At 52.8% G+C, this 57,369-nt stretch overlaps 1 protein-coding gene across 3 annotated transcripts; it reads right to left on the bottom strand.

Moving 5' to 3' along the window:
• Positions 1-5,551: 5,551 nt before the first annotated feature.
• Positions 5,552-55,598, bottom strand: SIN3B (SIN3 transcription regulator family member B). 3 transcript variants are annotated; one of them, XM_024926547.4, is made up of 20 exons: positions 55,420-55,576; positions 55,049-55,155; positions 53,298-53,451; positions 42,995-43,195; positions 37,848-37,991; positions 33,427-33,549; positions 31,821-31,910; positions 30,671-30,789; positions 22,399-22,606; positions 21,988-22,083; positions 21,171-21,287; positions 19,318-19,556; positions 18,408-18,591; positions 14,887-15,502; positions 13,569-13,738; positions 9,672-9,845; positions 9,322-9,414; positions 8,261-8,355; positions 7,511-7,718; positions 5,552-7,404 (listed from the first exon to the last, which is right to left on the bottom strand). In XM_024926547.4, exons 1-20 carry the CDS (start codon positions 55,528-55,530, stop codon positions 7,174-7,176), a joined length of 3,480 nt encoding a protein of 1,159 aa, XP_024782315.1. In that variant the 5' UTR covers positions 55,531-55,576; the 3' UTR covers positions 5,552-7,173. The 3 variants fall into 3 exon arrangements, 2 of the variants coding, with proteins under 2 accessions (XP_024782315.1, XP_034802112.1); XM_034946221.3 differs by lacking the exon at positions 21,988-22,083 and having other exon boundaries at positions 55,420-55,598; XR_010110848.1 differs by lacking the exons at positions 5,552-7,404; positions 7,511-7,718; positions 8,261-8,355; ... (1 more) ...; positions 9,672-9,845; positions 21,988-22,083 and adding an exon at positions 9,852-10,186 and having other exon boundaries at positions 10,345-13,738; positions 55,420-55,577.
• Between the last annotated feature and the right edge of the window lie 1,771 nt (positions 55,599-57,369).

Here is a 57,369-nt window from a genome sequence, read left to right as displayed (position 1 = left end):
TAGAAACGAGGTTTCATCATGTTGGCCAGGCAGGTCTCAAACTCCTGACCTCAGGTGATCCACCCGCCTCAGCCTCCCGAAGTGCTGGGATTACAGGCGTGAGCCACCACGCCCGGCCAAAATCTTATTTTCTTAAAAAGGGCAGACAGCCGGGCCGGGCTGTTTCAGAGTGGTGGCTCATGCCTGTAATCCCAGTGCTTTGGGAGGCCGAGGTAGAAGGATCGCTTGGGCTCAGGAGTTCAAGACCAGCCTGGGCAACATAGTGAAATCTTGTCTCTACAAAAAATCAAAAAATGAGGTGGGAAGATTGCTTGAGCCCAGGAGGTCGAGGCTGCAGTGAGCTGTGATTGCACCACTGCACTCCCACCCGGGTGACAGAGTGAAACTCTGCCAAAAAAAAAAAAAAAAAAAAAGGCAGCCTTAAAAAGTAAGGGAATTCTGACATATGCTGCATTGTGGATGAATCTTGAGGACATTATGCTGAGGGAAATAAGCCGGTCACGGAAAGACAAATCCTGAGTCATTCCACTCATGGGAGGTCCCTGGAGTGGTCACCTCCATAGAGACAGGAAGTAGAATGGGTGGGGGGGTGCCAGAGGCTGGGGGAGGGGGATTGGGGAGTGAGTGCTTAAGGCCACAGTGTTTCAGTTTTGCAAGATGAAGGAGTTCTGGGCTGGGTGAGGTGGTTCACGCCTGTAATCCCTGCACTTTGGGAGGCCAAGGCAGGTGGATCACTTGAGGTCAGGGGTTCGAGGCCAGCCTGGGCAACAAAGTGAGACACCCCCCCCACCATCTCTACAGAAAAATACAAAAATTAGCCGAGTGTGGTAGTATACACCTGTGGTCCCTGCTACTCGAGAGGCTGAGGTGGGAGGATCACTTGAGTCTGGGAGGCAGAGGTTGCAGTGAGCAGAGACTGTGCCACTGCCCTCTAGCCTCGGTGACAGAGCGAGACTCTGTCTCCAAAAAAAAAAAAGTTCTGGAGATGGATGGTGACAATATGAATGTACTTACTGCCACTGAGCTGAACACTTAAAAATCATTAAGATAAACTTGGTATTATGTGTATTTGACCACAATTCAAATAACTTTTTTTTTTTTTTTTTTTTTTTTGGAGACAGAGTCTCGCTCTGTTGCTCAGGCTGGAGTGCAGTGACACAGTCTCAGCTCACTGCAACCTCCACCTCCAGGGTTCAAGCGATTCTCCTGCCTCAGCCTCCCGAGTAGCTAGGATTACAGGTGCGTGCCACCACACCTGGCTAATTTTTGTATTTTTAGTAGAGGTGGAGTTTCACCACCTCGAACTTCTGGCCTCAGGCGAGCCGCCTGCCTCAGCCTCCCAAAGTGCTGGGATTACAGGTGTAAGCCACTGCACCTGGCCCTTTAAATAACTTTTTTAAATGGGGAAAAATTGGCAGACAGGCGCAAGTCAGTGGCATGTCCTGGATTTCATTGTCCTCCAACCCCTCAGGTCCCTGGAAGCCCCTGGATGTGGCCTCCGCTCTCTCCTGCCTTCACTGCCTCCTGCAAAAGGTCAGGGTCAGGGAACAAGTTAGAAGCCACATGGGCAGGCTGGGTGCGGTGGCTCATGCCTGTAATCCCAGCACTTTGGGATTACAGGCCGAGGCAGGTGGATCGCCTGAGGTCGGGAGTTCAAGACCAGCTTGACCAATTTGATGAAACCCTGTCTCTACTAAAAATACAAAAATTAGCTGGGCGTAGTGGTGCGTGCCAGTAATCCCAGTTACTCAGGAGGCTGAGACAGGAGAATCGCTTGAACCCGGGAGGTGGAGGTTGCAGTGAGCCGAGATCGCGCCATTACACTCCAGCAGCAAACATGGCGCCACCTCCTCTCATTCCCTGGCTGGGCAGGGACGTTAACCCAGTTGAATGGCCATGAGAGGCAGGTGCCGTGACCCTGTCTCACCAGGACTGACAGTCACTCCCAGGGTCGCACGGACAGCCATGGTGGAAGCAGGGCTTGGGGTCCAGCCTGTCCAACCCCTGGATTCCCAGCGCTTCCTCTCTGGGGCCCCAAATCAGAGTTTGTTTGCTCCACTGTACCAAGAGCTGAGGCTCCACTCCCAGAGCCACAGAGAGAAGGGACTGGCCAACCTCAGGGTGGGGCAGAATCTGAAACCTAGGCGGGACCCAGCAGCCAGCCCAGATTGCAAAGGTCCCCAGAAGGGAAGAAGAGATGGGAAACCACAGAGGTGCAGACACATTCCTGAGACCTCAGCCTGCCTGCACCCGTCCCTGCAAGTTCCTGCCCTGGCCTGTTCTGTCCCCCACCCCCTGGCCTCCTGAGACTGACTTTGGGTCAAATTGCTTTTTTAAAAAAAACTTTATTTTTTAGAGCAGTTTTAGGTTCACAGTGAAATTCAGCAGAAGGTACAGAGTCCCCATGTAACCCCACCCCACACCTGCAAGCCTCCCCTGCTATCTATGTCCTTTACCAAAAGCGGTGCCTTTGTTGCAACGGACAAAGCTGCATGGACACGGCTCTGTCTTCTGGAACCCCGCGTTTCCATGGGGGTTCACTTTTGGCACTGTACCTTCCATGGATTTGGACATATGTGTCATGATATGTCCACCATTGACCATAGTGTCACACAGTCGTGTCACTGCCCTAAAAATCCTCCCACCTCCACCTATGGATTACTTCCTCCCATCTGCCCCCTGGCAACCACAGATCTTTTCACTGCCTCTATACTTTTGCCTTTTCCAGAGTGTTCTATAGTTGGAATCACGCAGTGTGCAGCCTTTCCAGGCTGGCTTCTTTCAATTAGTTAGATGCATTTGAGGCCCCTTTGTGTCTTTTATTTTTTGAGACAGACTCTCGCTCTGTCACCCAGGCCGGAGTGCAGTAGCGTGATCTCGGCTCACTGCAACCTCTGCCTCCCAGGTTCAAGCAATTCTCCTGCCTCAGCCTCTGGAATAGCTGGGATTACAGGCGCGTGCCACCACGCCTGACCAATTTTTGTATTTTCAGTACAGACAGGGTTTCACCATGTTGGCCAGGCTGGTCTCAAACTCCTGACCTCAGGTGATCCTCCTGCCTCAGCCTCCCAAGGTGCTGGAATTATAGGTGTGAGCCACCACGCCTGGCCCCTTCATGTCTTCACAGCTTCATGGCTCATTTCCTTTTATATCCTGTTGTCTGGAGGTGACATGGTTTATCCGTTTGCCCGCTGAAGGATGTCTTGGTTGTGTCTGAGTTTGGGCACTGGTGAATAAGGCTGTGTATATCTCTTGTGCAGGTTTTTGTGTGGACCCAAGTTTTCAGTTCCTTTGGGCAAATACAAAGGAACGTGATTGCTGGATGGTATTCAGTTTGCCGTTTGTAGTAGTTAGCCTCATTCTCAGCAAGTGAGGACATCAGGCGGGAAGCACTGGTTATATGTTGCAAAAGCCAGTGAGACAAACACCTCACTAGCAACAGAATAAATGTTCATGGGGCCCCACTGGAAGCCCCTATCCCAGCACCCTCTGTCAGCATCACATGTAGTGTTGCGGAAAGAGGAGGAAAAGAGAGACCTTGGGGTGTATACAGGAGGATCTTTATTGAGTGCACTCAGACCCACCGGACTCAACGTCTAAAAACTGGGCCTAGAATAAAGACAGCACTTGACTTGTAAACACACTTTTAAAACGGGGTGGGTTAGCTTGAAGCAGGCTTACAGTGGCGTGAAAGCAGGGATACAGAGGCAGGACAAAGACAGTTCATCAAATTATAACAGGCTCATAACTCAGGATTAGACATGACCGTTGCTGTGCAACTCAGATGGCCATTATGTAGGTTTGCCCTAGTGCTTAGCATGGCTTATTCCATGGCCATCACTATGGCACCCAGGTGGCTCTATCTCAGGCCTGCTCAGACGGTTTATGACCTTCACTCCACTGCTTAGATAAAACAGAATATTTGAAGTCACTAGGTGTAGAGAACAGGAATCTATAAACTCATACCATGAAACAAAGGAAAATTTGTTTTTCTTCTCCCTACGTTGAGGGAGTGCTGGGAGAGGCTCCAGAGCACATTCCTTTGTGTCTTGGCTTCTTAGTATTATTAAGACTTTTCCTGGGTCTGGGCTGTGCCTGTTGCTGCCTCTGAGACAAGTCAGCCTAATACAGGAAAAGCTTAATTCTCTTTTTAATTTTTTCTTTCTTTCATTTCCCCCCTCAGTAGGGGTTCCTGAGACCCTCAGCCACCTCCTCGTACTTGACGGAGGTGGAAGGGGAGGTGCTGGACATGCAGCGGCTTTATTAATGCTGCTGTATCTATCTCTGGATAATGAATGTGACTCACAGCCACACGCCTCTATGACCTTTTGTTTCCGTGGGTCAGGGGTCCGGCCTGGGAGGCTGGGTCTTTGGTTCAGGGTCAAATGAGGCTGAGATCAAGGTGTCAGCTGGGCTGTGTCTTTATCTGCTGCTCCGGGGCCTTTTCTGGGCTCAAGTGGACTTGGGCAGAATTTGGGTCCTGGTGGTAGTGGTGGCTCTGAGGTCCCCCTTGGCTCTTGGAGGCCACTCTCTGTCCCTTGCCACAGGGTCCCCTCCCCAGCACAGCGGAGACATCTTCAGGGCCAGTGAGGTACCTCTCTCATCTCATGTCATATCACCTCATCAAGGCCATGGGCCCTACTTGAGGGCAGGGGACCCCTCAGGGCAGGGCCACCTCGGAGATCTGCTCTTTGTCTGCTCTCCTGGGACCAGCACGGCCTTTCTCAGCCCCTGCAGCACTTCTGACCAAGGAAAGCCAGTCTGGAGGCCCACAGAGGACCCTGGGCATCCCCAGCCATGGGATCAAGGCAGAAGGAAACAGGGCGGCCTCCGGTCTGGCTTGCCACGCTCCCTGGGAGCCCTGACCCTCCGGTGGTGGTGCGGTCAGAACTGCCAGAGACGCTTGGGTGTACAGGGAGCACATGGGTCACTGGGAGGAAGCTATGGCCCCTCCCCTACAGAGGATGGAGGAGCCCATACTGAGGGGGAGGGGCTGGCCACTTCTGCCTTGGAACCCTCCAGGTATGTCAGCCAGGGGACACAGCAGAGCTGGGGCTTCTGCTACCCGGAAGCAGGTGTGGGGCTTGGGATGCGGATAGGGGGCAGGAGATGAGGAGAAAATGATGGTGAAAGCCAGGAAGCGGGTGGGGCCCCAGGGAGTACAGAGGGTGTTCGTGTGGGGTGGGTGGGCAGGCATGGGCCTGGACGGATAGGTTGGGCATGGGAAGCTTAGAACAAACACCTTAGAGCAAACACCATGATCTTTAAATTGGGTTCTGCATGAGAGACACTCGGGCGAAGGAGACGCTTCTAATTCCCACTAAATGTGCAAATGGAATGGGGAAAGAATATTCTAGAAGACACTCCCATGTCGTGGCGGGGCAGGTGCAGGGTGTGAGATGATCTTGGTTCAAGGAGGGGCTTCGACTCCCCTGGTCCCAGGTAGGCACACCCGGCCAACCCTTGCTCTCATGGGTCCAGCCCACTGACCTGGTGGCAGGAAGTCAGCAAGGCTCTCGCAGGAAGACCAACACACCCTCACGGCTTGATGTCAATATTCAATTATTAACTTTAATGTGCAAATAAATAGAAAAGGAAAACTACATTCAAAACAGCTGCAAAGGAAGGACAAGCCCCAGAACAGAAATTCCTCAAGAACGGAAAAGAGGTGCTCCCTAGAAGCATGCGGGGATGGGAATACCGGGAGGAGGGGCTCGGCGGGGTCTCCGGCTGCACCCGGGGCCCAAGTGGCTCTGCCCGAGACGGCCGTGGGCCTGGTGCAGGAATCCTGATGGCAAGTTCCCTTCTTAGAAAACCGGGATGTGTACAAAGTGCCTGCGTGACACTTGGGGAGCGGGGGTGGGGAGCCCAGGAGGACGGGTCGGCATCGGAATCGCCCAGCCTGGAGTCAAAGGCGTCAGGAGCCTCCAGGTTCCACAGGAAACTTCTAGAAACACATCTCCACTTCCTGGAAACTTGAGTCCAGCTGTTGCAGGACGGCAAGGGTGGCGGTTATTCTGGGCCCACTGGTGTGCAGGGGCCAGGGCCAGGGGCTCTCATGGTCGGGGAGAGAGGCCTAGAGAAGTGGTCCCCAGCCCCAGTCACTTGGGATTCTTGGCACAGAAAGCCTTGGATGCCTCCATGGGACAGTCACCTCAGCCCCTCACAAAAGGACAACAATGATCCCTGGAGTGGCTGCGTGGGTCCCGGGGTGGGTGGGCGGATGGAGCTCCTTGGGTGGCGGCTGGGACTGTCAGGGCGGCTCTCGGAGTTCCACAAAGGGAGATCTCAGCCCCAGGGAGCCGCAGGACTTGGCTGCTACAGAAATAACAACCACTAAAAGCGAAAGGAATAAATATCTGTGCGTGTATACACATACGCCTAGGGTGCCCACTGCAGGAACACGACTGGGCCCGCCGCCCCACAGCGCGGTCGTGCTAGCTCTGAGGGAATACTGGCTGGGGTCCCTCCCCTTGTGGGCCCAGAGTCCAGCTGCTGGAGTTGGGGTTGGGTGTCTTATCCAGAGCGGGGTCTCCCGGGGCACTGCCCGCCTGCTCCAGCTCTTGACTTCAAAATGGGATCCCAAAGGTTTGGCTGAAGGGTTCTTCTCACTTCCAAAGTGACTGAGGGCCTGAACACCAGCCAGGCAGAGCTGATGCCCAAACCCTCAGATGACGTTTCTGGCAGCTCTGAGAATATTCTGGAAGGACTCACTTTTCAAGCAAGCCTACCCAGGGCTCAACTCCTTCCTTGTCAGGGTCTCTTGGACATGGACCCCCTCCAAAGTGTGGGCCTCAGGAGGGCTGTCACCTGTGACTTTTCCAAGACACGGTAAGAATATGGGGCAGGAGCCATCTGCCTGCCAGGGATTTGGCACATGTGACGGACGGGGACGCAAACATGATTGCTTGTTCCTCGGCCAGCACGTCCACCCGCCCCTGTGGTGGGGCTGAGCCCCAGGGCTCGGGTGCAGGTAGCTCAGGTTTGGCACACAGCAGGCCCACAGGAGACCGGGAGCCACGGGGGCGGCGTCCTGCCCTGAAGGGCGCTGTCCGGCAGCAGAGGGGCTGGGAGATGCCTCTCAGGTCGTTCAAGAAAACGGCCCCAACACGACCAAGGCCGAGGGCACGTCTGTGCTCTGTGAGGCACCTGCCCGGTGCCCACGAGGGCGGGTCAGGGCGAGGCCGGGCGGCGGCTGTACTGCACGCGGTAGCGGGTCACGGGCAGGCCGTGCACGTGCACTGTCTCACATAGCGTCTTGCAGGGTACCATGTCCTCGTCCTCCTCACCCATCAGCCAGTCCTGCACCAGGCTAGCCGCCTCCACCGTCACATTGTCCTCCAGCCAGCGGCTGTGCCACTCCTCAAAGTGCTGGTGGTGGCGGAGCAGGACCAGGGGCTGCACCTGTTGAAGAGGCCGGGTGTCAGGGCGGCTGAGGGCTGGACCCCCAGGGCCCCAGGACTTGGGGTGAGGAGGGGGATGTCGGGGCAGCCCAGGCCTCCCCTGGCACCTGCTTGGCCCGGCAGAGGGTCCCGCGACGGTACATGTAGTCCTCGGAGTTCACGATGAACACCATCTTGTGAGTGCTGAGCTTGAAGCGGCAGTCCACGTCGCAGGCGCTCTCCACGCCCACCAGCCGCTTCCAGGAGCTCCTGGTCTCACCGCGCAGGGCCCGCGCCTGCTCGCTCTGCCACCGGCGGCGGAACTTCTTGAGGTTCCTGGGGGCGAAAGGAGGTGGAATGGACTCTGGCTCTCGGCATTGTGGGAGGAGGATTTGCAGGCTGGGAAACCCCCAGGCCTGGGACCACAGAAGATGTGCTACCTCCCAGGGGTCCACAGAAAGCAAATGGAAGCAACAAGAAATGCCCCCAGATCTGAACACCCACCAGCAGCCCCCACTGGTCCCACAGGCGCCATCCTAGCCCGACCTGAGGTGGTCCAGGGTCCTGCCACAGCCACCCGCCTCTGGCCTGGCCCCACCAGCTCTGGCAGCGTCTCCCTCCAGTCTGGGCATTCACTCTTCACCCACTGACGCATCGTGGGGTTGACCTTGCCCCTCCTACCCCTCACCGTCCTGGGGTTACTAATCCCTCCACTGCAAACCACAAGCCTCAAAAGGGCAGGGCCCGCCTCAGCACACAGCAGGCACCTACTAAGTGCTCCCAGACAGTGTGCCATGGTCCAGCCCCCGTCAGGACAAAGGGGACACTCCCTGGGCCCAGGAAGGAAGGAAAGGAGCATGCATCTCAGGGCCTCTTACCTCTGCAGGAACACAGGTTTCAGGAGGAAGCCCTCGGTGGGCGAGCTGGACGCGCCCTCGGTCCCCACATACTGCTCCACGTACCGAGCCAGGTGCTGGGGACAGGGAGAGACACAGCCCGTGATGCCCCTACAGCAGGGCTATGGCCACTCTTACTCTGGACCCTGAGTTCAGGAGCTCACAGGGGTTCTGTGCCCCCCACTCCCACAGCATGAGGAGAGCCGCTGCAGAGGACTCTGATCCCTGACGGAGACCCCAACAGACTATAGCTCTTGACAGAGGACCCAGTGACAGCGGGACTCACACAACCAGGCCACAGCTGAGGAGCGCCAGAAGCCCCCGGAAGCTGGAAGAGCAGGAAGGATCCGCCCCAGAGCCTTTGGCAGGAGCACGGCCCGGCCCACACTGTGGTTGTGGACTGCTGACCCCCAGGACATTGAGGGAATAGACTTCTGTTGCTTGAAGCCACGTAGTTTGTGGTCATTGTGGTGGTAGCCCCAGGAAATGAATGGGGTTGGCCTAGCTGAGTAATGTGCACACACACTGGACCTGCTGGCAGGTGCCGGGAGCTGCAGGCCCCAATGACCACCCTGGGGACACACACGGGTCAATGCTTCACTGTCACCAGGATGCGGGAGGTGAGCAGGAAACATCTGTCCCCACAAAAATTGTGACTGGGAGCTGGGCCCAGGTGGCTCCTCTGCTGGGGATTAGGAACAGGATGCAGCCCTGACACAAGAGGTGCAGATGTCACAGCCACGGGATGCCCTGAGTGGGAGTCGGGGGCCAGGGAGAGACGGCTTGGTTCCCCTCCTGCCCTGGGACACAACCGCTGGCTCAGGAGGAGTGGTCTGCTCTTTGGAGACGGGGCACAGAAGAGAGCCTGGTGGGGGAGCAGGGAGGGAGGCAACCCCACCCACCAGGCCTCAAGGAGAGCCTGCGGCCTGCAGAGGGAGGGTCTCTGGATGCTGCGCAGCCTGCGCTTGGCTGGTGGGAGCCCCATGCTGCTGCCCTCAGGCGCTCCCTGGTATGCGTGGCACAGACTGGGGCCAGGGCCTCACCTGGACCTCCACAGGGTCCTCCGTCTGGGCCTCCTCGGTGTCCAGGAGCTCGATGGTCATGATCACCTGCCCTTTGCGCTGCAGGAACATCACCTGCGGAGCAGGAACGCCGACAGCCTCCACTGCTGGGACAGCCCAGCCGGCACAGCGCAGGCCCGCAAGGCCACCCGCCTCCCGCCTTTGCCACCCTCCCAAAGCCCTGATGCTTCCTGCAGGTCAAAGGTACCTCATGGGCTCTGCAGCAGGGCCGGTGTCCCAGCCGCTGAACCAGGGTCCACCCAGGACTGAGTCCAGAGCGGAGCGAGCGGCCAGGCCTCCCGGCGTGTTCCCAGCCCCAGGCCTCCTCTCACCTTGAAGCAGTTCTCGTCGGCCATGCAGCGCTCAGCCTTCCACTGGTAGCTGGTCTCCCTGGCAGCGCGGACGCAGCGGGAGGACAGATTCCCACCGGCGGCACCCCGCTTCTTCTCGTTCAGGTAAAGCTCCACCACCTTCAGGCAGACGTCGTCACTCACGAGGTGGTGCAGCTGGCGGGAGGAAAGCAGGTGGTGCGGCCACCCCGCCTCCTGCGGGAGTCCCCACCTCACCCACAGAGGAAGTCGACAAAGGCCAGAAACACATCAGGATGGAGACTGCATGACACAGGGATGAAGACCAGGATCCTAACAGGCTGTGGGCAGACCAGACCAAACCAGACCAGACCCAAACCAGACCCAAACCAGACCAGACCAAGCCAGACCAGACCAAACCAAAACCAAACCAAACCAGACCAGACCAGACCAGATCAGACCAAACTAAACCAGACCAGACCAAACCAAAACCAAACCAAACCAGACCAAAACCAGACCAGACCAGACCAAACCAAAACCTAACCAAACCAAACCAAACCAGACCAAATCAAATCAGACCAGACCAAAACCAGACCAGATCAGATCAGACCAAACCACACCAAACCAGACCAAACCAAAACCAACCAAACTAGACCAGATTAGACCAGACCAAAACCAGACCAGACCAGACCAAAACCAAACCAAACCAGACCAGACCAAATCAGACCAAATCAAAACCAAACCAGACCAGACCAGACCAGATCAGAGCAGACCAAATCAGACCAAATCAAAACCAAACCACAGCAGACCAGATGAGACCAGACCAAAACCAGACCAGACCAAATCAGACCAAACCAAAACCAAACCAAACCAGACCAAAGCCAGACCAGACCAGACCAAACCAGACCAAACCAAAACCAAACCAGACCAGACCAGACCAGATCAGATCAGACCAGACCAGACCAGGCCAGACCAAAACTAGACCAGACCAGACCAGACCAGGCCAGACCAGACCAAAACTAGACCAGACAAGACCTGAACAAAACAGACCAGGCCAGACCAGCAAACCCTGCCCAGGTGTGAGAAACACACAGAAAAGACACGGAAAAAAATGTTCCAAAGCAAACCCAGAATGAGCTGAAGGTGGCCTGAGTGCAGGCTGTTCCTTTCCCCTAAATGCTTGGCTGTAAATACACTGCTACTCCTTTTACCTTTGCACTGAAGAAGGAAGGAATGGAAACAGCAGGGGTCGTGGGGCAGACAGGGCTGTGTGAATCACCCGTCTGCACAGCCCAGGCCCTGGTCAGGGGACCACACTCCTTGGGGGTTCCATGTGCAGCTTTGTTGAATGGATACAATAACACCTGGACACGCATAGGTTTCAGACAGTACCTGGCACACAGCAAGTGCCCACTGAATGCCAACTGCTACTGCTAAAAAACAGCAATGCTAATTTTTAAGAAAAAGGGAGGCAGAGTCCAGACATGGCCTCGAGGCAGGTTACAAACAGCGTGGAGGGGCCCGCAGTGAACACCTGGCATAGGGAGATGCAGCTGGGGTGTGGTGCAGCCACAGCTGGGACAGCAGGGCAGCACGTGGCTCTCACTACGGCTCCAGCCAGACAGCCCCATTTTCATTGCTTTGTTTTTAACAGGTTCTAGAGGAGTTGTTTATGGAAGGGGGGGATTTTTTTAAAGCATTAATCAATGCTTTCCATAAACCATCTGGTCCAATCTCCTGGTGTCACAAGCAAGGCTGCTGTCCCCGAAGCCATGGCCCATGAGGGGTGCCCAGCCTGGGGGGGGGGCAGACTGCCAGCCCCCTGGCGTCCCCTGCGTCACTGCCCCAACACCATGTGCTGGGCCCTGGGTGTCCTCTCTCCAGGCTGCCCCGGGCGTGTTTCCCTCACCTGGGGAGTGGCCACTGCTGTGGATGGTGATGGGCAGGGACCCATTTCAGGCACACAGAGGGAAAGTGGAGGGGGCTGAAGTGAAGGTGTCAGAACGCAGCTATGGGTTTCACTAAGTCCTCGTGGCCAGACACAGAAATCCTCCCAGTCACCAACAAGGCAGACGCAACGGAAACAGGCGCAAACACCGTGGATAGCTTTCCGTGAGAAAAGATGTCCCAACGGCCATGAAAGGACAGGGCCCCAACCACATGAGCCATCAGGGAAATGCAACGTGAGCCCACCGAGATTTGAACTGCCAGCTGATGGAGAGACGCCCCTGAGCCCCAGGGAGGACACAGAGTGCGGCCTCGCACAGCACTGGTACAAGTGACCCAGGAAACGGAAAGTTGCCATCAGCGGGATACACCTCTCTTTGCCTTACCCCAAGGGCAGCAGCAGAAATGTACATAGACGGCCACCGCAGACACACCCATGGGGCACCACCCATGCCTGTCCTCAGGAGACAGGTGGACGGAGCCGGGGGTCGTTCCTGGGAGTCCTTGGCCGGTTCATCTCAACACAGGAATCTCGCAGAATGACGCTCCCAGGATGCGACCGGGCGCTGTGTGCTGCTGTTAACACACAGCTGGAGGCCAGGGATCTACCTCTCTGTAGAAATCAGGGTTGTGATGCCAGCGCGGTGGCTCACGCCTGTAATCCCAGCACTTTATGAGGCCAAGGGAGGCGGATCACCTGAGGTCAGGAGTTCGAGACCAGCCTGCCCAACATGGTGAAACCCCCTCTCTACTAAAAATACAAAAATTAGCCAGGCGTGGTGGTGCGCACCTGTAATCCCAGCTACTCAGGAGGCTGAGGCAGGAGAATTGCTTGAAACCAGGAGGCAGAGGTTGCAATGAGCAGAGATTGTGCCATTGTACTCCAGCCTGGGAGACAAGAGCAAAACTCTGTCTCAAAAAAAAAAAGAAGAAGAAAAAGAAATCAGGGTTGTGGGTGTCCATGGGTGGCAGGTGGCTGGGTGGGGACAGAGGGGCAGGGGTTCTGTTGATGAAAAGCCCATCCATCTGCCCCCTTCAAATTTGGGGACTTTTCTGCTTGGGTATTTTAGCTCCATTAAGCAGTCTTTAAAACCTGGAAGGAAACGTCCTGTCTGAAATGCTTCTCGTGGCTGTGTCTGGGTGGGAGAGTAATGGCATTATTTTTTTTCCAGCTTTTTTTCCACTTTATGATGAACAGCCTTACTTGGTGACCAGGAAATGGAGGTCACCATGAACAATGATTCTGGCAGAAACCAGGCAGGACCCATGTCCTGGAACCACACCCAGCTCGTCTGGGATGTCTGCTGTTTATATTTACGTGACCAGTTTCCTTGTGTTGACATTCAGTGGGGGCTGGGTTTTTGCTACTACTAAAACCAACGCAGATGAACATCACTATTCCCACCCTCCCTCAGGATAAGTGGGTTAAGGTTTTTTCCATGTTGTCAATTGAACCTCAAGAAAGGTTTGTCAACAGGGACACGGAACAAAAACTTGTACACAAATGTTCAGAGCCACATTGCTCACAATCTCTATAAGGCAGCCACAGCCCAGATGTCCACCAAGAGATAGAAACAAAACGTAGCTACCCACGCAATGGAGTATTACAGAGCCATAAAAAGGAATGAAGCACGAGGGAAATCCACAGGCAGAAAGCAGTTGACTGGATGTCAGGGGCTCGGGGCAGGGGAATGGGGAGTGGCTGCTGATGGGGATGGGGTCTCCTTTTGGAAAGATGAAATGTTCTGGAACTAGACAGAGGTGGTGGTTGCACAATATTGTGAAAGTACTAAATGTTACCAAACTGTACACTTCAAAATGGTTAATTTTACGTTATGCGAATTTTGTCTCAATTAAGAAAAAACAGGGTAGGTTTGCTGTGCTGACCACGGGCCCCCTCCCGAGCGGGGAGTGAAATGACGGTAGAGCAATTTCCGCCGTCCTCAGGGCCAGCCCCACCCCGGCCCGGCTCACCTGCCGCGCAATGTTCTGCACCAGCTTGTCCATGGTGAAGCCCACGTAGGCATGGATGGTGAACATCTCGCGTAGGGTGTCCTCGTACTGCGTGGGGTCGATGCTGCCCTCCAGCAGGCTCCGCACCATGTCCAGGAAGGCCGGGTAGTACTCCTCCAGCTCCACTTCACCTGCAGAGACACACCGCTTCATCCATATGCCTCCTGGAGGGCGCAGTTACACAGGTCAAACTCTGGCATGACAGAGCCCCAACAAATGCCCCCATGGGGCCCAACAGCCCTCACCTGCCACCCCTGGGGCAAATGTGGGAATCACCAGGAAACCCGAGTAGCTGGTGTTCACTGCCACCCTCCCTGAGGCTGCCTAATCTGGCTGGCAACCCAGGGATGGCAGTGAGAATGCTGTGGAGGCTGGGCATGGTGGCCCATGCCTGTAATCCCAGCACTCTGGGAGGCTGAGGCAGGCGGATCACCTGAGTTCAGGAGTTTGAGACCAGGTTGGCCAACATGGTGAAATCCTGTCTCTATTAAAAATACAAAAAATTGGGCTGGGCGCAGTGGCTCACGCCTGTAATCCCATCACTTTGGAAGCCCGAGGCAGGTGGATCACAAGGTCAGGAGTTTTAAGACCAGCCTGGTCAAGATGGTGAAACCTCGTCTCCACTAAAAATACAAAAAAAAATTAGCCGGACATGGTGGTGGGTGCCTGTAATCCCAGCTACTCAGAGGCTGGAGCAGAGAATTGCTTGAACCTGGGAGGCGGAGGTTGCAGTGAGCCGAGATCATGCCACTGTGCTCCAGCCTGGGCAACAGAGCAAGACTCCATTTCAAAAAAGAAATACAAAAAATTAGCCAGGCATGGTGGCAAGCGCCTGTAATCCCAGCTACTTGGGAGGCTAAGGCAGGAGAATCACTTGAACCTGGGAAGTGGAGGTTGCAGTGGGCCGAGATCCTGCCACTATACTCCAGCCTGCACAATAGCGCAACACTCCATCTCAAAAAAAAAAGGAAGAAAAAGGGCACTGTGGAGCTGGGCCATGACGGCTCCACGAGAAAGCCCATGAGAAACAAATGTTCCCCAGTCAGGAGAGGGTGCTACACCCAGGACAGGTGCCACAGCCAGGGGAGCCTGGGTGAGGGGTACGTGAGACCTCTGTCTTATGCTGGCAACTTCCTGTTTGCAATTTCCCATTTGAAATCACAGAATTCTCTTAAAATGAAAAGCCAGAAAGAAAAGTAACAGGACGTGTCAGATCATGAGCTGTGACCCCTAACCCCAGGCACCCCCCGGGGCCTCCCTGCAGGCTTCGGAGCCTTACTGGGCTGCTTCAGCCGCAGCTCCATGGCGGGGTCGCTGCCCTTCTCCCTGCGGCCCTCACACAGCAGCTTCTCCCGCTCCTTCTCGGTCCGATACTCCAGAAGCTGCTTCTGCGCCTGGCGGTAGATCTTCAGCAGCCTGGAGCACAGGGTCTGGTGCAGGCGCAGGAAGAAGTACCAGTTGTTGTTGGCAAAAAATAGGCTGTAGACATCGTCCAGGGGCTTGTGCGGGGCTGGGGGTGGCGGGGGTGGCTGCTCGGTGGCCGGGGCATCCCCGAAGGCCCCCTTCTCCTCTGGGGGGCTACTGTGGGGTCCTGGCGCTGGCTTCTTCCGCTCACTGGGGTCTGTGGTCTGCCCCTGGGGGCTGTCCCGGTCCTCATCAGCTGACTCCTCGGAGGCGCCCAGGTCCAGCTGCTGAGAGAAGAAGAGGCTGGGCACGAACTGGTGCAGCAGCTGGTGGATGGTGCCCTGGTCCTCCTTCTGGATGGCCGGCTGCCGCTTCACGTAGTAGCTGATGAGCGCTGCTGCGTCCTCCAGGATCTGCCGGTCCTCGTACACGAAGATGAGGTGCGGCTCGCTAGAGGGGGCACTGCGGCCCTCCGAGTGCTGCTCCTGGTGCTGTGGGGGGAAGGGCGGCCATTAGGCGGAAAGTCACCCAGCACCCAGAGGACCCCCAGTGCCCGTTCACGACTCGCTGTTAACTGGGCCACCAAGGTGGATGAGCGCTGCCCAGAGCAGGATGGGTGGCGAACATCGGTGAGGCAGCAGGGCCTGGGGGGCAGGTCGCTTGCCTCAACCTCTTGTGCAGCCCCATGTGCTCCTGGTCCCCTCTCCGAAAGTGAGGCAGACCCAAGTCATCCCGGGACCCCAGACAAAGGAGCCAAGAGGATTCTGAGATGTGGGGCGGGGTTCACAGGGGGTCTGACAGCGTCAAGCCTGGGTCTGTCGCTCAGCCCAGCGCCAGGACAGAACGGGGCCCCGTGGCTCAGCATGGAGAAGCCTCTGAGGCCGACCTCCTCCTACTGACAGCAACGGTGGCGCCTGATTCCAGCTCGACCGGGGCTGCCCACACCATGCTATCGATGAAGTCAAGGAGGCAAAGGGTGAGCCGTGACCTCTCTGCCTCTGCCCTCCATCTACTACCCGGGAGGCCTGCAACTGCTCACATCTGAAGCCCTGCACGCCCATCGTCACCAAGCCCCTGGCTCCGCTGCTGTCACCCGCCAGCCCCTGCACGTGCTTGCTACCACTATCATGTCACCAGCCCTCCCACCAGCTCCCACCAGCCTGCTCCAACCGTTCTCCTCACTGGGTCCAGGGCGACTTGGCCCACAGGAGCATGGTCACCCCAACTAACGCCCTTCAGGCTTTCCCAGGCTGCTCAGAAGACGCCGGCCCCTGGTATGCCCCTCCACAGCTCCTCCAGCCTCACCGCGCCCAGCTCCCTCCTGCGTGTGCAGGGCCTTTGCACGTGCCCATCTGCTCTCACTCCCTGGAAAACCCTGTCCCAGGCTCACCCCTCCCCTTGGTCTTTATCTAGATCATGACTTTCATTCCCTCACACCGTTAAGACAATCACCCCTTCCTCCAGCCTCCCACACCACTGTCCTGGCACCCAGGGCCTCTGATGGGCAGCCCCAAGCCCCTCAGTCCAAGGCATGGAGGCAGGCGCAGCAGGGCTCTTGGGGAAAGTCAGCGTGGACACCATCTCTGCAGGCTCCCGAGGGAAGGACCGGGTCTCCTAGCAGCCTGCGGTTTCCCTTCCTCCTCCCCTGCAAGGCGGCTTAGAGGCTGGTAGGGCCAAGCACACTGACCTGGTTCCTAGGAGTCTGCACGCTCAGCCCCGCTCTGGGCTCTTCAGTGTGACCATCGCCCTCTGACTGCTTGCTAAGTCCCCCAGGTCTCATTTATGCCATAAACACTCTGAAAATTCCTTTACAGTCCCCTCTGAAGCAGGGTCCCCATGTCCATGATCTGTAACCATGCTTTGTAAATCACGTGATGGAATGGGGTTCTGACTTTGGAATTCATCAAGGACCTGCATGTGCAGAAATCTGCATATGAACCTTGGTGCCCCTCCCTTCGTCAGCCCCAGCCCCAGGGAGGGATCCAGGAACTCAGGGTCGCATTGGTGGATTTCCAGGGCTACTTCATCATCTGCACTTTGCAGACACCACAGACCCACAGAACCTATACGGGGTCTTGGGCTTGAGGATCGCCGAGGACTAGAGTGAGGAAGCCAGAGTGGTTGTGGGTGGGCCTGGGGCGAGGGTGGCCCACGGGGAGGGAGGTGGGAGGGAAGGGGGTCCCCACAGTCCCACAGGCTCTGGGAGAGGCCTTGGGCCAGCAGCCCGGCTCCTGTGGATTCCGTTTCTGTGTTGTAAAAGAAGGAGCGACCGCTCACTGTGCAGTGACAGGAGCAAGAAACCAAATCAGGTGAGGCAACACCCCCTGCCCAGGTGGGCACCAGGCTAATAACGCAGCCCGTGCCATGATCTGGGCACTGCCTGGGGAGTAGTGTGCCCTCCCAAGCCACCTCCTCAGAGTGTCCAAGGACCTTCCCGACAGCTGGCTATCACCATGCCCGGCACCCTGCCAAGCTTCCCACCTCAGGATCCTGCAAGCAGGCATTCCCTACGCACAGCTACTAACAGGCCCAGCTCCTGGCAACCTGAGGGCCCCGCTGGCCTTGGTTCTATGACTCAGGCCTTGTGAGCCTGCAGTGAGGACATGCAGCTGAAAGCCTCGAACCCAATGACTCAGAGCCCTGGCCCCCTGCGACCAGCCCAGGCAAATGCAACCTCTTGTGCCTCAGTTTCCCCACTGGTAAAATCAGAATAATGCTGCAGCAGAGTCAGGTTCAGGAGTGAGGTCAGATGATGTATAACTCTTTCTGTGTTGCTAACACCAGGGCCCGGCACAGTCGGCAAGAAAGAAATGAAGGCTGCTGCCGCCCACTACCTAAGCCAAAGTCCATCACTTCCCCACGGGAGGGACGGAGACTTCTCTAGACAATGGCAGAGTCGGCCAGGAGCGGTGGCTTACGCATGTAATCCCAGCACTTTGGGAGGCTGAGGTGGGTGGATCACGAGGTCAGGAGTTCAAGACCAGCCTGGCCAACATGGTGAAAACCCGTCTCTACTAAAAATACAAAAATTAGCTGGGTGTGGTGGTGTGCGCCTATAGTCCCAACTACTCAGGAGGCTGAGGCAGAAGAATCACTTGAACCCAGAAGGCTGAGGTTACAGTGAGCTGAGATCACACCACTGCACTCCAGCCTGTGTAACAGAGCGAGACTCTGTCTCCAAACAAACAAACAGATAGACAATGGCAGAGTTGCTGGTTCTCCTAGGGCAGGCCACAGGCTGGGCATCACAGAGACATGAACCCTCGCCTCGACACAGCCCTGAAAGGGCAATGCCACTACCCTGCCTAACCACCAGGAAAACAGAGGCACAGACCCGGCGGTCGGGAGAGCCAGGACCCCACCCCCACTGGCCGGCAGGGCTAGGGAAGGCTTTACCTCGTCGTAGACGCTCTCGATCTCGTTGAGCAAGCTCTTGGAGCGCAGGGCCTTGGTGTCGTTCTGCTTGAAGTTCACAGCCTGGTGGTCAAGGGACTTGAGGTACGCCTTCTCATACTGCTCCCGCCAGATCTTGTTGAAGCCCTGCTGGGCCTCCCGCCACTCCTCTTCCTTCGCCTTCAGTCTGCAGGGGGAAGAGAAGTCAGCACCAGGGACAAGCCAGGGCATCCTCCCTGAGGCATCCCAGGGCTGGCCTGTCTTCCTCTGGGACTTGACTGGGGGTCCAGGACCCAGGCCCAGCCAGCTCCCAGCCTAGTCTGTGCAGTGGGCTCCGTGCACGTCAGAGGGAGGGCGTGATGGCCTTACAGAGCCAATGTGGCCGGCTTCCTGGTTCCTCCACCTCCTCCCTGGCACCCAGCACTCTCCGCATGGCTGTTGGCTCAACCACTCAGGTCCCTTGCTCAGCTGTGAGTCCCAAGGGAGGGACTGGGTCTGCCTCGCTCAGCTGCATAATCCCAGGGCCAAGCATTGCACCTGCCTTAAAGTGGCCACTTGATAAATACCTGTTAACTAGCACCGGATGGTATCCGAAATGCAGCATTAAATAAAATGCAAGCCACAGTGTAGTGGTCGCATCTGACTCTTAAAGCAGTTATTTAGATGTCTAGATGTAATTATGTGCAAGGTGGAAAGTCCTAGAAGGTCACAGTGCTCTCCTCTCAGGAGTGGGAGACTGGGAAATACAGGAAGGCACCCTTAGGCCTCAGAGACTACCCCTGGAGATGACACCTGTTGACAAACAGCACTAATGAGCTCTCCAGGGGCGCACTGCAGTGGGGAGGGGAGGGGAGGGGAGGGAAGGAGGAAGGGGAAGGGGAAGGGGAAGGGAAGGTGGGACACCACAGGGCACCTTTTCAGGACAACGGGGACAGCGGTGACAGGGTTCTTCTTGAGGCTCTCAATGATCTCCGGGGCCTTGTCGCCATAGATGCGATAAATGGCACGGCGTTGGATCACCTCCGACGTGCCTCCCAGGGAGTCGTCCAGCCGGAACTTCTCCTGGTCTTCCGGCGCCATCCGAGACAGCTTCTTCTGCACGCTTTCCAACACGCGGATTGTGGCCAGGTTCGTCTCCAGGACAACGTCTAACTATGGAAAGGAAGGCAGGAAGGGGTCAGCCACTGGGGAACTCAAGAGGCCTCAGGGAGCCTGGGACCTCAGAGACCAGAGGATTTTTGGCGGGGGTGTGTGTGTATTTAAGAGATAGGGTCTTGCTCTGTCACCCAGACTGGAGTGCTGTGGCACAATCAAAGCTCACTGCAGCCTCAACCTCCTGGGCTCAAACAATTTTCCCACCTTAGCCTCCCACATAGCTAGGAATATAGGTGTGCACCACCATGCCTGGCTAATTAAAAAAATTTATGGCCGGGCATGGTGGCTCACGCCTGTAATCCTGGCACTTTGGGAGGCTGAGACGGGCGGATCACAAGGTCAGGAGTTCGAGACCAGCCCGACCAACATGGTGAAACCCCGTCTCTACTAAAAATAAAAAAATTAGCCAGGAATGGTGGTGTGCCTGTAATCCCAGCTACTCAGGAGGCTAAGGCAGGAGAATCGCTTGAACCCAGGAGGCGGAGGTTGCAGTGAGCCAAGATCATGCCACTGGACTCCAGCCTGGGCGACAGAGTGAAACTCTGTCTCAAAAAAAAAAAAAAATTTTTTTTATTTGTATAGATGGGCTCTTGCTTTGTTGCCCAGGTTGGTCTTGAACTCCTGGCCTCAAGCACTCCTCCCACCTCAGCCTCCCAAAGTGCAGGGATTACAGGCGTGAGCCATCGTGCCCAGCCAATAAAACTTTTAATTACAAAAATTAATTTAGCCTGGGCAATACAGACCCTGTCTCTAAAAAAAGGAAAAAAAAAATTAGCCAGGTGTGGTGGTTCATTCCTTTAATCTCAGCACTTTGGGAGGCCAAGGTGGGAGGATTGCTTGAGGCCAGGAGTGCGAGACCAGCCTCGGGAACATAGTGAGGCCTCATGTCTACAAAAAAAGTTAAAAAAACAACAACTTGGGCATGGTAGTATGCACTTGTGGTTCCAGTTACTCAGGAGGCTGAGGTGGGAGGATCATTTGAGCCTGGGAGGTCAAGGCTGCAGTGATCCATGATCGCGCCACTGCACTTCCAGCCTGGGAAACAGAGCAAGCAAAATAAATAAATAAATAAAATAAAAATAAATTTAATTTTTACATTAAAGAAACTTTTTAGGAGACAGGGTCTCATTCTGTTGTCCAGGGTGGAGTGCAGTGGTGTGATCTCGGCTCACTGCAGCCTCGGCCTCTCTGGCTCAAGCAATTCTACTGCTTCTGCCTCTCGAGTAGCTGGGATTACAGGCGCCTGCCACCACGCCTGGCTAATTTTTGTATTTTTGGTAGAGATGGGGTTTCGCCATGTTGCCCAGGCTGGTCTCAAACTCCTGAGCTTAAATGATCCACCTGTCTTGGCCTCCCAAAGTGTTGGGATTACAGGTGTCTGCCACTACGCCCAGCCCAAACAAAATTTTTAAACAGAAAGAAAAGTGCCATCTGGTAGCCAGCCCAAAGGCCAGCAAGACCCAGCAGGAAGCTTCCAGGAGCTGTTGGAATGTGCTGCAATCCCTGCTCCTCCAAACGAGACTGGGGCAGTGGAGGAGGATCAGGATGCATGTCCCGTGGAGAAGGGGAACAGGCACATGCCGGGGGACCCGGCCACAGCAGCACACACACCTCGAAGCGCTCATCCTCACAGCGGTGAAGCTGCTCCTCGTACGGTGTCTTCTTGGAGCTGACGAAGGTGGAGTCCTCAGACCAGGAAGGGAAGGAGACCCAGGTGTCGTTCAGTACCTGCACCAAGAGGAAATGCCGTGAATGACGCTGCATGCCCCAGGAGCCAAGATTTACTGTTAGCCAGTGTAGAAAGTACCAAGATACATAATACCATCCTGATACATAATACCAACTGCCTTATACAAATGGGAAGGTGCATAAAGTTTTTAAGGAAAAACATGACTTTGGTCAAGTGGACACTCCCTTGGTATCCTGGGAGATTGGTTCCAGAACCACCTGTGAAGACCTAAATCCACAGATACTCAAGTCCCTGATGTCCAGTGGAATCCTATTTGCATATATCCTATGCAAAATCATCTCTAGAATACTTATACCTAATGCAATGTAAATGCTGTGTAGATCATTGTTACACTGCATTCTTAAAATGTGGATTACGCTTTATTGCTGTATTGTCATTTTTTGGTTTCTCTTTCCCCACGTATTTTCAATCCATGGTTAGTTGAAACCACAGATGAGGAACTTGCAGATACGGAGGGCCGATTTCATTTCAGACACTGGTAAATTCTCTCTGCAAAGGGTCAGACAGCAACTATCTCAGATTTTGCAGGCCATCCCAGATGAATACTCAACTCTGCCTTTGTGGTGAGAAAAGCAGCCACAGGCAATATGTAAAGGAATGGTTGTGTCTGTGTGCCAGTAAAACTTTATTTACAAACACAGGCAGCGGGCCAGGGCCCGTGGGCCAGAGTTTGCTGACCCCTGTACTATATCCTGGAATCCAGCAGGTATTCTTGAACTTGGACATGCAGTGATCGTCTGTCCACGAACCCTGGAGAAGTGTCCAATGGTCAAGCTAAACAGAAACACACTGAGGTCAGTGAGCCCGGGACAGAGCAGAATCATGGCAGCAATAAACCTAAGTCAAATAACAGATGAATAAGCCGTTATCCCTGGCACTCTGTGTTTTGCCAAAACTACCAGCAGGGTACAACACTGTTGTCTCTGCTCAGGTGGTTTTGCCGGGCCACATCCCAGCACCACCCACAACCCAACATTCAGGAGGGCTGAGCACACAGCATTTCATTCATAACGGGGGTATCGGGTGTTTGCTGGGGAGGGGTGGGGGATGCACCATATCAACGAACATTTGAGCCCCAGGGAGCGCTACCTCCTTGCAGATGGCTGTCCTCCCACTGCACTTGGGCTGCTGGTAGGTTTTGGGGAGTGCCCGGTAGCTGGATCCTATGCGCTTGCAGGATGCATAGTCGATTTCCCGGCTTATCCCGTCCCCAGATCTGTCGCTCATGGGTGGCGCGAAGGACAGCTCTTTTACCCCCAGGAAGGACTTGAACTGTGCAAAGAGTTCTGGAAATTTCCTTCAAAGATAAAGACACATGGTAACTGGTCATCCCCAGGGCCTTCTGAGAGGGATCTGGAGATTTTAGAATGGCTTCATGTGGACATTACAAGTTAAACAGAGTCAGAATTCAACATCATGGATGCGAATGAGAGGCGGAAGAATCCAATACACAGGAAGTCACTGCAAGTCCCGGGGTGTGTGAATGAATGGGCCTCCCACCCCTCTGTCACACACCAGGTCCCTTCCTGTGCCTATTAATCCCATACTCACAGTAAGGCTTTGAAATACACCAGAAAAGATGACTTAAACTGGCAGAAGCTGGAACCCATGATGTTCCCTGACTGGAAGAGGCCAGGCTTCAGGCCAGGGAGTGGCAAGCCACAGCCAGTCTGCACACTGCCTGTGTTTTGTTTGGTTTGGTATTTTCTTTTTAGAGATAGTGTCTTACTCTGTTGCCCAGGCTCAAGGGCAGTGGCATGATCTCAGCTCACTGCAACCTCAAACTTGTGGGCTCAAGAGATCCTCCCACCGCAGCCTCCTCAGTAGCTGGGACCACAGGCATGTGCCACCACACCCGGCTAAATTTTTTTCTTTTTTTTTTTTTGAGACAGAGTTTCACTCTTGTCGCCCAGGCTGGGGTGCAATGGCACGATCTCGGCTCACTTCAACCTCCACCTCCCGGGTTCAAGCGATTCTCCTGTCTCAGCTTTCTGAGTAGCTGGGACTACAGGCAGGCACCACCACGCCCGGCTAATTTTTGTATGTTTAGTAGAGACGGGGTTTCCCCGTGTTGGCCAGGCTGGTCTCAAACTCCTGACCTCCGGTGATTCACCCGCCTCAGCCTCCCAAAGTGCTGGGATTACAAGTGTGAGCCACCACGCAGGGCCAATTTAAAAATTTTTTTGTAGAGATGGGGTCTTGCTATGTTGCCCAAGCTGGTCTTGAACTCCTGGCCTCAAGTGATCCTTTCACCTCAACCTCCCAAAGTACTGGGGTGACAGGCGTGAGCCACCATGCCTAGCCATCCCATTGTAAATAAAGTTTCACTGGCACGCAGTCACATCCACTTGTGTACGCACTGCCTGTGGCTGCCTGCACAAGAGGGGTTTCAGTCATTTCCACAAAGCCCATCTGGCCCCTCAGAGATCAAGTTTGCCTATCTCTGATCCACAGTCTTCCTCTCTCATGAGGGGGACTTCTCTCTGTGAACCCCTCTCTGGACACAAGCTTGAAAGTCATAATGTCATGGCTGTGGTCGACAACAGAAGGCTTTAATGCAAATGACCCTACAATGCCACCTGGATTTCTGTTTAAAATAGTATCAGACCTGGTGGTGTGTACCTGGAATCCCAGCTACTCAGGAGGCCAAGGCGGGAAGATCACTTCAGCTCAAGAGTTTGAGACCAGCCTGGGCAACAGAGCAGGACCCCGTCTCTAAGCAGTAACATCAGATCCTACCAAAAAAGTTGCAGTTATGGCCAGGCATGGTGGCTCATGCTTGTAATCCCAGAATTTTGGGAGGCCGAGGCGGGCGGATCACGAGGTCAGGAGATCGAGACCATGGTGAAACCCCGTCTCTACTAAAAATACAAAAAAAAAAATTAGCCAGGCGTGGTGGCGGGCGCCTGCAGTCCCAGCTACTGGGAGAGGCTGAGGCAGGAGAATGGTGTGAACCCAGGAGGCAGAGGTTGCAGTGAGCCGAGATCACGCCACTGCACTCCAGCCTGGGCGACAGAGCGAGACTCCGTCTCAAAAAAAAAAGTTGCAGTTACTTTGACTGCTGGTGCCACAGTCCTGCTGTGACCTAGCCACCCAGCCCACCCTCGCATAACGATGTCCCCCTCATTGATGTGGGCTCCGTCGTTCCCCGTATTTAAGAACCCTATGCCAACCCTGCTCACAAGGAAAACCCACAAGCCGATGGAAACGTAGGAAGGAAAGAGACCAACAAAAAAGCTGCAGAGATGCCTGAGGCTACTGCTGGGATAAACGCAAATCGTGACTGCTCTGAAGGGAATGCTCAACCCGATCCACCCTGGCTGCCACGCGGCTGCCAGCTGCGAGGGGCAGTTCCCTGGGCCATGTTCAGCTGCCTAGCCCAGCTGAGCACTTGACCACAGGTTGAACACGCGGAGGAACGCCACGTGGTGGTGAATGCTCCTAACCCAACCAGGCCTCGTGTCAAGCACACGCAGAGGCCCGCTTCAATTCTGGACCTTGCTCCATACAGACCCTTCCCCAAATGCCCTTCCCCATACGACTCTCTACCGCTGAAACATGGAAACAAGAACAGCTGACTGTGCTCCGGCACTGCCCATCTGTTCAGCACCTTGCATTTCAGATTCTCACCTTTCATGTCCTTTTGTCTTCCCCTCTAACCTCCTGATAAACCCAGGAGGGAGGTATGGCCATTTTACAAAGACACTGAGGCTCGCTTGGCTAGTAGGAAGCAGAGTCCCAATTCCAACCCGGGGTGGTCACGTGCCCGCTGGGCCCAGGTGCCAACACCAGCTCCACACACAGTCCCTGGGGGCCCCTTTTCCCAGGTGGGACCCAGGCTCAGAGAGTGCTGGATTCTAAGCCCAGTGGAGGCAACTCAAGGTGAATGTGCATTCCACATCCACAGAAAAAGCCCAGCCGTCTGCCCACCACCCACGTCACAAACAGACCCCAGGAGTCCCTGTTTTGCAGGAGACTAGAGTAACACCATCCTGCTCTGGGCTGTTCTTCAGGGCGTTTACAGACCTTCAGCAGCCCAAGAAAGAAAACCCACTGAAAAGATCACTCCAACACGTGCACGCCTGAGACCACCAGGGAAAGGCCTTCTGATGGGCTCAGCTTGACCCGTGAGGGTCGCAGCCTCAGGAGCATTTGCTGTCAACACCACTTACAGGGAGGACTAGAGACAAATGTCCATCGTTAGAGACCCTGGTAAGGGAAGGAAAAGCGGTGCAGTCGCTTAAAAATGAGGACATGGGTTCACATCTGATGCTGAAACACTTCCAAGAAATGCTGAGTTAAAAAAAAAAACACACACCGAAGCCCAGCAGCCACTGTGCTCAGAAGGCAGAGAACATGCAAAGGGCTGGCTTTGGGGCTGGAGCACCCTGGCTGCCGCCTAACAGCACACTAAGCTCACCTATGAGTGCTTGTCCTAGAGTAAGTTAGAGGGGTTCGACCTGAGCCTCAGCTTCCTTATTTTTTTTTGAGACAGGTTCTCACTCTGTTACCCAGGCTGAGTGCAGTGGTGAGATCAGGGCTCACTGCAACCTCTGCCTCGAAAACTCAAGCGATCCTGCCACCTCAACCTCCGAAGTAGGTACAGGTACACGCCACCACTTCTGGCTAGTTTCTGACGAGGTCTCACTATGTTGCCCAGGCTGGTCATTTTTTTTTGTTTTCGTTTTTTTGAGACAGCTTGCTCTGTTGCCCAGGCTAGAGTGCAGTGGTACAACCTTTGCTCATTGCAACCTCTGCTTCCTGGGTTCAATCAATTCTCCTGTCTCAGCCTCCCAAGTAGCTGGGACTACAGGCACAGGTCACCATGTCTGGCTAATTTTTTTATTTTTAGTAGAGAAGGGGTTTCACCATATTGGTTACGCTGGTCTTGAACTCCTGACCTCAGGTGATCCACCCGCCTCAGCCTCCCATAGTGCTAGGATTACAGGCGTGAGCCACCAGGCCCGGCCTTGGTCTTAAACTCCTGGATGCAAGTGATCCTTCCCCCTCAGCCTCCCAAAGTACTGGGATTATAGGCATGAGCCACCACGCCTGGCCCCTCACCTTTAAAAGGACTAGAAACTGTATTGAAACGCATCAAATATATTTTAAGTCCATGAATTCATTAAGAAGCTAAAAAAAACAAAGGAAACAACCTAATTGGTCCCCTTGGGAAGATGATATATGAAAGCAGTTCATCACTCTGAGGCCGTGACTAGGGAGGAATCAAGGCTGTAATCAAGCAGCTATCCTGGGCCACTTCTTATAAAAGGTGAGAAATGCTGTGGTGATCCTCCTGTGTAACCCCAAATGAATGAGCAAACCTGGGAGGCTAATATCACAGAAGTAACAGGGACAGGGACAGGCAGAGGCGCATCAGGACAGAAACAGTAAGGACTAGAATCGGAGGGAATCAGAGGTGAAAGGAGACTTACGAGATGTATTAGAAAACAAAACCCAGGGCCTGGGCGCCGTGGCTCACACTTGCAATCCCAGCATTTTGAGAGGCTGAGGCAGGCAGATCACTTGAGGCCAGGAGTTTGAGACCAGCCTGACCAACATGGCGAAACTCTGTCTCTACTCAAAATACAAAAATTAGCTGGGTGTGGTCGCAGGCACCTGTAGTCCCAGCTACTCGAGAGGCTGAGGCAGGATAATCACTTGAACCTGGGAGACAGAGGTTGCAGTGAGCTGAGATCGCACCACTGCACTCCAGCCTGGGTGACAGAGTTAGACTCCGTCTCAAAAAAAGAAAAGAAAAGAGAAGAGAAGAGAAAAGAAGCAAAGCAAAGCAAACCCAACCCAGATGGGGGTGAGACTGAGTCATGTATTTGGTGATGCCCACCTGGGTGGCTGTGCCGTCATTAGTGCAGGTGGCGGTCACTCCTGAAGTCAGGACACTCTCACAGTGAGGGGCAGGGACTGGAATGGTATGCGGGGGGGCTCCTGGAGTCTATTTTTGATGTGGGTGGTTGGGCACATGGGTGACTGCTTAATAAAGATTCAAGCCATTTGTTGGCCATGTGGTTTCTTGGATCTGTGCTTTATTTTACATTAGAAAAATGTTTATGTGTGTATACACACACACACACACACACATACACACACATATTTTTTTAAGTTAATGCAAAAGGGCTCACACAGCACCTGTCCCCAGGGTTGATTCAACTTTTTCCCATTTAGAACAAAAAAAAAAAGTCCAGCTTGCTGCCAGCGCTCATTTAATTTTACATAAACACACTCTTTGAGGCTGAAGCAAATCTGACTGATTTTCAATGTGAAAGTAAAATATAAAAACTGTTCTTGGAGTTATTTCTAAACAGAACATCAGAATCGTCTGAATCACCAGAATCGTCTATTTTGGAACAGTCAGATTCATCAAATGAATCTTTGGCCAACAACTGTTTGAGAACAATGTTAACATCAAGCGTAGGAATGCTACATTTTCCAAGGTTTGACATTTTCAGTGATCAAGAATTACTATATTTTGTAACTGGAAATATCACTACTAAAAACAGGATGCTATACATAAAATGATGTCTTTTATTTCCAAAGTTGATATATGACAGCAATGCAAAAATAATAATAAAAATGAGATGCTTCATGGCAAAGTTATCTTGGGGTAAACGCTACAGCCACAAGTGCTGTCAACTACTATCCCTGGGGTAAATGGGAAAAGGGTTAAGGACTGAATGGGCTGATCATGTAACATGTGCACCCACCATGTGCGAGAACCATTAAAAAAAAGAATCATGGCCAGGCATGGTGGCTCACGCCCACAATCTCAGCACTTTGGGAGACCGAGGCAGGCAGACTGCTTGAGGTCAGGAGTTCGAGACCAGCCTGGCCAACATGGCAAAACCCCATCTCTACTAAAAATACAAAAATTAGCCAAGTATGGTGGCGCACATCTGTAATCCCAGCTACTCAGGAGGATGAGGCAGGAGAGTCACTTGAACCTGGGAGGTGGAGGATGCAGTGAGCCAAGATCGCGCCACTGCACTCCAGCCTGGGCAACAGAGCAAGACTCTGTCTTGAAAAAAAAAAAATCTTCACGTGTATTTTTCTCCATGCTCTTCGATTCTTTAGGAAAGATCCAAGTTTGTGACTTACATCATTTCCTTCTGCCGAAAAAATCCTCTTTTCCTTTTATTTGTGAGATTCTATTGTATTTGAAGGGCCCTGCAGGTAGCGCCCACCTGCAGCTCTCGGGAACCCCACATAGGTCGGTACATTTACTATCCCCATTTTACAGCAAGGAAACAGAGGCTCAGACTGCCCAAGTGACTCACCCTAGTCACAGGGCTGATGTACAGGAAGCAACACTGGCCCCAGCTGGCTCCCAGGTCTCAGCACTCACAGGCCCGCCTACTCCTACTGCGCACACTCCTGTGAGTCCGAGAATGGATACGAGTGTGCGCAGTTGTTTCCAGGCCCCTCCACCCAGTCCCAGCCCCTTCCTGAGGCTGACCTGGCCACCAGAGGTTAGAAGCTACTCTTAGACCTGACCTGCTAATGAGGCTTCTCTTTGTGCAGCAGAGGTATAATATATATACATATATTTTTTGGATACAGGGTCTCACTCTGTCACCCAGGCTAGAGGACAGTGGCGTGATCACAGCTCACTACAGCCTTGACCTCCCTGGCTCAAGCTATCCTTCTAGCTCAGCCTCCTAAGTAGCTGGGACAACAGGCGTGTGCCACCACCCCCGGCGAATTTTTATATTTTTTGGTAGAGACAGGGTTTGGCCATGTTGCCCAGACTGGTCTCTAATTCCTGACATCAAGTGATCCACCCACCTCGGCCTCCCAAAGTGTTGGGATTACAGGTGTGAGCCACCGCACCTAACCCAAGCCCGACCCAAGTGTTAGAATTATTTTTTTGTTTTGTTTTGTTTTTGAGACGAAGTCTTGCTCTTGTCACCACCCAGGCTGGAGTACAATGGCGTGATCTCAGCTCACTGCAACCTCCACCTCCCGGGTTCAAGCGATTCTCCTGCCTCAGCCTCCCAAGTAGCTGGGATTACAGGCGCCTGCCACCACGCCCGGCTAATTTTTGTATTTTTAGTAGAGATGGAGTTCCACCATGTTGGCCAGGCTTGTCTCCAACTCCTGACCTCAGGCAATCTGCTCATCTCGGCCTCCCAAAGTGCTGGGATTACACACGAGCCACCGCACCCGGCCCAAGTGTTAGAATTTTTAAAAGTATTTATCAGGTGAAACTCCAGGGAATTTTGCTGGGGGGGAGAAAAAAGGTTTCTCCCAGAGGGTTCCTCCTGTACAGTTCCATTACTGTAACATTGTCTAGAGAACAGATAAGTAGTTGCCAGGGGTTTGGAACAGACTCCGGCTGAGGCAGGGTTTTGGGATGGAGATAAAAGGTCAAGGCCAGAACTTGACAGTCCTGGAGCTGTTCGGTATCTTCACTGTGGCGGACGCACGACCCTCCACAGTGAGAAAGTTGTATAAAAACACACACACCAGACGTGTATGAGGAACACGGAGAGTCTGGAAAGAACGGGGGGTTGTGTGAGAGTCAGTACAGTAAGTCCTCACTCAACATCATCAACAGGTGTTAGAAAGCTGTGTCTTTAAGTTGAGAAGATGTGTAACAAAACCAATTTTGCCACAAGCTAATTGACACATAAACAAGAATGACATTCCTACAGCATATTTTTGGTCACAAAACCATCACCAAATTTCTAAAGAGAGACCAAAACACTTCTAATATTAAACACTGAAATAAATGCAAGCCACACATACAGATAAGAAAGATGAGTAAAAACAAGTAAAATAACAATTTACCCAATTATTCCAGTTCAGGATCTTGGGTGGCCGGACCCTATCCCAGCAGCTCAGAGCACCAGGGGGGCACCCACCCTGGACAGGACGCCACCCCACTGCAGGGCGCTCACCCCGCCACACTCACTCAGGCTGGGACCCCGGAGACTCACTGCTTAACCTAGACTTAACCTAACATGCACATCTTTGGGATGTGGGAGAAAATCCACGCAGACATGGGGAGAACGTGCAAACTCCACTCAGATCAGAAATGAATGTTTTTTTTCTCATCGGTGTTAAAACAGTGTTAAATGGAAAGGCATTACTCGAGGACCCACTGTATTCTGGTGAGGATACTGACTACAGATGTTACTGGTAAAGGAACCAGCTGGAGGGTACCCAGGTGGTGTATTGCTTCTTACAAATGCATGGGAATCAATAATTATATCAATCACGTCAATTAATAAACAGGATTTTAGAAAAGCACAATCATTGCTCAAAAACAGTAACTAAAAACCAAGTAGATGGAGTTGACAGGAACAGAACCCCCCTAGGGAGCCCTGGGAAGTCAGCTGCTCACCCCAGAAATGGGCTGACGAGCTGCAGGAGCTCAGAGCCAGACACCAGCTCCTGGTTGAAGAGTGCGATGCAGCGGAGGAAGTTTTCATACACCTCCTGGCTCTTCAGCACCCGGCGGACCTGCAGAGAGAGCAGTCAGGGACCACTGTGAACCCCTGCTCCTCAGCCTCCGGGCCTGGCTCACTTGTAGGTCAGCCACATGGGTGTGTGATATGGGAACCAACTGTGTCTATAAGTAAATGAGATCTGTGCTGCAATTCACACAGCCCATGCACGCAATCCATGCACCAATTCACGGCCTGTGCACGTGATCCATGCAGCAATTCACAGCCCGTGCACGTGATCCATGCAGCAATTCACAGCCCGTGCACATAATCTGTGTAGCAATTCACACAGCACGGGCATGCGATCCATGCAGCAATTCACAGCCCATGCACGCCATCTGTGCAGCAATTCACACAGTCCCTGCACACGTCCATGCAGCAATTCAGAGTTTGTGCATGCGATCCGTGCAATTTACACAGCCCCTGCACGTGTCCATGCAGCAATTCAGTTTGTGCATGTGATCCGTGCAATTCACGCAGCCCGTGCACGCGATCCGTGCAGCAATTCACACAGCCCATGCACGCAATCCATGCAGCAATTCACAGCCCATGCATGCCATCTGTGCAGCAATTCACACAGTCCATGCATGTGTCCATGCAGCAATTCACACAGCCCGTGCACGTGATCTGTGCAGCAATTCACAGTCTGTGCATGCAATCCATGCAGCAATTCACAGCCCATGCACATGGCCACCTTGTCTGCTCTGCCCACAGACCCTGGGCGGGAACCCTACAATCATCCCTGATATAAGAAAAAGCCACACAGCTGCAGGGTGGCAGACATGTATGTCTTCATACTCTGCTTGGAGTCTCAGCACCCACTGGGACTCCCGCCCACACTACATGCCTGGGCTCCAAGGTGGCCCACACTCCCTTCTGCAGTGAAAGCTGGGGGCCAGCCCCATCCTCCCAGCCCTGCCTGCTCCATCCTCAGACTGTACCCACCCTACCTGCCCCCCTCCCCTAATCCTGGGGCAGGCCCAGGGAGCATCGGCCCAGCCAGCTGGACATGGCATCCCCAAGATGGAAGCCAGGGCCCACCCTCACCTTGTCAAAGAAAGAAAATTCCTGCAGAGTCCCGTACTTCCCCACTGCAGCGATGGACAGGTCTTTGGTACCACGAAGTTTCATTTTTTTCTGTGGGGAGAAATTCTATGCAGTTAACACTGTGCCTCCCACCAGTGGCCTCTGTCCATCGCTAAGACACAAGAAGGCTAAGACCGTGCTCTCCTTTGGGAACTGCCATGAGATGCTCAGTGAGGGACAGGCAGGAGCCGCTCAGTTACCCAGGACCCCTGAGATGACACCTCTGGGGATACCTGCCACTGACAAATCTGGGATCTCCATCTCAGCAAGGTAGGGCTTTGGGTAACAGGCAAGAGTGCCGCAGCATCAGAAAGGCAAGGGGGATGTGCCCCTGGCTACGACAACCTCAGAATCCTTTCCCTGAGAGCCAAGACAGCAACAAGAAGCGGACAGGAAGAGGGTGGCACTGGGAAGACCCTGGAGAAGCCAAATGTTGAGTCTCTGCAGGCTTTTGTCTCTAAGCTGGACTTGGACCTGAACTTGGATGCACGATCATGGCAAGAAGGACAACACTGTCCATCCAGAACTATCTCCAAAGTGCCTGAAGAATGAGGATGAGCTGGGTGCAGGGGGTCACGCCTGTAATCCCAACACTTTGGGAGGCTGAGGCGGGAGGATTGTTTGAGCCCAGGAGTTCGAGACCAGCCTGGGCAACATGATGAAACCTCATCTCTACGAAAAGGTGTGGCGGTGCACACCTGTGGTCCCAGCTACTTGGAAGGCTGAGGTGAGAGGACAGCTAGAGCCCAGAGGTCAAGGCTGACTGTGCCACTGCACTCCAGCCTAGGTGGCAGAGTGAAACCCCATTCCCCCACAGAAGAAAGAATGATGAGGACATGCCAAAAGGACACAGGAAGGCTGAGGCAGGAGAATGGCGTGAACCCGGGAGGCGGAGCTTGCAGTGAGCCGAGATCGCGCCACTGCACTCCAGCCTGGGTGACAGAGCGAGACTCTGTCTCAAAGAAAAAAAAAAGGACACAAGAACCAAAGGGACCCCGCTGGCCCAATCTGGAACAGTATGGACATCAACACTAGAATGGATTATAACCCAGAATCCATATCTAATATACATAACTAAATAAATGGGAGGACGACAAAGTTCCCACCAATAGTAGAAAGCCAAGTAGTAACTGCACAAGGAATAATGGAATCGGAAAACCACCATTGCAGGTGAAAGGCGTGACAGGAGCTGGATCGCAGCCCCTCTCTGCCCTCAGCTGTGCAGTGACCAACCTGAACAAACGTACATGGCGGCCTTGCCTGTGAGAGAGTCCTGAGGGTGAAAAGGAGACTGGGTGGTACACCCTGTTTCTTGGGACCTAGGGCAGGGTTAACACTCCTTCCTCCTCCTCCTTTTCACAACAATCTCACAGGACAGGGAGAACGGATGAACAGCCACCTTAGAGGAGAGCTGACTTCCAAAGGTCCCACTGCCGGTGAACCTCACACAGCCCCCGGTCCAGCCCCGAACCCCTGCTGGGGCCTCTGTTCCCTGGTCACATGCTGGGAAGGCCAGATTTGCTGGGGGCCCCGCGTGCAGGCATGGCTGTGTGTGGCTGACAGGTACCTTGGCGGGTGCAGACACAGGGCGGAGGAGCGAGGGCCGGGAGCGCTTCCTGCTGTGCTCCGGGGTCTTGTCGTGCTCGTTCTTCTGCACGCTGTGCATCTCGCACGGCCCGTTTCCTGTGAACTAAGGACACATGTGGGAGGTGGTCAGCACCGGAGACATGGCTGGACCCATGCACCTGAGCATGCAGAGCTGCTTCCAGCTCAGCCCACAGCCCGGTGGGCAATGGTGGCCACGGGCACCAGGCCAGATGCTCCGTCCATGCGTGAGGTGACTCCAGCAAGATGCTCACATTCCAAGGTAACCGAATCATCACAGACTAACACTGCCAGGCTGGGAGAAGGCTCCTGTGAGGCCTTTATGGATAAGGGAGGGAGAAGGGGGGGTTTCAGGAGGGAGACAGCTGAGTTGGGTCTTCCCGTGCGGGGGCTCATGTGGCGGCCCACTGGTGGGGCATCTCGCCATGTGCATGCCAGCACCACAGAAACACAAGGTGCAGTGGACAGAGAAACAGGTAGCAAGGGGAAGTGGCTGATGTTTGCCAGGGCACTGGTGGGGGCCTTGGGGCCAGGTTTTGAAGTCTTTTCTATAAATGACAAAACGTTTCTGGGGGATGATGTCGTCACTTGCTGGGAGCAGAGTGGGGCTCCTGGCTGGTTCGGGGCCTGCCTCCCAGGCTCCCGCCATCGGCTAACAGGTCGAGGATGCTTGTCCCGAGCAGGGTGCCTACAGGGTGCCAATGACATTTACAAAGAACTGTTCTGCAACAGTCTATTATGAACATACTGGAAGGCTGGACAGGCAGGGGACGATGGACAGACCACAGCTTTTCTGCAGGACGTGGGCAGAGCTGGAGAGGCCCTACAAGGTTCTGTGCCACTGCAGTCACCTCCATCGTACTCCACCTTCCCCTGCCACCACAGGACCTGGATGCAAAGACACCCCCAAAGACCTAAAGTGTGGGTGAGATGGACAAGTCATGGTGCATCTGAACAAATCAGCCCGCAGCGATCAGATACTATGGGCTGGCTCTGGGCTGCTGTTAGGGACAGGCATACCTGAAATAAAACAAACAAACAAAAAAAACAAGGAAAACCCCCAAAAACCCCAGGGGCAGAACAAATAGGATGCCGTGTGTCACTTTGTAAAAAGTATTTGTTACACACGCAGAGGAAATTTCTGGAAAGATATACAAGACACTTAGAAGTGCTAACTCTAAGAAGAATGACGAAGAACTGAGTCAAGGGAGAGGAAGTTTGCATTAAAAATTTGATACTCTTGCTAATACTTATTTTTTCATTAGTGTATACTATTTTTACCATAATAATAATAAAGACATTATTTAGCCACAATACTACCACTACTACTAAAAAAGACTTATTATTTAGCCACAGTCAAGACCTAGAAGAATAATTTGGGGGGAATAATTACCAAAACTCAAGGCTATTTGAGTTTTGGGGGGAATTATTTGGGGGGAATAATTACCCCAAATTCAAGGCTATTTTGAGAGCTGTAAGTGGAGAAATTGGCATCTACACAATTCTCCACTGGTACATCTTTTTTTTTTTTTTTTTTTGAGACGGAGGTCTCACTCTGTCACCCAGGCTGGAGCGCAATGGTGTGATCTCAGCTCACTGCAACCTCCATCTCCTGGGTTCAAGTGATTCTCTTGCCTCAGCCTTCTATGTAGCTGGGATTACAGGCACGAGCCACCATGCTTGGCTATTTTTTGTATATGCTGGAACAGGTGTAAACTGATTCCCAAAAGATGCAGCTGGGCGACCATATGACAAATGCTGAACAAGAACAGGGGACCTGGAGGGGAAACCCGCCATGCGTCCAGCCAAGCTCACCAAGCAGGTATAGCAGATCTTCCCCAACAGTTCACATGGTTCTTGCTTTTCAGTTAATCTCCCAATTACGTGAACATCTGAGCTAGATGGACCCCCAAAGACCACCTAGGCTAGGGAATGGCAAATTAACACAGGGCCTGTTGTTCTCATAAATAAATTTTTTATCAGCACCTAGCCACACCCATTCCTTTTGTAAAGTTATTGGTACCCAGTCATGCCCATTCATTTTGTAAATAAAGTTTTGTTGGTACCCGGCCACACCCATTCATTTTGTAAATAAAGTGTTATTGGCACACAGCCCTGTCCAGTCATTGACATATATATTCCATGACTGCTTTCAAGCTACTAGGGCAGAGGTGAATCTTTACACAAAGATCAACTGGCCTGCAAAGCCTGTGATACTTACTATCTGGCCCTTTGTAGAAAAGGTTTGCCAACCTCTGATCCAGGCCAGTCAAATTTAATTAGAGCAATGTCAAATTTCATCTTGGTTTCTTTTTCCTACAGTTTTAATACATGTCCAAAAGTTAACATAAAGATTATACTTCACACAACAGATGCAGTGCTTTTAATAATTTTAAAAAGTTGATCCAATCTTTCTAAATATACAAGATAGCTCTAATAAACCAATACACACTAAAAATCTTAGCTAAATTGGTAATAAATGTTATTTGAGAGTCTCATGCTCTACTGACTGAGCTAGCCGGGTGCCCTGCATAAATGCCACTTAAAGAAACCATGGACTGGGCACAATGGCATATGCTTGTAATCCTAACACTTTGGGAGGCCAAGGTGGGAGGATCGCTTGAGGCCAGGAGTCTGAGACCAACCTGGACAACATTGTGAGACCCTGTCTCTACAATTAAAAAATAAAAGTAGGCCAGGTGCAGTGGCTCACGCCTGTAATCCCAGCACTTTGAGAGACTGAGGCAGGTGGATCGCTTGAGGCCAGGAGCTCAAGACCAGCCTGGGCAACATGGCGAAGCCCTGTCTCTACAAAAAATACAAAAATTGGCCTGGCATCGTGGTGGTGTCTGTAGTCCCAGCTACTCAGGAGGCTGAGGTGGGAGGAGCACCTGAGCCTGGGAGATGGAGGTTGCAGTGAACAGTGATCAATTACGCCACTGCACTCCAGCCTAGGTGACAGAGAGAGAGCCTGTCTCAAAAAATAAAAACAAACAAACCTTAATGCAATAAAACTTCACACACTGATGGCTACTAAAAACAAAAGGCAAAAAAAAAAAAAAAAAAAAAACCTGGAAAAGAACAAATGTTGGCCAAGATGTGGAGAGACAGAAACCGCAGTCCATTGCTGATAGGAATGTAAAATGGTGCGGTCACTGTAGAAAACAGTTTAGAGGCTCTTCAAAAAGTCAAACACAGAATTACCATGTGACCCAGGAATTCCACTCCTAGGTGTCTACCCAAAAGAACTGAAAACAGGTGTTCAAACAAATCCGTGCAATAAATGTTGATGGCGGCACTGTTCACAACAGCCAAAAGGCAGAAACAACCCAAATGTCCATCAACAGAATACGGATAAACAGAATGTGGCTCATCCATCTAACAGAATATGATTCAGCCAGGAAAAGGAATGAGCACTGATCCACAGTACGACATGGATGAACCTTGAAAACATGATGCTGAGTGAGAGGAGCCAGACACAAAGGCCACATATGGTGACATTCCACCCATCTGAAATGTCCAGAATGGGCGAATCAAATCCACAGAAACAGGAAGCACATGGGCGTTGCCAGGAGCTGGGGGAGGTGAATGGGGTGGCTGCTGATGGGGACTGGGTCTCCTTTCAGGGGGATGAAAATGTTCTGGAACTAGGTAGTGGTGAAGGTTGTACAATACTGAGGATGTACCACATGCCATGGAATTGTTCACTTTCAATGGTGAATTCGATGTTACATAAATTTCACTTCAATTTTTAAAAAAGTCTTATGATCATAGTGGGGGAAAAAAGAGGAATCGGAACAGGCGGCCCTGGCAGCTTCAGGCCACAGGCAGGGGAGAAAGGCTGACTGTGCAGGGTGAGCCCTGAGCCCTGTCTAAGGCCCCTCCTCGCCCATCTCTGCTCTCTACCACCATGGTCAGGGCCAGGCCACAGGCCACCCCCGCTACTGGCTCCTCCAGATCCAACCTGCTGGAGCCCCAGAACAGTCTCATCCAACAGGGGAAGCGATGGTTGTGGACCCAGCCCTCCTGCACCTTCCCACAGGGCTGGGGTCCCAGGCAGGGTGGGGCTCTGCAGGGCAGACACAGGAGGTGGAACCCCTGGGCCCATAGTCTCCATTGGTAGATGCTCTCTGCCTCCCAAACCACCCCAAGATCCAGGTACTGTCTGTACAGAGAAGCACCTTGGCAAATCGTTTACGAGCTTGCTGTGCAGGTGGAGCCTATAGTGAGGAACCCCTGGGTATCTGCAACCTGCGTAGCTTCTGGGGGACCCTAGTGTGGCCTGGAGGGTAAATGGGCTTGGCCCGGACCTGGGTCAAGCTGGCTGGGGCCCTCCCTCCTCGCTGAGGCCCTCGAGGCTGGGCAGGGGCTCTCGGCACTCACCAGAGACCGCTTGGCTTCGGGCAGGAACTGTCCAAACTCTGAGAGCAGGTCCTCCTGGCCCCGGAAGAGGTTGGCCACCTCGGTGAACACCTCCTCTTCAGACATGCCTCGGAATGGCCGGCCCCTCGTGTTCAGCTGCTCCTTCTGCCAGTTTTCAGGAAAGGGAAAATAAGTCGTTAGCCAAGGAGTGCTGTGCCCTGGGCCGGGACATTCAGGCAGCCCTCCGTGAAGGGGACAGGATGACTCTCAGGAAAGAGCACCGGCCCGCAGGGTCCTGTCTGCTCACGTGTGGATCTTGCTGCCCAGCATGGCCTGAGCCCCGGCCATGGGCAGGTCCCGTCCAGGAGTATGGTGGGGACCCAGCAGTGTCCACGAACAGAGGGGGCAGGGAGGTGACAGGCTGGCTGTAATCAGGGGTGGGCCGGGGAAGTACAAGGTCAGGGGCGAACCCCAGGCCTTCCCAAGGGAAATGGGGAGTGTAGAACTGGGGAGCGCTGGGCCATGAAGGGAAGGGACTTCCAGGCCGAGGCACCTACTGGCCCGGAGTCACTGAGACCCAAGGAAAATGGCCTGATCCAGACCTTAAAGCAACAAGAGGACCAAAGGGAACCCAGGTTGGAAGGCAGGAACGGTCCAGCAAAACCGCCGTGGCTGTTAGAAATACGTCCTTATCAATTTTACACCCAAGAGTGTCACAGAACAAGAGGCAATAGCACCGGAGCCTCCCGGATAATATGGCGTGGCTTCCAGAGTCCCACTGCATGGCTGCAAAGCAGGAGGAATCCCTGTGCTGGTGCCTCCCGCCCCTCTGCACCCGCTGCAGCCTGTGGGAAGGGAAGCAAGTTTTAAATCTTGGCACCGGCAGCACCTACACTGCAGGGGAAAAAAACACCACCCTTCCAAAAAGTCATCAAAAGACACTAAAAAGCAAAACTTAAAAACAAGCAAAGGCCACTCAGTTCAGATAATAAATAGAAATGATCTATCTGCATACGGACAGAACAACGACCACACTGAGTGAAGTTTAAAGAAACAATTTAGGCTGGGCATGATGGCTCATGCCTGTAATCCCAGCACTTTGGGAGGCCGAGGCAGGAGACTGGCTTCAGTCCAAGAGTTCAAGACCAGCCTGGGCAATACAGTGAGACCCTATCGCTACAAAAAATTTTACACTTGATCTTAGCCAAAATGCTGAGAAATGATTAAAAAAAATTTTTTTTAAACATTATGTAGGCATGGTGACACACTCCTGTGGTCCTAGTTACTTGGAAGGCTGAGGCAAGAGGATTGCTTGAGCCCAGGAGCTCAAGGCTGCAGTGAGCTACCATCATGATAGTGCATACTCCAGCCTAGGCAACAGAGCAAGATCCTATCTAAAATAAATAAAGAAGAAAAGAAACAATGACCAAATTGACTGATGTTTAAAGAAACAATTTAAAACAGTGCCACAGCCATCTCTGCTCATCTGACTACGCAGACAGAAGAGGCTAGGATTTCCGATGAGGGTGTGGGGAGCAGGTGCTCTCAAACACAGAAGGCAAGGCCAGGTGTGGTAGCTCACGCCTGTAATCCCAGCACTTTGGGAGGCCAAGGTAGGCGGATCACCTGAGGTCAGGAGTTCAAGACCAGCCTGGCCAAGATGGTGAAACCCTATCTCTACTAAAAATACAAAAATTACCCAGGTGTGGGGGCGCGTGCCTGTAGTCCCAGCTACTCGGGAGGTTGAAGCAGGAGAATTGCTTGAGCCCAGGAGGCGGAGGCTGCAGTGAGACGAGATTGCGCCACTGCACTCCAGCCTGGGTGAAAGAGACTCCGTCTCAAAAAACAAACAAACAAACAAACAATCAAACACGGAAGGCAGAAAGACAAATTGGTACCACCTTTTAGAAGGAAATTGAGTGATCTCTATGAATGCATAGTACACCCTCAACTTAGGGAAGTAGTTTCTGGAAATTCATGCTGCAGAGACAGTCAGTTCTGCTAGAATGCTTATTTTGAACAAGATGTCTGTCTAAATGAGATACAGGTACTGGGAATAATTTGAGCATGAGGTGAATTTTGTGTTTGCTTCTCTTCTATTTTGTGCAGGAGAAACACCAGGTGAATGCAGAAACTGCTCCCGGCTGACCAGAACCCCGTGGGAGTATGCAAAACCACGCCAGCACCCCCTCCCATGTCCATGCACTCTCTCAGTGTTCCCCTGTGCTAGGGGCCAGCCCTGTCCCCATCTGAGGCCACAATGACCTGTCTGATTTCAGATGACCTCCTCCCGGCCTTCACATAATTCACAGGCTGCCACCAGATCCACAAACCAACCTCAGGTCTCTTCCAAGGTCAGTACCCGATTTGCTGTAGCATTCATGTAATTCTCGGCCACTTAATATGCACATAACGGCGCTGCTGTTTAGAGTCGGTGCCTATCTTTTTTTAGGTGTCCCTGAGGAAGTTTTTGAATGTCATACCCTGAGTCTGTTTCCCATGAACCTGCAGTTCCCATCACACTTTGCAACTCTGCAGAGTGAGCTCGTTTTTAGGGTCCCACTTATGTTAGGGTAGGACTAACTGTTCATCCCAGCACACGCCGGACATGCATACGTGGCTGTGTAATGGGTGACAGTTACCCAGGGGTGACCTGAGGCAGGCTTGTGCCTGAACTGGTTGCTCAGTTAACCTCACTGAACCCAGGCTCGTTGGCACCACCAGTTTTGTGGCCATTTTACGGATAAGAACCCCGAGGGAGAAGGTGGCAGAGAGAAAGTCTGAAGGAAAGCCCCACAAAGATGGAGAAACAGTAACACACGGCCAGATGGACCCTGGAGCTGCCTGGTTTGGCTCTAACAGTATCCCTGAAATATCTGAACCAACATTCTAAAACCAGGATAATTTACACAACAGTTCAAACTTACATTTGAAAAAACTAGACAACCTGAGGCTGGAGTCACCAGGGGCCTTGTTTAAAATGCAGATGCCATCCAGCTGGGTACAGTGGCCCACGCCTGTAATCCCAGTACTTTGGGGGGCTGAGGTGGGTGGATCACTTGAGGCCAGGAGTTCAAGACCCACCTGGGCAACATGGTGAAACCCCGTCTCCTCTTAGCCCTTAGCTGGGCGTCGGAGTGAGCGCCTGTAGTCCCAGTCACTCAGGAGGCTGAGGTGGGAGGATTGCTTGAGCCCAGAGAAGTAGAGGCTGCAGTGAGCTGTGATGATGCCACTGCACTCCAGCCTGGGCAACAGTGAGACCCAGTCTCAAAAAATAAAAACAGCAAAGAAACTGTGCCGATGCCGGGCGGGCCCTGATGAATGGGAATCCTGCATGGTGGCCAGGTGTCTGCATTCTCAACCAACTCTCAGCAGCCCGGTTTGGGTTGGGGGATACTGCGTTGTCCCTTCCCATGGCACTCTCTCTGAAGGAGTCTGTGGCAACCCCTCATTGTGACCTTGTCTAAATTCATCTCTAGTGTCTTTAACCTGCCCCTTCCTGTGCCACAGAACAGAGCCACTGCACAGACTGCTCTGATGCGCCTTCCTAAATGTGATGACCCCACGAAGCCTGGGAGGGGCCCACAGATTCTACGATCACAAGCACATCCCTCCACACAGACCAGATGCTCACAGCAGCCACTGGCAACCACTCATCCATGACAAGCAAGCGTTCTTAGGGCTGTACCAGCCTCTCACAGATGCTAAGGCCCATGATGATGCCAGCACGGTGGACAACAAATGCTGTGGAGTTCCCAGAACACAAATTCTATCCATTTGATCTGAAACGCTTATGCTGAAAAGAATCCCACTTCTTGACTCGACATGTCAAGGCTGCAGGGATTTCATTTTAAAAAATGGGTTCTGCTAATTAGCCGGGCGTGGTGGCCCATGCCTGTAGTCCCAGCTGCTCAGGAGGCTGAGGCAGGAGAATTGTTTGAAGCCGGGAGGCTGAGGTTGCAGTGAGCTGAGATTGAGCCACTGCACTCCAGCCTGGGTGACAGCGCAAGATTCTGTTTCAAAAAAAGAAAAAAAATGGGTTCTGCTGCTAAAAAAAATTCCAAGTGTTAGAGACTCCACGTCTGGGTGAAGAGGACGTCTAAGCCCCACTCACGACACAGATGTCCCTCGCCACCAGCCCACCTGCATTGCCCAAGTCCCCTGCAGACGCCCTGATGCCGCTGTCTGCTCTGGTCTCTGGACCTTTGCACAGGCCATTCCTGGCACCAAGAATGTCCACCCTTCCTCCAGGCTAACCTGCCTACTGGTTCCGACTGATATGTCAAGATTCAACCTGACTGTCCCCTCCCTGGCCCCGGACGGGTTGGGAACCGGGCTGGGAATCATATTAACCCTGACTCACCTCTCCTGCCCACATCCTTTCTTTTCCACCCCAATCCACCTCTGAGTTTCTTCCCACCACTGCAATGAACAGCTAAGCAGCAGCAGCCATTTGTCTCTGTAGCCCCAGCTCCTGGTGCTGGGCCCAGTTGTAATCAGCAAAGTAAAGGATGGCCGTATTGCCTAAGCAATAACAAAGTCATCTGATAAAAAGACTGTCTTGGCCAGGTGTGGTGACACACACCTGTACTCCCAGCTACTTGGAGGGCTGAGGCAGGAGGATCGCTTGAGCCCAGGAGGTCAAGACTGCAGTGAGCTATTATTACACCACTGCACTCCAGCCTAGGTAACAGAGCAAGACCCTGTCTCAAAAAAAAAAAAAAAAAAAAAGGTGGCTGGGCACGGTGGCTCACACCTGTAATCCCAGCACTTTGGGAGGCTGAGGTGGATGGGTCGTTTGAGCTCAGGAGTTCAAGACCAGCCTGAGCAACATGGCAAAACCCTGTCTCTACAAAAATTACAAAAATTAGCTAGGTGTGGTGATGTGCGCCCATGTTCTAGCCCCAAGTAGCCTCCGCTACTTGGGAGGCTGAAGTTGGAGGATGGCTTGAGCCCAGGAGGTGGAGGTTGCAATGAGCCGAGTCCGTGCCACTGCACTCCAGCCTGGGCAACAGAGCCAGACTCTAAGAAAAAACAAACAAAAAACCCCACAACTAATTAGAATTTTACAGGATTTTATGAATTCCGACAAGAAAATCTGAATATCTGCAGGGCCCCAAACTGGATGAAATCCAAAACCCACAAGGAATTGTAATCTGAGTTCCTACCTGGTACGTGTGCAGGATCTCCAGGAATGACCTGTAGATTTCTGGGTGGTCTAGGAAGCGGGTTTTAATCTTATTCACATAGCTGATGGCGTTGTTGAATTCCACGGAATCGGACTCCAGGGGCACCTGGGGTTTGTCCTCTTTATACGGCACCTGCTGCTTGAAGTCCTCTGCACCGTCCCCGTGGTTGTGCGAATTCTCCTGACAAGGCGACAATGAGTTACTGCCAGGCCCGACACTGGAAACAGATTGTGAAAAACGCCAGGCCCAGCCACTGTCTGCACAGGAACAGAAAAAACTCAGCACGGAGCCAAGCTGTATTAGAGACAGGGAAAGGTTACTTCTGAGAGCCTGGAGGCAAGCAGGGCGGGGTGCACAGGTGAGTCTTCCCAGCTCACCTCCACCCAATCCTTACCAATCTACTCAAGGAACACAACAAGTTCAACGAGCACCTTGCATTTGGAAAACTTCACATTCAGGAGAAATGTACAAAGTGGATGTTTAAGCCTCTGTGGTGCCAAGTGCTGGGCTGCATATAATAGAGAAGTATCCCACGCCTTCTGCAATCTGTTTCAGCAAGACTGCTTTCACGTGGAAAGGCAACTGCTGCCAGCAGTGATGCCAAGGTAGGATATATAAGATGGGGACCCTGGAGGTTAGAGGCGACCCACTGTCCAGGTTGTTGGGGACTTCAAGGGACATGACATTTTTGGTGCTAAGACCCAGGACAATCGCAATAAGGTGCATCGGTCGCTTGGGAGAAAAGACAGGCCCTGAACACCCACCAAGAATGCCCTCTGTGCGTGTACTTTTCAGCCGATATGAGCAAACATAGAAAGAAGCTTGCCTCCCTCCCATGTTGTGGTGGGACAGGACCACTCCCCCAGAGGAGGAGCTGTTGTTTCTAAACCAGAATTAGGCTGCACCATCCCCAGCACACAAGGGCTGGGTCTCCAGCCAGTCAGGATTCCTCCAGCCTGGCTGAGGTTTTTGCTTGGATAACCCCTGCTTGGTGAGTCCTAGAGAACGCTCTTTCACCAAAGTAAAATGACGCCACCTCCCAGCACTCCTGCATTTTTCTCCGCAGCCCGTCATCACCTTATAGATCATGTATTTTACTCATTGCACTGTCTGCCAGTCCCTGACTAGATGGCGAACTCCACGAGGGCGGGGGTTTTGATCAGGGCTGTATCCCCAGTGCCCAGAACAGTGTGAGAAACAGAGTGAGCTTCACCCACTGTTGGGGATGATCAGGTGAACGGATGAAGGGATACACAGACTTCACTGTTTCCGCTGCCCTGCAGTGCCCAACACTGCAGGTGACCCAAACGCTGACCCTGAAAATCTACTGCGACAGGCAAGGCCAGGCACACCACTACCGTCTTGTACTGAAACAGGTACCTCTGCTGGGCACAGGCACCGTCAGTGGGGTGAGTGCATCCATCAGCTCAGGCTGCCACAATGAGGTACCCCAGACTGGCTGAAACAACAGAAGTTCGTAGTTCTCAGTTCTGGAGGCCAGGAGGCCAAGGTCAAGGTGCCAGGAGGTTTGGTTTTCTCTAAGGCCTCTCTCCTTGGCTTATGGATGGCCACTGTCTGTGTCCTCATGCGGTCTTCTCTCTGTGCACGCATGTCCCTGATGTGTGTCCCAATCTCCTCTCTTATAAGGACACCAATCAGACTGGATTAGGGCCCACCCTAACGGCCTCATTTAAATCACCTCTTCAAAGGCTCCATCTCCAAATACAGTCACGTTCTGAGGCGCTGGGGCTAGGGCTAAAATACATGAATTTGGGGTGGAATGTGGGGTGGGGGGATGACACAATTCTGCCCAGAACAATGGGTACAGAGACAATTCTAGAAAGTCTCAGCTGAGAAAAGCAGAAATACAAGACGCAGAGCAGTCACGATTCTAAAACAATTTCTCCTCGGTGGCGGGATTTGTTCTTTTTGTTTTGAGATGGAGTCTTGCTCTGTCTCCCAGGCTGGAGTGCAGTGGTATGATCCCGGCTCACTGCAACCTTTGCCTCCCGGGTTCAAGTGATTCTCCTGAGTAGCTGGGATCACAGATGCCGTGCGACCACGCTGGCTAATTTTTGTATTTTTAGTAGAGATGGGGTTTCACCATATTGGCCAGGCTGGTCTCGCTTGACCTCAAGTGATCTGCCCACCTTGGCCTCCCAAAGTGCTGAGATTACAGGCGTAAACCACTGCGCCCAGTCAGTGGCGGGGTTTGTTGTAAGATTCTCTGGGGATGTCCAGGATGATTCTCTGCTCAGGCTCACAGGGGGCTGCGTCTGTTTCTCCATGGTGCACAGGTTTGATGGCAGAAGGGGTCGGAACGAGCAGGGTGTGGGTATGTAGGGAAGCAGCTTGGAGCCAAGGTCTGTGTCAGAGGCAGCTGTAGGCTCACTGCGAGCCCCCCCACCATTCCAAGGAGGCATTTCTAAGCTCCGCATGCACCCTCTGATCCCCTAAAGTGTGCCACTGCGACAAAATGGGGAACCACACTCTAGACCAGGGCTTGGCAAAAAGAGCCAGATGGGATGGTACAGCCACCGCGAGGGACAGTGTGGCAGTTACCTCAACAGGTTGACCATGGAATTATTACTACCATATGACCCGGTAATCCCACTCCCAGGTCTATACCCAAGAGAACTGAAAAAAGGTGCTCAGGCCAGGCACAGTGGCTCAGGACAGGCGCAGTGGCTCACACCTGTAATTCTAGCACTTTGGGAGGTTGAGGTGGACAGATCCCTTGAAGTCAGGAGTTTGAGACCAGCCTGGCCAACATTGCAAAACCCCGTCTCCACTAAAAATACAAAAATTAGCCAGGTGTGGTGGTGTGCACCTGTAGACCCAGCTACTTGGGAGGCTGAGAAGGAAAAATTGCTTGAACCCAGGGGGTTGTGGTGAGCCGACAATGCACCACCGCACTCCAGCCTGGGAAACGAAAGCAAAACCCCATCTCAAAAAAAAAAAAAAAAAAGCCAGGCGCGGTGGCTCGCACCTGTAATCCCAGCACTTTGGGAGGCCAAGGATGGCAGATCACGAGGTCAGGAGTTCAAGACTAGCCTGGCCAACATGGTGAAACCCTATCTCTACTAAAAATGCAAAAAAATTAGCCAGGCGTGGTGGTGGGAGCTTCTAATCCCGGCTACTTGGAAGGCTGAAGCAGGAGAATTGCTTGAACCTGGGAAGCAGAGGTTTTAGTGAGCTGAGACCCCGCCACTGCATTCCAGCCTGGGCGACAGAGCGAGACTCTGTCTCGAAAAAAAAAGAAAAGAAAACAGGTGTTCCAACACATCCTCACACATGAATGTTCATTGCAGCACTATGCACAACAGCCAAAAGGTGGAAACAGGCCAAACATCCATCAACAGAAGAGTGGGCACGCGAAATGTGGTCCCGCCATACAGTGGAGAATGATTCAGCCTTGAGGAAGGAAGCACTGATACCGGCTCCGATGTGAATGACCCCGGAAAACACGATGCTGAGTGAGAAGCCAGACACCAACAGCCACACGGTGTATGACCCCACTGATATGAAATGTCCATACGGGCAAATCCATAAAGACAGGAAGCAGACTCATGGTTGCCAGGGGCTTGGGGAGAGGAGAATTAGGAGGTTCAGGGTTTGATCCTGGGGTGATGTTAATGTTCTGGAATTAGTGGTGATGGTTGTACAGTATTGTGAATATACTAACACTTTAAAATGATGATGATTTTATGTTATGTGAACAGTATCACAATATGAAACATTTTTAAAAATTTAATCCTTTGAAAATGTAAAAATCACAACCAATCACACCGAGCCAGGCTGGCTTTGGTCTCCAAGCTACCATTTGCCGACTGTGCTGCTCTAAACCACCCAGCACAAGCCCAGTTTTCTTTCTCTTCCGGCACCTCCTCTCTCCCCGTGCCCTGGGTGGCCTCATCAGGCAGAGTTCGAACTGCCTCCCACACCATGACAACCATCCTGCGTGGCCGACACGTCCATCTGAGCATCCACACACAGCCCCGCCTGGGTACTGATTAACAGAGCCTCAAATGGCAGGCACCGCACAGACACAGAGCAGCCCCCCAACTGCCCTGGCCTTATGCACCTCAGCAGGGGCCCACACTTTTACCCAGAGAATCAGGCATCCTGAGATCAGCCCAGACTTCTCACTCTCACTGACACCCCCGCTCCTGATCTACATCATCATCCACTCTGCCCCCATCACATGGGAACCCCCTCTGGTCCTTGTCACCAGTCACTCTGTCCCCATCACTCAGGGCACTTCTCTGGTCCTTATCACTGTCCACTCCGTCCCCATCACTCGGGGGATCCCTCTCCAGTCCTTGTTACCATCCACTCTGTCCTCATCACTGTCTACTCAGTCCCCATCACTTGGGGACTGTCTCTGGTCCTTGTCACCATCCACTCTGTCCCCACTGCTGTCCACCTCTGTCCCCATCACTCGGGAGGCCTTCCCTACTCCTTGTTACCATCCATTCTGTCCTCATCACTTGGGAATTGTCTCTGGTCCTTGTCACCATCCTCTCTATCCCCATCACTTGGGACCCTCTCTGGTCCTTGTCACCATCCACTCTGTTTCCATCACTGTCTACCCCGCCTCCATCACTTGGGGCCCCTCCCTGGTCTCCCAGGGGCCTCCTGACCCCTCATTCTCAGCACAGCAGCAGAACCGCCTCCCAGAACCATCCAGTGGTTCTCACGCTCCTGGCTCCCTCTCCCCCTTCTCTCCTTCAGCTCGTGACCCTGCCGTTCTCCTTGGCTGTTCCTCAAGCACACCCACTCACTCTCACCTCAGGCCATCACTCCCCACCAGGAACAGTCCCTCATGAAACAGGTCCTGCCCACAGCACCTCCTCCCACCCTTCCCTGGCCTGCTCCATCCTCTCTCTGCCCTCTCCCGTGCGCCACCCGCATCTGCCCATCTGTTTCTCATCGGACCCCCCATCTCGACTGTGCAGGAACCCTGAGAGCAGGGCCTCTGAATAAACCCCAGGGCCTGGCTCGGAGAAGGGGTCACCGCCTGCTCCATGAGCCAAGAAGATACAAACACAAGAATCGACTTGTTGACAACTAGCGGGACTTCCCCCAGAGAACAGCCAGGGGGCTCCCTTTGAATGTCGAGGGGCTGCTTAAGTTAGGAGCTGCACGTTAAGGGGTTATATCTCTGTCTCTGTCCAAGCCAGCTGTCATCTTCCACGAGGCAGGGTCTGCCCTGAAGAAGACCTGCTAGCTGAGAGCGGCCATGTTCCCACCAGCATCCAGTTTCTCATTCCTGCACCATGCACTGCTCCCTGGCGACGTTCCAGAAGGTGGATACAGTTATGAACAAGACAGTGGAGGGCCCACCTCATCTTAAGGACTCACCGTCAACCAAGGAAGAAAAACCAATAAGAAACAATGCATTCTGAACTTCTTTTCCTAGCCGTTTTGAAATACATAACCCAGGGTGGTGTAAGAATGACACAGGGTAGGGACTAGGGGGGCTCTCTGTGGAGGTGACATTACAACCAAGGCCTGAATTACCAGACAGTAAATGATGCTGACTCAGGAGGCCAAGGCAAGGCTCCAGTAAGAAGCTGTTCCTTCCTCCAAATTCCCCAGGTCGTCACTGGCCACACACCACGGCCTGTGTCTGTCTTCCCCTTTAGACTCGTGTTCTCAACCTGAGCAACTCTGCCACCCAGGGGACACTCGGCAACACGGGAGACACTTTAGGTTAACACATCTAGAAGCATCTGGTGGGTGGAGGCCAGGGAGGCTGCTCAAATACCCTTCAGTGTGCAGGACGACACCTCGCCATAAAGAACAGTCTGGCCCCCAAAGCTGAAGACACCCTGCGCCAAAGGCTGCCCGAGGCTGGGACTCTCTTATTCACCTTCCTTACCACCTATGGGCCACTCCCTACTTGTCAGTAGCTGGCAGGCTTTGTGATAAAATTGGGGGGGGGAAAAAGATACTTCAAAACAGTCAAACTAGAAAAACTAAGCGACAGAGAATACTGGCCAGGCGTGGTGGGTCACACCTGTAATCCCAAAACTTTGGGAGGCCAAGGCAGGAGGATCACTTGAGTCCAGCCTGGACAACATGGTGAAACCCTGTCTCTATTTTAAAAATGTAAAAAAGGCCAGGCACAGTGGCTAACGCCTGTAATCTCAACACTTTGGGAGGCTGAGGTGGGGGATCACTTGAGGTCAGGGGTTCGAGACCAGCCTGGCCAACATGGTGAAAACCTGTCTCTACTAAAAATACAAAAATTAGCTGAGTGTGGTGGCACATGCCTGTAATCGCAGCTACTTGGGAGGCTGAGGCAGGAGAATGACTTGAACCTCAGAGGCGGAGGCTGCAGTGAGCTGAGATCATGCCATTGTACTCTAGCCTGGGTGACAGTGAAATGGTGTCTCAAAATTAAAAAATAATTCAATTAAAGTAAAAAAAAAAAAAAAAGAACTTTGGGAGGCCGAGGTGGGCAGATCATGAGGTCAGGGGATTTCGAAACCAGCCTGACCAACATGGTGAAATCCCATCTCTACTAAAAATACAAAAATTAGCTGATAGTGGTGGCAGGCACCTGTAATCCCAGCTACTCAGGAGGCTGAGGCAGGAGAATCACTTGAACCCGGGAGGCAGAGGATGCGGCGAGCCAAGATCGTGCCATTGCACTCCAGCCTGGGCAACACAGCGAGACTCTGTCTCAAAAAAAAAAAAAAAAAAAGATGGCCAGGTGCAGTGGCTCATGCCTGTAATCCCAGTACTTTGGGAGGCCGAGGCGGGCAGATCACGTGAGGTCGGGAGTTCAAGACCAGCCTGACCAATATGGAGAAACCCCGTCTCTACTAAAAATACAAAATTAGTCGGGCGCGCTGGTGCATGCCTGTAATCCCAGTTACTCAGGAGGCTGAGGGAGGAGAATCGCTTGAACTGGGGAGGCAGAGGATGCGGTGAGTCGAGATTGTGTCATTGCACTCCAGCGTGGGTAAAGAGCGAAACTCTGAAACTCTGTCACAAAAAAAAAAAAAAAAAAAAAGAAAGGAAAGAAAGAAAGAATATCACCAGGGCCTCTGTGTGTGGGAAACCCTGTGAGGCTTTCAGACGATGGCCTCTCAAAGGACTCCAGGGAGCCGAAAGCTCAAAGGACTCCTGAAGCCACGCGAGTCATGGCCTGGACCTGGGATATCTCTCATGTTTCTGTCCTGAAGCCACACAAACAACAGCCCAGACTGCTGGGAAACAGGGCTGGAAACCTGACAGCACCTGTGTCAATATCAACTGGAAGCCAGTGGGCTCCCAGGGGCCCCTGAAGAGAACAAACTTCTACACCTAAGCCTGGAAATGACTGTTCCCAGGCGGCAGCAAGATGACCAAGGCCCTGCTGAGTAGCTACTAAGTGAAAGTTCTTTTCAAGCCTTTCCCCAAGTCGATGGGTCTGCACCGTCATCATTGTCACCTAAGCCACCTACGGGGAGACAAGACTGTCAGCCCTCCACGGTTGGGGACCCGCAGCTACTTAAAGGAAGAGCCAACTCCAAATACAACCACAGTGTGGCGCCTGTCAAGATCTAGCCCTGAAAGCCAAGTTACTCCATGGGCAGGGACTCTGCTGAAAGGCAATTTCCACATGCAGGACGCACAGTTCACATCTTTTCACTCTGGCTCTTTCTGAGTGAGTGACAGGAATGAGACCCAGAGTTTCCACAGCATTCAGGCTCTGCAAAGTGCTCTGGTGGACGCTGCTATTGCAAATGAGCTTGGCTTTCTCCCGTAGTCGTGACTGTTCTGGAGATCGGTCTTGCTAAGGCTTTCATGGTCTGAGACACAAGCAGTACATCTGGATCCTGGGGCTTCATTTGCAAACAGGAAATGGAAGGCTCTTCAGAGTTCAGTGGCCACACGCTTCCAAGTTCCCCTTTAAAGCTGAGATTCAGCTGGGTGCGGTGGCTCACACCTGTAATCCCAGCACTTTGGGAGGCAGAGGTGGGCGAATCACGGGGTCAGGAGTTCGAGACCAGCCTGACCAACATGGCGAAACCCCCATCTCCACTAAGAATACAAAAAAATTAGCCGGGCATGATGAAGCGTGCCTGTAATCCCAGCTACTCAGCACGCTGAGGCAGGAGAATCTCTTGAACCCAGGAGGTGGAGGTTGCAGGGAGCCGAGATTGCGCCACTGAACTCCAGCCTGGGTGACAGAGCGAGACTCCTTCTCAAAAAAGGAAAAAAAAAAACCTGAGACTCGCTCCTTGGCTTTCAGGAGACAACAGGCTGATGGCAGAGAGGGTCTTGCACAGAGAAGCAGCAGAATTTTTTTTTTTTTTTGAGACGGAGTCTTGCTCTGTCACCCAGGCTACAGTGCAGTGGCACAATCTCTGCTCACTGCAACCTCCGCCTCCCGGGTTCAAGCAATTCTCATGCCTCAGCCTCCCAAGTAGCTGGGATTACAGGCATGCTCCACTGCGCCTGGCTGATTTTTGTACTTTTAGTAGAGACAGGGTTTCACCATGATGGCCAGGCTGGTCTCAAACTCCTGACCTTGTAATCTACCCATCTCGGCCCCCCAAAGTGCTGGGATTACAGGCATGAGCCACTGCGCCTGGCCGAGAAGCAGCAGAATTGACACACACCTTGCACATGGAATTAATACAAAAGCACTGCCACATTACCCTTCGCTGTTCTCTTTCCAACTGACTGCAGAGTGTCAGATCCCTAATTGATTGGACGCTCTATCATCTCTTCCATCAAAGAAGACCTACCAAGTGCTTCCAGCAGTAGATTCTGACACTCCCTGCTAAAACTCTTGGGGCAAGGACTGGAGGAGGTTGGGAGAGCTGGTCCACTTACACCGGGGGTTCTCAACAGGGGCACTTTTGCCCCCCAGGGAGACACCTGGCAATGTCTGGAGACATTTCTGGCTGTCAGAACTGAGTGAAGGTCTGGTAGGTGCACGCTACAGATCCTGCTAAACACCCCACAATGCACTGGGAAGCCCCCAACAGCAAAGAATTATGCCTTAAATGGGAAATAGTGTTGAGGTGGAAAAAATGACAATGGTCATCTTATAAAAGGAAATCTTAAGTAGGCTTTCTTTTTCTCAGAGGCGCTAGTAAGCTCAAGCATGAAGAGACCACAGAGATAGAAGGGGCAGTGAGCCAGGCACAGTGGCTCACTCCTGTAATCCCAGTACTGTGGGAGGCCAAGGTGGGCACATCGCTTGAGGCCAGGAGATCGAGACCAACCCTGGGCAACATAGTGAGACCCTGTCGCTACAAAAAAAATAAATAAATTTAGCTGGCCGTGGTGGTGCACGCCTGTAGTCTTAGCTACTTAGGAGGCTGAGACGGGAGGATCACTTGAGCCCAGGAGGTTGAGGCTGCAGTGAGATATGATGGCACCACTGCACTCCAGCCTGGGCAACAGAGTGAGAACCTGTCTTAAAAAAAAAAAAAAAGGAGGCTGGGCACGGTGGCTCACACCTGTAATCCTAGCACTTTGGGACACTGAAGCAGACAGATCACTTGAGGTCAGGAGTTCAAGAACAGCCCGGCCAACATGAAGAAACCCCATCTCTACTAAAAATACAAAAATTAGCTAAGCATGGTGGTGCACACCTGTAATCCCAGCTACTCGGGAGGCTGAGGCAGGAGAATTGCTTGAACCTGGGAGGCGGAGGTTGCACTGAGCTGAGATTGCGCCGCTGCACTCCAGCCTGGGTGACAGAGCCAGACTCCGTCTCAAAAAAAAAAAGAGGGCCAGCACCTATCACCCAAGAAAAAAGGGACCAAAGCAAAGCCAGGAGTCCCAACTGAGCTAATGATCCTATCAACAATTAAATGAAACACAGCCAACATAAACGTGGCTACTCACACACCATCTCGACCACTTTATTTTGTAGGTGGTACTGAGAGTGATCAGAGGCAGACGAGGACATGCTTAAATACAAGGGCAAGCCTGCCTGGTATGCTCGCTGGGAAAGCCTCAAGCCAAGACCTCAGCAACTGCTGAGGTGGTTATTTAGACTTCACACAAAATTCTGCGTTAGGAGGATACCTCCCTGACATCCACTCTTGATTTAAATCTTCCAAACAGATCAATTTGGGAGGCAGAGGCTGCTTGTGTAGGTGTTTCCATATCTATTTTGATTTGTGCTAGAAGCAATGAGCACGTCTAGAAAAAGAACAGATCTTAAGTGGCTTTCTAGCAATGATACAGGAGAGACACGTGGCCCAACCTGAGTAGCAAGACATACTCTGTGAAGGCTGAGATCACCCGAACCACTGTAGTGGCATACCTGGCTTGTCAGAGGCGACTGTATGTTTAACTTGCCATTCTTGGGAATGTCTATTCTATATCCGAGGGGAAGAAAAGCGTTGAATCCAACAATGAGGTCAGGGTGCTCGTGGAAGAGCTGCGAGACACGTCTGATGACTCCAGGAGTATCGATGCTAGAAGAAACAACGGAAGTGGACAAAAGGGTCTTGGGGAATAAATGAAAAATGTAATCTATTCCCCACTCCCTTGATACCGCCACATAAAAACCTTCTCAACAGACAACAAAGGAACCTAAAATGTGACCCATCAGGCGCAGTGGCTCATGCCTGTAATCCCAGCACTTTAGGAGGCCGAGGCAGGCAGATCACCTGAGGTCAAGAGTTCGAGACCAGACTGGTCAACATGGTGAAACCCTGTCTGTACTAAAAATACAAAAACGAACTTGGAGTGGTGGTGCGTGCCTGCAGTCCCAGCTACTCAGGAGGCAGAGGCACAAGAATCACTTGCACCCGGGAGGCGGAGGCTGCAGTGAGCCCAGATCACACCACTGCACTCCAGCCTGGGCGACAGCACGAGAATCCATCTCAAAAAAAAAAAAAAAAGTGCCCCCATGTGATAGCATCTGTACACCATGATCTATCTCCTGACTGGCTAGGCCTGAGCTCCCTGTTCCCTCCTGGTGAGAACCAGAGAATACTGACATCGCTCAGCTCCCCTAAAACACTCCAAGAATGGGTACTCGGTTCTGAAAATGTCAGGAGAGCCAACCGCAAGGCCTGGACTCCAAGAAATGGCAGGAGGCCAAAGTCCTCTAAGCAATGTGAAAACTTCCCTCATTTTGTATCAGATAGAGATGACTATGACACAGGTTTCCATCTGAGCAAACAATTGCAATGCATAAATACCAATGGTACTGCCAAGAATGGGAAACGTGTAAGAAAAATAGGAGGGGAGAGATGGGGTCTCCCTTCTGGCTGCATCGCAGCCCAGCCCTTAGCACTGGGCTCCCGGAAGGAAACCAGGCCAGCCCCACCATGCTTCCTAAGAGGGGGCAGCAGTATGGTAAGGATGTGACTCCCAAGAATCTGAGTCAGAGGGTCTGAGTTCTAGTGACACCTCTGCCACTTAGGTGGGTCCCTTACCCACTCCAAACCTCAGTGAGTCTCCTATAAAAACAAGGGCATGATCCCAGGGTTTCCCATCTATCTGTAATCTTCCTTGATTCTGGGCCTGCAAAATCATCTCATGTGTTTTAAACGTTTTCTGTGTGCCAGCTCCCTTACTAAGCATTTTATGCGTCTTACTTCCAAGCAGGCCTGGGACCACAGTGAGCCCAGAGAAGCATCTTGAGGACAAGATTAAAGGGGAAGAGGGTGCCAAAAATTTCAATCATCAAGACAAATAACATTTTACAGCGCTTGAAAATAAAAATCAAAATGGGTCCCACCAAATCTTTCATGAACAAAACTAATTTAAAAATCAACATATTAAATCAAGGCAGGATTTGACTCTATGAGTGTGCACGGCCTCGCCCTCCCTGCCTCCCCCCAGATCCCTGTCCTGCTTCCAGGGATCCCCACAAAGCTCCACAAGGTGGGTACTACCCATTTCCATTTTTGTTACGAGAAGGAGCTAGGGCTCTGAGAGATTGGACAACCTGCGCAAGGTCACCCGGCTAAGGGGGCAGGCTGGAGAGGGGAGGTCTCACCCCGCTAGGCCCGATTCCGGCCCAGGGGGGTCCCCTGAGGTGGAGTGGGGCCCCGCTGGTACCTCTGGCTTTTGAACTCCTTCATGATCTCCAGGAAGCCGTTGTAGGTGGCAGGGTCGCTGCCAAAGCGGATCTTCACCTGGTCCAGATAGGTGAGGGCGTCTTCTACCTGCAGAGAGGGGGAGGGTCCCGGTGGGCCCGGGCCGCGGAACGAGGGGACGAGGGGCCGGGGTCCCTGAGGGGAAGGGGATGGGCTGGGCCTTCGGAGGGCCGAGGTGAGAGGTGAGGGGTGAGGGGTGAGGGGTGAGGGGTCCGGGGCAGTGCAGAGGGGAGGCCGAGGGGGGGCTGGGGCCGGGCGGGGCCTGGGTGAGGGGCGCCCGCCCGTGGGGTCCAGAGGATGGGGTCCCCGAGGGAGGGCGGGGACGCCACTCACGTGCACCGGCAGCTTCTCGTGGCCTGCGGAGCCCGAACGACCCCAGCGGGCGCCGCTCAGCCCCCGGCCCGCGGGGCCGCCGCCACCGCTGCCACCGCCAGCGTGCGCCATGTCCGAAGTCGGAGCTGCGCCCCGCCCCGCCCCCGCCCGAGGGCCTGCCGCGCATGCGCAGCCTCCGCCTTTTGAGGCGGGGTTTGATGACGTTGAGGGGCGGTGCTCTTTGAGGGACTCTTCTGAAGACCTTCTCCTTAAGATTGGTATCATAATTAATGATTTATATAGCAGGAGTAGGCGAGCCAAGACCCGCCGCCTACTTTGTCCGGCCCCGCAAGCTCAGAATTATTTTTACATGTTTACATAGCCGGGGGAAAAATCCAAAGAAGAATAGTCTATGACCTGTGAAAACTTTGTGAAATTCACATTTGAGGGTCCCTGAATAAAGTTTTATTAGCACACAGGCACGCCCATGCGTTTACCTGGCTTCTCTGCCTGCTTTTGCCTTACAACAGAGTAGGTAGTTGCTAAAGATCCTACAGATCTGCAGACCCTGAAGTATTTACGATCTGGCCTTTTATGGAAAAAGTTTGTTGGCCCCTGCTTTATAGAGTTGACGGGACAATGAGGTATGAGCCCCCAGCGCCCTAATACAGGGCCTTGCGTGGTGAATTTTTCCTAAATGGCCTTTAAGTTAGTCCTACTCCTCCCATCTTCACTTCCCTATCCTTGGCCCCGTCACTTCCCATCTGGACCAATTTAGGAGCCTCCTAACTCTGGTACTTTCTTTTTTTTTTTTTTTTTTTGAGACAGAGTCTCGCTCTGTCGCCCAGGCTGGAGTGCAGTGGCGCGATCTCCGCTCACTGCAAGCTCCGCCTCCCGAGTTCACACCATTCTCCTGCCTCAGTCTCCTGAGTAGCTGGGACTACAGGCGCCCGCCACCGCGCCCTGCTAATTTTTTGTACTTTTAGTGCCACCCCACCCGGCCCTAACTCTGGTACTTTCTCAGCCCTGATACTATCAAGAACTCTAGGCTGGGGATGGTGGCTCACGCCTGTAATCCCAGCACTTTGGGAGGCCGAGGCGGACGGATCACGAGGTCAGGAGATAGAGACCATCCTGGCTAACACGGTGCAACCCCGTCTCTACTAAAAATACAAAAAATTAGCCGGGCCTTGAAAAAAAGAAAAAGAAAACGAAAAAATTGGCTGGGCGCGGTGGCTCACGCCTGTAATCCCAGCACTTTGGGACGCCAAGGCGGGCAGATCACCTGAGGTCTGGAGTTGGAGATTAGCCTGACCAACATGGAGAAACCCCGTCTCTACTAAAAATACAAAATTAGCCGGGCTTTGTGGTGCATGCCTGTAATCCCAGCTACTCGGGAGGCTGAGGCAAGAGAATTGCTTGAACCCGGGAGGCGGAGGTTGCAGTGAGCCAAGATCACGCCATTGCACTCCAGCCTGGGCAACAAGAGCAAAAACTCTGTCTCAAAAAATTAATTAATTAATTAATTAATAAAATAAAATGAAAAAATTAGCTGGACGTGGTGGTGCACACGTTTAGTCCCAGCTACTCGGGAGGCTGAGGCAGGATTGCTCATGCCCAAGAGTTCAAGGCTGCAGTGAGTCATGATCTTGCCGCTGCACACTCCAGCCTGGGAAGCATAGCAGTGCTTTTTTTTTTTTTTTTTTTTTTAAAGAGCATCTCGTCTCTTAAAAAAAACAACAACAGAAAAACAAAAAACTCCACTTTTTCCACCACTGCTTCCAAACCTCCAAGGTCTTCCTATTTCTAATGAGATGAAATCTAAGCACCTACATTGCAGGCTGTCAGAATTGGTCCTTAGGAACCTTTTCCTGCAGGATTTTCCAAGCAAACTGCCTGCCTCTGTGCAGAACTTCACACCATTGCCTGACCAACCCGGCTGCTTCCTGGTCCCAAGCATTGGCACTCACC

Source organism: Pan paniscus, chromosome 20, assembly GCF_029289425.2.
Source record: "Pan paniscus chromosome 20, NHGRI_mPanPan1-v2.0_pri, whole genome shotgun sequence".
In the NCBI taxonomy this organism is placed as follows: Eukaryota; Metazoa; Chordata; class Mammalia; order Primates; family Hominidae; genus Pan; species Pan paniscus.
The sequence above is the reverse complement of the archived record's forward strand: the minus strand, read 5'-3'. Positions and strand labels throughout refer to the sequence as shown.

Excerpts from the sequence above, each read along its gene's own strand:
- SIN3B (XM_024926547.4), bottom strand. The coding sequence starts at position 55,530 with ATGGCGCACGCTGGCGGTGGCAGCGGTGGCGGCGGCCCCGCGGGCCGG. Across the intron at positions 15,503-18,407 it reads TCGAGAGCGTCTACGACGAG|CACCAGGAGCAGCACTCGGA; the intron begins GTAAAGCCTTCC and ends TTCCCCCCACAG. Across the intron at positions 13,739-14,886 it reads GCTGCGGCTGAAGCAGCCCA|GTGAAGTGGAGCTGGAGGAG; the intron begins GTAAGGCTCCGA and ends GTGTCTCTGCAG.